At 31.8% G+C, this 72,089-nt stretch overlaps 1 protein-coding gene and 1 long non-coding RNA gene across 2 annotated transcripts; both read left to right on the forward strand.

The window, feature by feature from the left end:
• The first annotated feature begins 11,044 nt into the window (after positions 1–11,044).
• Positions 11,045–47,996, forward strand: LOC134269947 (uncharacterized). Its single transcript, XM_062752117.1, has 19 exons — positions 11,045–11,124; positions 11,242–11,326; positions 17,978–18,178; positions 18,564–18,761; positions 20,324–20,380; positions 28,004–28,146; positions 31,989–32,073; positions 32,940–33,077; positions 38,013–38,150; positions 39,010–39,147; positions 40,873–40,965; positions 41,088–41,139; positions 43,344–43,450; positions 43,614–43,663; positions 43,975–44,218; positions 44,333–44,437; positions 45,117–45,222; positions 45,987–46,127; positions 46,402–47,996. The coding sequence occupies exons 1-19, from the start codon at positions 11,056–11,058 to the stop codon at positions 46,451–46,453; spliced, it is 2,202 nt and encodes a 733-aa protein (XP_062608101.1). The 5' UTR covers positions 11,045–11,055; the 3' UTR covers positions 46,454–47,996.
• A 15,440-nt stretch (positions 47,997–63,436) lies between these two features.
• On the forward strand, positions 63,437–64,869 carry LOC134269945 (uncharacterized). The gene is made up of 3 exons (XR_009992685.1): positions 63,437–63,502; positions 63,987–64,124; positions 64,679–64,869. It is a non-coding gene; the product is annotated as an uncharacterized LOC134269945 (long non-coding RNA).
• The last annotated feature ends 7,220 nt before the right edge of the window (positions 64,870–72,089 follow it).

A 72,089-nucleotide genomic window follows, 5' to 3' on the forward strand; every position in this document is an offset into this window, starting at 1 on the left:
CCTGCCGGAATTGGATAATTAAAAACAGCATCGCTATTTTAAGCCATTAAAAATAATTTTTGGGGTAATTTTTATTTGTAATTTGTATTAAATGACTTTCCTTTATCTGTTTTTACTTTGGTCAATGCCAGTTCTATCCTTTGCTTGCTGATGCTGATCCAAGTAATGCTGATTTTTTAAATGCTGATGCTGATCCTAGTTCTATCCTGATCCTACTTATGCTGATCCTGATGCTGGTTTATGTAACAAAATTAGTTCCCTGCACTGTACCTGATATATCGCATGTATCGGCTGTTTGTCACGTGACTTGTATAAAATTAGAATTGTTTAGCTGAATGAAGGAAACGAGGATAGTGGAGTGGTATACACTTGTTTTTGAAGAAAATAATTGATACACCTTTAAAGATGTTCATTTCCTCTACCCAAAAAGTGCTGGGAACTAGTCTGTGGTGTTTGGGAAGTACTGACAATTTTGACAAAAATTTGTATAGTAGCTAAAAATTCCCACTTCGCTTAAATTCTGTTATGAAAAGAATAGTGTTATGCAGACCAGGATAAGCTCCCAGCACTTTTCAAAATATACACTATTTAAGCAATAAATATTCCATATTTCAGAACAAACAAAATAGTCTATGCCCTTGCACTTTTGATGTATATCACGAATACGCTTATTGCTCTAGCAATATTCTCTACATTCCTTGTCCCTGTGTAGCTTCAATGCTACTAGATAAATTCATATTCTATACAAATTTTATTTAATAAATTATTTTATTTTAGTTTTAATGATTATTTTTTAATAATAGTGATGAAATCATATTTATTTAAGCACTTTTATAATTATTAAACCAGTGAATATAGTCCTCTGGATCACCTGTGCTGCGTCATGTCAAGGCTGATGAGGTCATATTTGACGAGAAGCTTTCTTCTATTACTCATTTGTATTGCTATCAAATATTGCAATTTTTCGCGATTTTATAAATAATTCATTTGATAAAATAAATAAATCTAAGGTGTTATTTACGCATCGCAGTATTTTGTGGCTTGTTAAATAATCCATGACGTCAAAATTAAACTTCTATATAGTGTACAACGAATTTGAACTCTGAACTTCTTTAACATATATAGCTGAGTGGCTAACATTGGTTCTCAAAATATTTGCATTTATGATATGTAAAATTCGATTCACGAATTTGAAATTTTTTTTCTCAGCATGGTGTAGAGTGTAATTTTGCCTTCTTTTCATGTTTTTTGTAATATCTTATTTCATTTTCAAAAATTAGATTCCCCCACTTGTTAATCCCCATTTTTTTTTTCATATATCCTATTACATTTTCTTGTATTTGAAACTGAATTCCTGGAGAAAAAAACAATTAAAAAATACTTTCTCGGAAAAAAGTCGAAAGCAAGAACTTACCCCAATTTAGATTTATACATGTAAGAAAGCTCATTAATAAAAATCATGACAATGATTCTATCAGAAAATATTTTTAACTCTGAATTTTGCTTTAAAAACTAGTTTAGTATTCGGCTTTTACAAGTTTCAGGGACAAAACATGTTTTAATTCATTTTATGCAAGGAATCGAACAGTTTGATGATGATTTCAAATAGAGCTAGACAGCACCATGTTATTACTAAGTGTGCAAAAAATTAACTTAGACATATTAATATAATTAGTATTTGTAGTAAACATGACAGGATAGAAATGAAGTCACTTCAAAGTATTGAATGAAAAAAAATAGGAATTCACGTGGATTTGCCCCTCCCGTGCTTCTTGTCGACTGAATATTGAAGGATGTTCAGTGCAGCTGATTAATGTTTATTATTTACAAATCTTTCACTAATATCTCTTCCAAATTTTAAACACTACGCGGATACTTTCAAACGTCATTTTTGTTTCTGTAGAAAGCTAATTTGCAATAGTACTTGGAAAATATTAAAAGAATCGTGCGGGTAACATAAACTGATTATTTCTTTTTTATCTTATGTCAATATACCGGTAAATTAATTGTAATGTTTTAAAGTAAATGTTGAATTGAATTTTTTTTATAGGAAAGAAGGAGTCAAGCAGCAATTTTCATGACCAAGAGATGTTTTATGTATGTATTTTTGGTTTATCCATCACTTTTCCAATTTATTAATGTTACATATTATAAAATTCACTAAATTCCATATGCAGTCATTTGTTTTGTTTATTATGACTTTTCCTCAGAGAGGATTGCCCCCCCCCCCTCCAAAAAAATAATTACAACAGAATAAAAGAAACTCCAGATGCACGGCGCTTTAGATTACATTAACACTTTCATTAAAGAAGTGGTGTAAATCAAATGTGAATCCAGAGGGCTTTTGAATTAAAAATCATTTTTTAAACAAATCAACAACATCGAAACCTTTTTTGCCCGGTAAAGTCGTGGCCCAACCGTTTTTCTAAAAAAATAAGCAAATTATGCCGAAATATTTCGCAAATGTTTATTTATCATTTTTAGTACATCCTTACTCTCTTTATGAAATATATAAAAAATAAAGATTTAATTATGCTTGACTGTACATAGCTATAGCGTACTAGACAACTGTGCACAAACAAAACTCGGAGTTTCATTGGAGAATACATATTAATAATTTCAGTTAAGAGAGCAGTTTTGCATTGTGTCACGATCTTTTTCGACAGATACATCCAGCGTAAACAATCCACGCTCCCTCTGTGAGATTTGTCAACTCATTTTATCAACATTTGCCAAGGAAATAGTCTGTTGTACGAGCAACCAATCAGGGATTAGAAGAAACTTCTAGTCGTAAAGCTTGCGGTTAGGACGCGTGTACTATTTACCTTGAGTGCAGCTGTCTTCATAGGCTGCGATGTAATGGAAAACTGCACACTTAACTAGAATTGATCATATATCGGGGGCAGATAAAGATTACGTAACTAGAGCAATTGTAAAAATGGTGATTTACGACTATTTCCCGCAGAGAATTTTCGAAGGAGAGGTATTTAGAAACTTGATGTCTATTACCATGGCAAATTATGATGTATCTTCCGAAACACTATAAATCAAGGATTGGGATAACGTATGAGGAACAAGAGTCCAAACATTTATAGTGCTTTGCAGAAACCGAATCGAAAGTGTTGCATTCACGGCCGACACGTGGACGTTAAATGCCACTTCAAGTTATATTACTGTAACAGAGCATCATATTGACAAAAACTAGATGATGCGCTCAAATGTCCTTTATACACGTGAAATGACAGAGCGTCATGTAGCCGAAAAATGTGGCAGGACGATTAAAACTTTGTGCTGCCGAATTTCAGTTATGTGGAAAGATAACCGCTGTTATCCACGACAATGTCCAAAATATGAATTTTGCTGGAGAAAATGCCAAAACTTATCCGTTGGAAACTGTTTTGGTCATACTTTGCAACTCTGTATAAATCTAAGCTTTAGAATCTATACATATCTCAAAGCTCATAGCTAAAGCGCCTACTAAACGACACTTCAAACACTCTGAAACCCTAACGGCCGAACTGAGAAATCGACAAAAAGTGTTAAATCTTCTCCAGCATGAGTTTCTTCAGGATGTTCCAACTCGCTGGAACTTCACACAGATTATTTAGTAGAACAAATGAGCGTGATTGCAGATGTGATGCTTGATACATCCGTTACCAAGAATGCAGAAGCAAATAGTATGTTACTTAAAGATAATGAAAGGGAATCTGTTGCCGAGTTGTCTACTCTGCTATGTCACTTCAGAAAAGTTACGATCTATATGTCTACCGAAAGCTACGTGTCGACTTCTGTTACGTATACGATTGTATGTGGAATATTGAAAAAAAAACTTAAAGATAAAGATGACAATCAGCTGATTCAAAAAAGAAAATATAACATGTTAATTAAAATATGTAAAAGGCTATTTCTCCCCAAATGTCCTGGAGACAGCTTCAAAAACTTAATTCTTGCATCTTTATGGGATCCAATTACAAGACACAAGCATTTGACATTCATGCCTGCCAATCAACGAAATCTCGTCCATCAAAGTGTTGAAGGCTTTCTTGACGACTTGCCACTAAAACCGAAAGTAAATAAAGAGTCTTGTGCACCTAAGTAGCCGAAAGCGAAACGCATTTTGAATTTCTTTATTGACAATAAAAGGGAGTTTGCAAATGAATCAGTTATTTATCTTTATCATTGAGAACGAGGGGACACCGATTGCAATGGTGGAGGTCCAATTAATTAAAATATCCCCCTACTATCCATTCTCGCTCGACGATTATTAGCCAGTCTTACTATTTCAGTACCATCAGAACGCTCTGTGGCAGGAAATATCATCATCAAGTTTCGAAATCGTTTGTTTTCTTCGTGAGTTGATGGAATTATTTTCTTCAAACAAAAAACAAACTGTCCATGTCAAGTGACAATGTAACATTAAAAATCTTCGAAGATTTTTCGAGTTTGTATTTGTAAATGAAGTTTATATACGTTACATTTGTAGTTGATTTCTACCAATAAGTAAAAGGATGAGATTATTATAATAATTACGAAAATTATATCAAAAAATCATCTGAGTAGCCAGGTACTCGATCGGAAGATTTTTTAATATAACCTGTTATTTAAAATTGTCCTATCTGCAAACCCATAAAAATACTAAATGAATTAAATTGGAGTAAAGTTATGATAATATTTTTAATCCTTTATTTATTGTGCATGCTTATAAAACATTTCACAACGTTTGCTTTAATTTTGGCATTTTCTCGAGTATTCGAAATGGGAAAATGGTAAACACAACACGGGGTCTGCTTCGGATTCGCTTTCAGAAGTTTCGGGACCGCCTTGGGTGCGTCCGGGTTCACTCCACTTTCACTCGAGGTCAGCTCTGGGTCGGCTGTAGCGAAATCAGGGTTCGCTTTCTGGGATCGCTTTACGTATTGATGCGTAAAGCGGACCCCGCTTTAATCTTGCCGCCAGTAAGCCCCGACCCTTGTTCATTCAAATACAGTTATGGATTGTGGAATCGATCATTGTTGTTTTGGCGACAATTGATACATGTACATGTACGTGAACATTGTACATGTATACAGAGACATTATGGAGAACATTGATAAATTTTCCAAAATTCAACCGTACTTTCGACGTAGATTTATGATTGATTTCCTTGATTTTTCCACTCTCGGAATTTTGATCCCGAGAAATTTCAAGTTATTTAACATAAGCGGTCTATACGGCATAATTTTTTCTCGTTAAACGGAAAATCAAAAACAGGAGAGGAAGGAAAGGGTGTTGAATTGATTTTCAATGTATTAAATGGTGTACAAGTGAAACTGACGAGGTATCTCGATAAAATACCTTTCAAATTCATGCGTTGTTTAGTTTTAAAATTATATTTGTTATTTTTTGCCAAATAGTATTTGAAAAGTTTGATAAACACGTGAATCATGATATCTTTAAATTAACCTATTGTACACGTAATATATTTAGATTCATTTATAGTAGTTACACATTGAATGAATAAATAAATAAATGCAGGTTAAACCTAAACAAAAAAGATAACAGACGCGTAATTGTAAACTTTCATTACATGAAGACTAGATTTTAATGATAAAGCCTGATGATTTTTTTGTGAAATTTCTAGGAGCTTTTCTCTCATATATGTACTCCAATTGTTTTCTACAAGCCTGAAGCAGCTTTTTTTCAGATAATATACAGGACGATGTTCATATACATTGAATTTTTTTCATGCCATATAATTTTGATGTGAATTTTGACTAATTTTAAGGAACATGTAAAATGAGAGAATGGAAATAAAATAATTAAATAATGGGACGTACCTGTACGCTCGTAGATATTCTTGTACTTAAGTTGAGTTAATGAAATTATACAATTTGTCAAAGACCAAAAATTTTTTATCTTCTTTTTTCGTTTAGGAATTCATTTATAATATTTGCTAATAAATTTATATTTATCAATGGACCTTAAATACTGTTTTAAAAAAACTAAAGAAAATAAACAGGCAAATTTTCATGTAGCATCCAGGTCTTCATGGAAAATTAAAATATATAATTTACTTACTGCTCTTATAGTAAAAAATATTAATAAATATAATATACAGCCCGGATAAAATATTAAATGAATATACAATAGTACGTTAATTATTAGAATAGATTTACACTGTACATACACACGCTTTGCTTGCATGCACAATATTTCTATTTATATCGAATAACATCATCACATTCAATGTTTTTATCCGGATCGACATATCAATATGCCATTTTAATTGGTCGACGATCTGATTTGTTAATCAGTAATCCTGCATGACAGCTCTGTAAAGAAATACTGAACGCGTGTTCCCTTTCTAGGACCGCTCTTCATTTTGGGGTTCGCTCTCTAGGTCCGATTTGGGTTCGCTCGGGGTCAGCCCTAGCGGACCCCAAGCGAACACGGGGTGTGCTCCGGGTTCGCTTTCTGTTAGGTTTTGTCCTGTCGGTACTTTAAGATTGCCTTTTTAATTGAATGACAGCAAGATTATACTGTCCGTAAATTACAAATAAATATTCTGTAGGTCCTATTTGTGGGCGAGAAAGGTTCCCCCTGTATAAGGGTGAATAAGCGGAAATCAAAGTATCTGGCACAATTAAATCCCTTAATGTAAGTGGGACTTATCTAATTTTTTAGTAAAGAGGAATTATGGCGATGATTTGGGCACTTTGACATTATTTTTCGTGCGGCTTAAGGCCTAGTAGCACATAATCATTAATAAATATATGTATTTGAAAATGATATGTTTATTGATGAATAATGTACTCAAAGGTAGTGAAAATTTTATAAAGCAGTGATGATTATTGTTCATGATTTTACCTGATAACAGTCGTTCAAATATCACTCTTGTAAAATATACAAGATACATACAAGATATATACTTGTAAATATCACTCTCTTAAAAACTATGCTTTTTTATATCAAAGACAACTGAGAATGATGGAGTTTCAAATTCATTAACAACAACATCTCTATTTCGACGGCAAGGTCTTCCAACAAACAGTTGAATTTCTGACGGGAAATAGTTGTTTACTTTATTTGATTACTTGTTTTTTATTCCTTAAAACATATTTTTTCCAAACTTAATAAATAATGTACTGGGGGTCGTAACATAGAGCATGCTAAGTTTTTGACTTAAGTACGGTCTTAAGTACGCGTTAAGCACATTTTTAGGACCTACATAAGTACTACTTAAGTATGTTTTTTACTGTAACATTAAGCGAACTAAATAAGATCTTAGCTAAGTGATACACACGTATTGAATTAAAATATTACACAGTGTAAAAGTTCATAATGTAGCGTTGGTTATTACATGTAAATGTGATATTTACTCACAAACTGAATATTTTTTACTTCCCTTATCACGCCTGGCTATTGTCACAATTGTCCTTAGGGACTTTTAGTCTTTAAAAATTCCGTCACGTTCTTTTTCACTAAGGTTTGCTTTTCGTTTACGGAAGATAATGGCAACTGTATCCTGTGATTGATGTACATATTGTGCAAAACCCCTTTCGCAACTATCATCTTAAATTGCAGGGAACATTTAATATAGAATATCAAAACATATTGGTTTTAAAAATATACATTTGATATTTTCATAAAGTTATTTGTTTATACCTAGTTTTCGAGCATAATACTACAGTATTTCATAATTATAATTTTAAGAATTCTTGGTTAAATTAGAATGGGGTTGTACTAGGGAAATCGAACAAAAAAAAGCGGTGGGCGAAACCCCTTCCTCAAAGAGGTTGGTAGTGTTATGCTCCATTTTTTTTAATTCATTTTCTCTTACAACATTACCAGAATTGATACCAAGATTAAGATATGATTAAATAAAAAATGGTAAAATGTAAAGTTTGAAAATACTTGTATATAAGTGAGTGTGTGTGTGGGGGGGGGGGGGTCCTTAACTGCTTACTCAACATCATACAATTTTAAAATATCAATAGATGCACGACTATTCCATATAGTTGAAATTAGCTAGGGATGGCTCTCGGGTGGTTCAGCATATCCACGTAGGCCATAGATGATGATTCCATATTTACAGCCGTCTACTCCCTCAGAACATCTTTCTTTTTCCTCCCACTTTGTAGAAATATATAAGCAGACGCCATTCGTGTAATAACTGTGTATTCGAACTTAACTTCTAATATCTATTGTAAATAGTGTTTGATTATGTCTTTATTCACAGACCTCTGAATACTACTCTCAGTTTCTCTGTGATTACCGGCCATGTTAACCTGCCACTGATTTTCAATCATAATTAATAATGTACACACATTTATATCCTTTAGGGTTATTTTGCTTCATGTATATGTTTAAATTGCTCTATACATGTACATAAGACATAATTGCTATTTATTGACTAGAAGAGATATAAGATTATCTTATCAATTAATAACAAATGAAATAATTACAATATTTATCGTTATATTTTAACAGTTTTACATATAATGTGTTCATGTTATGTAACACACGCACTTAAGTCACCTACGTTGATCGCCTAAGTTTTGCTAAGATTTGTTTTTCTTAGCATCCTTTATGATACGGACTTAAGACAAATAATGTACTTATGTCTTACTTAAGTAGGGTCTTAGACTTAAGTACTTTTTATGTTACGATCCCCTGAACTCTATGACATTCAACATAGATATCATATTACATTAAGCTTCACTCCCTTTCATTATTGAATCTTTAATTAATTGATAACAGTTTATCTGACGACTTTAAATCACATAGTTCAAATGTGAGAAGCTGGAAAACAAGGGCTATTCAAGACACTGCCTAAAAGATAAATAGTAAAGAATCATTAAACTAGATTGAATTAAAGCGCTTCATTAAAGCTGTAAAAGTTGTTAAGTATCCCAAATTAATATTCACTTAAAGATGATGTTTGATTGACCTAACGACATATAACGGAAAAATTGATGGACACAATTTTAAGAGTAGTTCAAACTCTTTAAAAGAAACATTTTATTGTGAAAAGCTTACTACTCAATGGTTGGATGAAAAAAATGAGTGTAAACGGCAGCATACAAGAATATCTAAACGATTTTTTTAAAGAAAGATCAGAAATATCAGTTTCCCACGTTTGTCTGAAATATCAAACATATAATAAATCTTGAATCTATTGCTGAAAACCCCAAAAACACATTGATGATAAGATACAAAAGAGTACAAAATTGCAAGAGCACAAAAATAGTTTTACATTCCACTTTGTTTTAAATACTATCGGTCTTGTTGTTCAAATTCGTCTTCGGGGAGGCAGTTCAATTTTTGAAGGAGTCTAGAAAGCAAATTGTTTTGCCAAAAGAAACCCGAATGTTTATGAGAGGAATGAACCAAAATCAGGAATCCACTACATTAAATCTCTTCATGACGACGCCCTAACCTAAACAGCCTGAAAAGTAAAGGAGTTTCGGGATTAACAGAAAGAAATACGCACGCTAACTCTCGATTCCCGCCTACATTTTGGAACCATTTAATTCAAAGTGAACATTAATTTTGTCATAAAATCTTTGTTCAATACAAAGAACGGTTCAATAGTAATTGATGAATTGTCTTAATACCAGCGCTTAACAGTAAATTATCCATAATTCCAGCTCTTCAAAAAAGGGGGGTAGGCGATATTTTTCATTGAAATCGGAGTTTCAGGCATCAACATATTTTGAAATAGTCTTGGATATGATTAAATGTTTCTTATATCTTTTCTTTTGTCTTAGGCAAATAAATAAATCATGAATATATCAATAAAACATATATAATGTTTTAGTTGTAAATCGCTTTGAAATTGATGGAAAATAAACATTTTTATCGTTTATTGTCAATAAACATCTGTTCCCGCCCGTGTAACACAAAAAGCTTTGGTATGAATTTGTTAAATAACACTCCATATAACCTGTAAAAAGGAATTATTGTGACCCGGGGGAGGAGATGTTTTAAAAATATTTTCCGTTTTCCGTTGATTTCTATAGTGAAAAACACAAGTTTTAGCAAAATTTTAGAGTTATATCTCTTTGTTTTCCAAAATAAGTAATGTTTTATTATGAAATTCCATATAATTATCTCTAAAAAAATATTAAAAATTCATCAAATTTGTAAATTTTTAAAAATTGACTTGGAGGTAGGAGGGAGAACAATACTATCGTTTGCAGTTCTTTTTATGTTTTGTAAAACCAACAAAATTCGCCACTTCTTTCAGCCTTTGACATCTTGGTTTTCCAAACTTGAAGAAAAACAAATCAAGTATAGGAAATCAAAGGGTCTGTCATATTCTAGTATACTAAGGGCCATACTCAAAAATGTGATACAAAAGCAATCAGACTTTGAATAAAATTATTACGGACGCATGTTGTAATTAAAAGAAAATATTGAGGTGAAATCATAAAAACGTAATTATTTAAAAGCATTTTTTTTTGGCTTCTTTTCGAGCACCGATCGAGGATATTATTTTATTGCGCAGCCATCGTATAAATATAAAATTTTCCCAGGGAACTTAGGACACCATATAATATTTCTCATGTTTGGATGTTCTGTTGACTTAAGAAGATAAGGACCAATGGAAAACTAAACTGTAGGACAAACGAGATTACTTCAATATTTTCATCGTTAAATTTACTTATTTCTTCATATACCATTTACGTTTCCCAGATCCTGCTATGGGTAGGATCCGTGGTTTACGTACAATAAGATGAGACATATGCGTTTTAGATTTACTTATTCTGTGAAAGCAGAATTAAGTAATAAAAGAAATTGAAACCCCAACAGAGGAAAAAATACATCGAAAAAAATGTTAAAAAATAAATGTCAAGTTCTAGAAAAGATTTTAAATGAGTGGGCATTGGATAATACTGTGAGAAATGTATAGGGATAATAATTTTATTAGAAATTCTTTGACGCTGTTTTGACGTTACGTTGTCGTTAAGTGTGCTCCGTGGGTATAAAATATTTTGATTTTAAAATAAAGAAGATTGTTTTCTGTGAAATCGAATGAAAAGAAACTATCTTCAATTTTAGACATCAACACTTATGCCTTCTCCGTTTGGTGGAAATAAAATATTTTCAGAGAAGAATTCATCATTGGATATGCAATTAAAGGTAAATATATAGTAAAGGCATCTATTGACTTATTTCAATTTAGCATAAGATATATGTGTTATGTTGTTTTTGTTTATGAAAATTATAAAGGTTGAAAAAATGTTTATTTCATAAAAGAACAAATCCAAGCAAAGAGCAGATCCACTGATATGTAGCACGTATGAAACGCATTGCAAAAGGCAACAAGACACCGACATTGCGTGTAAGTGCAGATGTATTTTTACAGTAAAGAAAAAAATTAAAATATGCCTCTCTCTCTCTCTCTCTCTCTCTCTCTCTCTCTCTCTCTCTCTCTCTCTCTCTCTCTCTCTCTCTCTCTCTCTCTCTCTCTCTTGATCAAAGTTTTACAGAGGAAAATAAGGAAAATATCTCAATAGCTGAAAAACTATGATTAGTCATATTGACATGCAAGCAATGAAGATTAAATTTGTTCAAATCATGAATACCCTCTGAAGTAGGGGGATGGTGAGTCAAATACAAATTATTACAAAGTGATTTATATAAACAAAATGTTAAAAAACATCTTATGTATGTAAACCTCAAAAACAGCAAAATTATTTGCAGTATTAGTATGGAGGCATTCTCAAGTTGTATTATAATTCAAGCCCTACCCCTATCCCTCAGTAAACTTTTCAATTCTAATCTGATTTGTGCTATTTCCTAGACGATGTGCTAATGTGAGCGTGCCCCGGGACAGGTCAATGTGAATTTTAAGTCGTCTGTTTTACATAAACTTTCAACAGTTGTTCTTTTTCTAAAATCAATTGCCAATGATGAGAAAGGTCAATATCTTTTGATTGCCCAGAAACTAAACATCTAACCCTGTAACGATCATTTGAAAATATGCTATAACAGTGATGTCGACGTAGGTACATGTATATACTTTTAATGTTTCATTTAGTCAGAAACAATGACTACAATGAAGGATATGGAAATAATGAACAGTATTCAATCTCAACGTCCATTAAACAATATACAAAATAAGAGCAGAGCAAACACGGACCTCCGAAACATCAGAGGTGGGATCAGATGCCATGGAGGAGTGAGCATCCCCTGCCGACCGGTCACACCCGCCGTGTGCTCGTTGTCATGATCAGGAAATAACGGAAAAAATCCGTCGTCAGTCCAGTGTATAAATAATGGACTAACAAGTGGTATGAAAAACGTCAGTCAGCATTTGATTCAATGATAAATTGTATTTGCTGACGAGGTCATTGTATCGACAATAGAATTTACGAAATGATGACTTTAAACGAGGCTGTTGATATTGTTTTATCAACTTGTTTGTCAATAATTTACCTCGTTTAAGAAATTGTTCATACGTAGAGCATACTCTTGCGTTTCGAATCAACTGAGATATATGTACTCCGTATGCAGGTGACAAAGGTATATTGCTACATAAGTAATGGAAGTTGATGATAGAAAAGTTAAAGTCATCACGTTTTTCATATAGCTTGTTTGTTCGATTACCATTAGAGTGTTTTTCAAGTAAAATATCCAAGTATGAAGCGGAAGTGTCGGACTCTGTGGTATCTTTTATCTCAAGCTCACCAGGATATATTGTGTCGACGATCCTACCTTAATGTATTTTCACTATTTAGACATTAGGGTTTCACCCTTATACCAGACTCCTTTGACCTAGGGGCCATAAAATTCACAATATTACTAGAGTCACTCTTGGTCATCATACCTATGTACGAGGGATGTTCAAAAAGTTCCTTGACTAGTGTCATATCTTTTTTTATTTAACGTCATATGCTATCCAAATTTGGTAGAAATATTTTAATAATAAATTTAACGGATTTGTATTAAACACTTTAAATTTAACTTAATTTTTTTTAACCTATCAAGAATTAAAAACTTCCAAAATCGGACTGCGGAGCCTGTCAACATTTAGTTATTCACAAACAAGACACTAAATAAATGTGATAATGCCTCTATACTCTGTAAGATGGAACAAAACGAAAATAAATCCTAGCATTTTAAATTCAGAGCTGTTAAGTGATTCATATTCCAAATTTTGGCTTAATACTTTGCTTCGAGAAGATAGGTTGTACTCACAGAAAGCGACAAAAAATTATTACTTTGTTTAACGTAACGTAGCAGCAGATATTGAGCAATTTTGTGTTAAACATGTACTAGAGGAAACCCCTGAATAATAAACTCTTAAAAGGTTGGAGGAATATAATGAAAAGATTTATCTAACGTGTATCACTCTATTTTACTGTTGATTTTACGCTATCGCGTGACGTCTTGATCCAATTTTTAGGATCACCCCATTGTGGTTTTCTGAATCTATATCACCACTCTCTAAAACTGCTGACGTAGTACACAGAAACATGACGTTATTTTTCTTGCACGTTTAAAAGTTCCTTTTTACTTTGCCTTGTTTTATGAATAAATGTTATACAATCGATCTCTAAAGTTTTATTTTGCTAGATTTTGCTAGTTATGAGGGGGTTTATAATAAATTTATCATTATAACAGTATCTTGCTCCGAGGGGTCGTATCACTCTCGTTGACCCTTCGGATCAAGTTACTGTTATAATAATACTTAGAGGATAAATATATAGTGTGATTTGATATTGGCTTTATCCAACAAGTTGAATTGGTGTATATATTCGCTAAGCTTGCCGAGCGAATATACACAATTTCAACGAGTTTTATAAAGCCAATATCAAATCAAACAATGATAGATGTTCTATTTAATTAATACGACTTTCGTTTTAACAAAACTTTGAAACTTACCCTGCGAAACTACATGAATGAATGCCAATATTCAAATTGATGACGTATAACTTGATGATGTAAATTGACAGTTGATGTTGTCATCCCTCGAAAGAAAGTAGATCGTGTTCAAAAGTTAAAATTTTTGCTACCTGCATCTTTGAAAACGGTATGTGACAATTGCAAGAGCTTTACATTGAACGAACTTCTGACTGAAAGTTGTAAGGACCATTTGATTTCTTTGTTCGGTGGCAGAAAAAAAACCCTGCTAGGCCATGATCCATGGTTAGTTACACCTACATTACATGTACTAAGTAGGCATACGTAGCATAATTTAAGAGAGAATTATCGAAGATGTTAACGGAATCCAAAAAACAACTTAAATGCAAGTCTTTACTTGTTTCCAGAAAACGATTTAAGGGGGGGGGGGAGGGCGGTAACATCTGTCTGGAAGTAGCCAATACAGTTTCCTTGATAGAATAAGACACTTCTATAAATGGTAAGGTTGGTATTTGAGTGAAATCGACTGTATCGGACGAGGACAATCAGTGATGAAACGGTTTATCTGGTAGAACCTGAACAAAAATGCTAAAAAGTTCAACGTTGAGGAAATACAAACTTGAGACGCTTCAAAGTTGCTTATCCTGTGAAAGCAGTGCTAAGTATTTAAAGAAATTAAAACTAAATAAAGGAAATTATACAACAAGAATAAATGTTTAAAAAATATATCAAGTGATAGAAAAGGGTTTGTTATTAGTGGGTATTGGATTATACTGTGTGAAACGTAGAGGGATTGTACTTTTTAAAAATACGGGGTTTTTCAGAAAACATTTTGATTTATATTTTACTAATGTTTTAAACAATATCATGAACCAACAACTCTAATCAAAAGTCAAAACTTGAAGATTTATTCTTATAAAAATAAATTTAATACGGCAAATAGATAATGAATTATCAAAGAAACAAACTACGTATAAATTTTCACTTAGTTAAAAAGGTATGCTCTAAATGACGTCATTTTAGCTGAAAGAATAAATCTATCCGATGCAAGAAAGTTCTCATTACTTTTGCAAAGAGTTTTTTGAGATGAATCAGGTCTCACTTTTCAAACTAATTTTAGTTCACTTTTTTTTTGGGGGGGGAGTGGGGTGAAACACTGACCATTAAATATCCCTGCAGATAAAAATCAAGGGGTGTTAAGCCAGGTGAGGTTGGTGGTCCAATTTAATGGATTTGAAAGAGTTGAATGGTCCGCCAATCATTTGTTCTAACAAGTCCAAAATTTAAGATTCAACACATATTCAGCGATTTGTCCACAAAATTAATTATTTTACAAAAGGATTTTATGTGAGTCTCTGGAACAATGCCTCTTGAGTAACATTCTTATTGTTTTCATGTGTTCTACTTGTCTTTTTCTTTAATCATTTTCCCTTTTTTCTTTTGACCATGCACTCTTCCATAAGCTATAAAGTTTAACAGATTTATACAACTTCCACTTAATATTGCTTTAAGTAATTTCTTTGCATTTTATTAACCCTATTCTCATGCATTGCTGGTAATCACAGGAAGTGATAACATGCTCCGACAAAGCATTATCGAAATTCCTAATGACTGCTTTTTATTGAATTTCTCGTTAGGAATGAAATTATCTGGGGGGGGGGGGGTGTTCAATTATGTCAAATATGACGTCATAATTATTTGAAACGAAAATTATTTTCTTAATTTTTGATATTGATAAAAACTTAAGCCCGTTTATCCTTACTTTAAATAAAACTTTCATATGTTTCTGTTTGCATATCTATATTGTGAGGAAAGTAAATGGTTGCATGTTTCCGAAACACCCTGTACTTGAGGCTGTGTTTTCGCAGCACAGTTAAGGTTACAAAAAGGAGGCGTAGCCTAATTTGTACGGGAAAACTTGACTATGACATTACATAATATACGTCAAACAACATTTCTTTAAAATACCACAAAATGAGTTTATCTGCTAATTTAACTACTTAAATAAAATATTATTTACAGATATTCCGTGGGCCAATAACTTGAATTGAATGTCTTCTTCACTATTTTATAAATAATATATTTTCTGTACTTTACGTATTTAATTGACACAGCCGTATATTTGTATGCAAGTACATCGGAGGGTAATATGGGGGATCTTAATAAATCGATCTAGTGCAAGGGCATACACTATATGGATCAACTTAGGCTTTTACATTTCAACTAAAGAACTATTAAGGTATCTGAAAAGTGCTGCGATCCAGATGAAATCTTAAAAACAATTTAATTATATCAATATTTGATGCCGCTGACCAGCAAAATTTATAGCATTCTGTCATACAAGTATAATTTTAACAATGGAATTGTAGAATTTACACAGGATCGCAGCACGTTTTAGAAAGTACAATGCGTGTTGAAAATATTTATATACTAAACTTTGAAATTTAATATACTTGGTTATGCCCTTGCACTAGTGATATTTATATGTAACATCAATACTTCAAGTCAATATGCTAAAATCGCGTGACTGCCGCAACACGTGACTAGTCTAGATATAAAATATAATCGTCCTCGATATGTAGTTATTAATCATAATTACAATTATCCGATATAAATAATGTGCTAAAAATAATCGCCATCCCGATTACGAACTCATTTTTAAATACAATTTGTAGTCGATATTTCCATTGCGCACCTTAACTGTATTGCGTTGACGTTACATTGCCTTTAAGTGTGCTCCACCGGTACGAAACACGTTGATTTTAAAATGAAGTAAACTGATTTCTGTTAAATCGAATGGAATGAAACTTAACACATCAGCAAAACAAATATTTTTTTCATATTGTATTATTCACATATTGAATTTCTTGAAAGTAGTATAAGGTGGATTGACATCGTTCACGAACTTTGCGAACAACCCTCATACTGAGTTAGATTGTTTAATATCCAGATGCAGAGAAGAGGGTTTTCAAAGAAAGAATGCACTTTCAATATATGATCTATATAGCCCTGTCCTAACACCAGAATCCCTGACCCTGGGACTATGGATTTCATGATTTTAGAAGAGGCACTTTTGTTCATCATAACTATGTACTTTGTTTTTTCATATCCAGGAGCAGAGGAGAAGATTTTTAAAGCATTGATGTATTTTCACTATATGATCAAAAGTGTCCCGCCTTAGCACCAGAACTCCTGACCCAGGGGCTATGAAATTCACAATTTTTGAAGAGGAACTCTAGATTATATTTAACGGTTGTACTTAGTTTGTTTAATACCCAGATGCCCAGGAGCAGGGAACATTTTCAAAGAAATAAATAAATGTACTTTCAATAACCCCCGCCCTAGTACCAGAAAACTTGACCCTGGGGCCATGAATTTTACAATTTTGGTAGAAGAATCAATGCTCATTACAATCATGACAACAGTACTAGTATTTGATAGCTTGATGTCCAGGAGTGAAGAATAACATTTTCAAAGGTTGCATCAATATGAGTGTTTTTGCCTCACCCCTTGGACCCTAGGGGGCAGGTGTCCTGAAGTTCACAATTTTGTTACCCTTCAACCATAGACGCTTTAAGCCAAATTTAGTTTAGTGACCTAGGTGACCTAATAAAAAACTTGCATGATAAGAATATAAAGCTCAAAGATGCCTTAGCTTCTATGTAAAGTTACAGAATACTATGGAACATGCTTCATAACTCCTAGATCGCATGGTTTGCGCATGTGCAGATGGATAACAGATGCCCATTAAAATTGGAAAGGGCTATTCTAAAATATTAATGAACACAAAATTTAACTAAATATTACTTCTTGTTGAAAAAGAAAAGTTTTGATCACCCCTCGTGTAGTAGTATCAGATTACATGATCATTAATGTCAATAGTTACCAGAGATTACAACTGTATTTATCTTTATCTTACCACAACGTAGAATATGTTATCTAACTGCAAGGAATAAAACCAGATTAATGAATCTTTTCTTTAAAAAGATATTTATGTATTTTATCATTTTCTGTTGAACTAAAAAAATCGTCACAAAAATATTCCTGTTTATTCTGTTAAATAAAAAAATGATTCTCAATTATCCTGAGTCTGTTATATACATCTATGTTTTCTTTATTATTTTAGATATCATTACGCTCTGTGTCTGGGGAGTTCATTTCATGTACATGTACATGTATCTCCTTTATGAAAATTTCCAAATTCCAAAAAAGAAAGTCCTTTGCCACACATATATTCTTTCAAAAGGGCATTTTAGCCCCCCAAAACGTTCTGCCGCCTATGAGAATGACATTGTTGCTGCTGGATTAAGCAATGGAAGTAGTACAGGTGGGTATTCATTTCTACCAAAAATGCCTGAATTGTAAACATGTAAGTTTATGTGTAGATTATAGTAATTTGTTTTATGCCTACACTTGTTGACATTTTGTGGCCTTTTTTATTTCAGTTCTTTTTAATGTTCGGTTTTATAACATTTCGGAATTGAATTCAGTTTGAATTGGAGTTTAAAAACTATTATCAAAAGAAATAAAAATCAAGATATATGGTAAACTTTTAATCTTTATTTGGAAGTATTTGGAGTTTGTTAATCAACGCATGTTCCACCATGTCTTTAAAGGAATACACCAAAAAAACAATAGAAAATATTCCCGTCTATATTTTCTCTGCAATCAAAGTATTATCAATTCACAAACACCCAAGTTTCATTTCACAGGTTGTGTGCTGAGATTGCTCAGTGGTATCAACAGCATAAAAACCTGTAAAGACTTTCCCGGAAGATATTCTTTAAAAGAACACGTTCATCTGCCACTGCTAACGATAACACAAGAGCTTGAACATTACCATTTCCAATACTTTAAAATCAACGTCTACAATGAAAATATGGACTGCCAAACATGCGACTGTATTGGAGGTAACTATAGAGCATTAACTGAATTCAAAGTTGTCTTTTTTTTTATTTTACCGTTCTCGGTCGCTCAGTCCTTAGAGCACTCGCTCCGTGTTTTGGAAATTAGGAATAACCATCTGCCAAAAATTTAATGACAAATTGGTAGCAACTGTTCATTCGCCATGCGCCATGGGTGAAAGATGCAGGTCCTTGTGATGAGACCAAGTTCCCGTGTCAAAGACATGCGTTGGCAGGATAAAGATCCTTCACTGCTGAAATTTAAGCCTCACCGGTATAAAGTGACGTGTCTACATGATTGAACAATTCTTTAATGGGACGTAAACAACATACAATCAATTTATCAATTGATTGCTTTTATTTTCAAGTACACAAAGGTTTTATATTCAAAGATCACCAGGTCATTGTAACATATGGAAAAATAAACAAAGTTACAATGATCTCTCCTTGATGTGAGATCCAAAAAAAAAATAATAATAATAATTATTTGGCAAATACAAATTTAATCTGCAATTATGTTTGCTTCAGTGTACGATTAAACAGGTCGAGGAAACTACCTTATATGGATATCGTTGTCATTGCGCACAAAGGTGCTCACAGCAAACAATGGTCCAGTCTGTTGAATGAGCCGAAAAGCATGACGGTCTACTACATGTTTATTTTTACTACAAACACGTGGGTTAAGGGAAATTTAGGATGCGACTTCAAATGACTGCTGGAAAGTCAATTTACAATTTTTTGAAACGTTTTTGAGAAAAATACGAAGAATAGGTACTAATTAAGAATTGCCATGCTCACATTAAAAAACAAAATCAGTTTTCCTTGTTAAATAGTACTTTGAAATACCGCTCACAAATTCTCCACAAGTAAAAAATAAAGGACTCCAGTACTTGATAATTGTAAATTTGGAATGTAAACTGGCTGAATTAGTTGTTGCTCAGTTATTTTTTTACTAGAAATTTAAAGTCCATGCATTTACAAAAAGGACTTGAGTTGTACGTATATTAATATTTAAATGTATATTAATTCTCATGTGCATTGATCATAGAACATGTATTGAGTAGCATAATGTATGTTTCGAAGTTGTATACGTTGTAAACATTGTCAATACGTGAGCACACCTCAGAGTTGTTTTTCACCGATGAATAGCCACGTGAAATTGACTTTTCACTGACAGTACAGAACTGGGAAAGCTGTAAACAAACGGACTTGTGCAATGGAGTGGAAAATACCCTATTTTTATCATTGTTAATCATTTGTATGTAAATGTGAGCATGGGATTAGTAGATAATAATGTACATATTATATTAAGCGTGTAAAATGTTTGGAAAAATGCATCACGTCTTTCCGAGAGCGATTAAAAAAATGGGTTTTCGAAACACACATGTAGTATTTTTGTAGTAACCCATAATGCAACTCATTGAGCTGATTGGTCGATAAGTCAGTCACGTTGGTTCCTCACTTAACATGTAAATTTATTCCGACGTCACAGAAAATAGTTTCCTCGACCTGTTAAAGCTCTTGTCAACAAATGTCTTTCGATACGTAATAGTATATTTATCTTTCAGGAGTGAATGCAATGCCTGCTTTGAAGAACGATTGGGATAAACCAAAAATCCAGAAAGGTACATACAGTACCTGCATCGTTATTCTTTACAATTCTATCGTGTTCTATCGTGCGTGTATATCCTATCGTATCGTGCGTGTATCCTATCGAATCGTGTTTTACATGTACGTTTAACAGGTTTTGCGTTTTCTATCGTGTTTTCCGTTTATCGTGTTTTTCGTTTATCGTGTAGATCGTTTATCAGGTTCTATCGTGTATCGTGTTTTGCGTTTATCGTGTATATTCGGAAACCCTCGCTTTTTATCTTTACTATACAGAGAAACTACTGAGCTATACCGAGTTTCTTTTTCGTTTTGTTAATAAAAATAAGATTAATTCAACCGAAAAAGAGAAAATAAAGTTTTATCCCTTTCTTTTTCATCAATATACTTTAGAAATATTAAAGCGTAGAGGAAAAAGATAATTAATAGCGTATTTCATGAATGAATAAATTGATTTATTAATAAATAATTAAATAAATAGATAGAATAATTATATCATGGTAAAGCAGAGAGTGATTGTCAAAATTTAAACAGTGACTCTATTTTTCGGAAATGAAATTATAAGTAGATCAATCACCTGGTCTTTTTTTTCAAATAATTTATCGAATTATATCATATATTTTGTCAAAATTAAATACTATTAATATGATTTTCTTAAATGAATCGGAGTAACCGGAAAAAGATTTGTGGTAAGCTACGATGTTCGCGTACACAAAAAGCAAATATAAATAAATAATAAGCAGGATATTGAATTGTATCTTTTTTTCATGCAATATTCTGTTTTTCCTTGTTTATCGTCTGAAAATAACGATAGTAATATGTTAACGTTTCTGATCTGCATGTATGCACAATTATTTAAAGTCTGATGTTCCAAAAAAATAAAACATAAGACATTGATCCAGATTATTTTAACAACGATTTTGACCGTATATGTTCAAATTTTAAAATTATTTAGGCATATGTCCTAATTAATTTTAAAAAATCAAAATTATAAAATATAATGCATGAAAATATTCTACCCAATTCCAATACAATAGCCGTTACTATAAAATAGAAGATTTTCATTACTTTTATCTGGCATAAGATAACATAAAAATAATATATACAGGGAAAAACGTGAAGTTTTTAAACAGCTTACCTTTTCGACATGGAAATAAACTGAAAATATAATCCATCGGGATGCCAAAAAAAAAAATAAATCGAAAACATTTCCTTACCAGAAAACTGACACGTATGTGTAGCTCTCTAATCAGCACACTGCCTTCCTCTGCGGTCAACCACCCCCTCCCCCTTCTCCCCGAACTGACACCGCGGTCCGTGTGTGTGATCACCGTCAACATCTCTGTACTGATTTCTCACCTGGGGCCAATTAGTAACCTCGAATACTACATGGCTCTAATGAAACGCATCTACTTATTTTCGGGATTTTGTTCCTAACTTGTTTGAACAAACTTATCAAAGATTAAATTCAAAATGTATTAAATAATTGTACAATTTATGGATTAAAAAATCATCTCATTGCTTGAATGGTAAATAAAAATTCAAATAAATCAGTTAAATGAAATGAAGTCCCTAACCTCACTCCGCTGAATTTTTTTTTTTTCATTTCGTACAATGTTTCCATTATGTTTATGTAAGGAAGTCTTTTAATAAACTTAAAATAAATTGCAATTATGGTACAGGCACTTTCGGATCATCGGGTTTTCTTCGTAATACGGACAAAATTAATTCTAGGAAACAATTTCATTGAACGTAGAAACGGATGAAATAGTTCTTACATTCTAAACTATGAAAATTAGTGAGTGATTTTTTTTCTTGCCAACACCTACTTGAATTGACACGGGACCACGGTTTATACGGTCTCATCCGAAGGACCGGTTTCAATATCCCACAGTGGGATTCGAACCTGCGATATAAGGAACTACTTAGAACAGATGCTCTCCCTCTGCGCATCGCGGGCGACAATAAGATTGTATATTATACATTTTTACTAGGGTTCTCCATCGTTTGAAAGAAGATGGGCGGATAAGGCGGGCAGAATGCCTATAGCGTCAGATATTAAGAAATCACATATGATATGTTAAATGAGCATTTAAATCTACATCTCATAATTGAAATTTATAAAATTATGAGGGAAAAAAACTTTTTCTGGGAGAAAAATAAATTTCTTTAAAAGATTTCATTTATAAAAATATTCCATGTTATTCGTGGGATTCGAACCCCAGCAATAAAATACCGAAATATCAGGCTGCTTTGAGACTAACGCGCTAACCACTATGCTACATGGCTCCTGTGTTGTAGTGGCATTTAAATCATGTTTGTGATATGACCCTTGAATTAATGGACTTGAAGTATTTCTCGGAAATATGCGAATGTTTTGTCATAAAAGTGTATTTTTAAGGTATAGTGGGTCTTCCCTCCATTTTTTTGTAAACCAAAAAATATGTATTTTATCGCAAACTTTTAGGATTATCTTTCAAAAAAATGGAGAGAAGACCCACTCACATTGAAAAATTTTGTTGAAGTATGAAAAAATGATCGTTTTTGTTCTTTTAAGTCTGTGTATGCTTTTTCATAGGCAAATATTTTCAGTTTTTGTGAGATTTTTGTATATTATAGAGATTTTACATTAAGTTTACTTTAATATAAGATGAGATATGACATAAAATTTGGATATAATTGAGAATAATTTTTTTCACTTGTTATCTGTCGCGCTATAGGCATTCTGCCCGCCTTATACGCCCATCTTCTTTACTATATTTCAGAGTTTACGCGAAAAACAAAAATTCGCGGTATTTTCCCAGTCAAATTGGCAACTTCATGCATATACTTTAATTAAAAATTGCTAATTCGTTACACAAACGGTATGGTCGTACATATCGAAAAAAGAAAAAAAAGTTCTGTAAAGCGAGGAAATTCTGATCGATATAGTTGAATAACTTAACTCTTTTGAAAGTATATTTGCCGTGATTATTGGCAGTTTCTTGAACATTGAAAATAATAAGCAATTTATAGACAACAATTCAATGTCTTCGGTAAAATGTGTTAAGTTTGACCTCCAGTGCTAACGTAATTCTAAAGCCATATTTGAGTATTATTTTAAAAATTATACAACTTATTTATTGCAAATACAAATTAACTGTCACATGGAAGTGTGAACACAAACTATTTGTCTATGTTCCTTCATGCATAAAGTCCTTGGAGATAATAGATTATGCAAGGTGAAGCCCTAGTAATTAAGCGCTCCACCTTTCAGAATTGAAAGACGGTAGAATTTTTTTTTTATTATAGTTTGAGATAGAGTGAATTGAAACGTTAAGATTTTCTAAATATCACAGATCTTACTGTGTTGGCAAAATTTTTACTGTGTTGCACGCATAAAATCTGAATCGTTACTTTGTAGGAGAACAATTGACAGTGTCTAGAGCAACAGAATAAAACACTTCATACGGAGAACCCTGCTTTACCTAATGTGAACTTATGATTAATCTATTTTCTATAATTGATATATGCAAACATACAACGCAATGTGTTTGAACTTGAATGATATAGGAATTTATGCCAAGACTTCTGTTTGAACCTTGTTTATGAGTGAGGAGGGGTGGGATTTCCCTCAAAAGGGTCAATAGTAAAACTGGTTTTTATCAATACATATATAAGTACAACTGTTGAGATCCCGCTTACAAAACTGCTTGTTGCAGGTAATAGCATATACACAGAAGTTACAGACAACTTTGAAAATGTGTTACTATATTCAGTTTTTCTTAAGAAAATTTCATCATTGTCAAAGGACCTTCTTCATGGAATACCTGGCGTGCAATTTAGCTTATCATCCTCAACATTCTTTATACATTTCATGAACCAGATACATCTTGGGCTTGAGAATATCAGATAGACAATCTAATAACAAATGTTTTCCATGATGGTAATGTTCAATGTTGGTCAAGTATCTCAAATTTGACAAAATATCATCAGAATTTTGAAAATTGGTAAATGTTTTTGTAACTACCATGTGGTCTCTGCATACGCTTTTATTCAAAACCATTGCGGCGTGTAAACGAAGCCCATTTTATTTCGTTATATTGCAATTTTCTTTCAAAATTTTAAGTGTTGTTTTGGTTTTATTTTAAATTAGGTAGATAACTAAAATTGTCTCTGTACCTAATACTTTTCAATTAAAAGTTGTAATATATCTAAATTGGTTATACATATGATATATCAATATTTGTTTATCTCTACATTTGAAAAAAAAATCATCCAGGTAATAATATTCTAAAAGTTTATAAGAATACTGTAATGATGTAAAATCGGTGTAATGCGTGATCTTGTTCAATTTGCGAACATACGCACACTAAAAACCACATGCGTTAGAGAGAAAGAGAGAGAGAGAGAGAGAGAGAGTTGTCAGAGATGGTAGATATAAAAATTTGGAATTTCAAAAAGCAGGGATTTTCTATAGATTTTCAACATTGTTAATTAAACATAAATATTGGACAAGTCAACAACCAAGGCGTTTTAGCAGTCATTTATCAATGACTGAAATCAGAGAATTGCCAAAATTTAAAAAATTTATACATCAGCCCAAAAACGCGACAGGAACAGGTTTAGTATTTCATCTTTTTATCAAGGTATTAATGTCACCTTTGCTATAAATGTAATATTTCTAAAAATTGAGGGATTGATATTTTTTTCAATAACGGAACACGTCTTACGACACATTAAAAACTTATTTAATTGTCTGTATAATGCATCAGGATCGTGGACTATCCATAGTCTATTATGCTGCTACTTACATATCTGTAACAAGTCCATAGTGTTTCATAAGGCATGTTCCAATTTTTAGCATTATGATATTTACGTTAAATAAAAAATACATACATGGATTTAATCTATCTTCAATGAAATAAAACTAAATGCAATCTTTATTGAGAGATTTGATGCAATCCGTTTAAAATGTTTTTGAATTAGAAATTATAAGAACAGCTAATTCTTTCAAATTTAATAAATCAAAATCAAATGAGGAGGTTTATAAAAAATTAGATTGTTATGCCCCCGTTAACATAGTTTCGGGGGTAAATAGTTTTTTCGTGTCCGTCCGTCTGTCTCTCTGTATGTCTATATTTTTGTCCGCAAAAACTTTAACCTTGTCCATAATTTTTGATTTAGTGGAGCTATGACTTTCATATTTCAGATGTGTATTTTGTGTGACAAGACATTTCTTTGAGTACCACCAAATTTGACTTTTGACCCTGACCATGGAGTATGAACCCACTTTTACACAAAAAATTCAAACTTTAACTATTTAGCCATATCTTTTGAACAGTTGATACAAGGACATTTTTATATCACATATGTGTTCTATGTTAAAGTCTTTTTCACTGGATACCAACGACCTTGACCTCTTGACCTTGGAAATTTCGTACGTGTGAAAAAAAACTTTAACCTTGGTCATAAATTTTGAACGGTAAGGGATAGAGCTTTTATACTTCACATATGTAATCCTTTTGAGAAAAACTCTTTCTTGGATATCAAGATCTTTGACCCTTTGACCTTGACCAACTTTTAAAAAGCATACATTAAAAATAACTCTTAGAGGGTTAGGATTAGTACTTTCATACTTTCTATATTTAATTCCTGTGACAAGACCTTCATTTGATAGCAAAACCTTTGACCTTGGAGTTTGACCTTCTCTGAAATATTTCTAACTATGGCAAAAACTTCTGAACGGTTAGGGTTAGGGCTCCATTCTGTACATTTGTATTTTAATATTCTGGCAAGACCTTTCATTGGATACCAATTACCTTGACATTTTGACCTTGACCTAGGATATTTTTGTACTTAAAAAAACCATTAACCTTGGCCATAACTTTTGAACGCTAAGGGCGAGTAACCTCATACTCCATTCATGTAATCCTTGTGAGAAGACACTTCATTAGATACAAAGAACTTTGACCTTTTTACTCTGACCTTGGAGTTTGACCTACTTTAATCATAAAACCTTAACCATAACTTTTAAAGGGTTTGGGCTACTGCTTTCATACTTTACATTAAGGATGTCAACGAATATTCGAGTACTCGACTATCGTTCGATTATACCGACTATCGACTAAAATTTCTTAAGTCGATTATTCGTTAAAAATGTTGTTTCTTCAAGGTAATTTTGAATTCAAGGCAATAAACTTATATTTGCCCACTTCATTTATTTACAGATCAATATTTTCATATGTGAAATTAAGGGTGTGGTATAATTGTTCAAAGGAAATTATTTGTACGTTGATGCATGTTCGGCAAACATGTCTTCAAAATTTAGTTTTAGTATAGCTTGAAAAAAGGTAAACAGTGAATGTGTTATCAAATATTTGTGAAACAGAAGTGTAGTCTGAAGTGTAACATCAAACATGATGTAACATATGCCGATCAGCCGAACATATACACAGTCTTCAAGTTAAACTTTCTTATAGTAAGTTCTTTGCATAAATGACAAAAAAAACAGAATGGGAAAGAAAATCAAACATGTTTATAAATAATTGTCTATCTCTAACTGTTTTAAATGGAGAGGGCAATAGTTTAGTTTTTGTAGATTCAACTAAGATCTGACGTGATACAATTATTCAGAAAGAATATCAATTACTAGCAAACAGCTATAATATTACAAAATTGTAAATGCATGCATGTTAATCGCAGTCAGTTAATATGAGAGTACTAGTAATTTAACCCTGTTTTTTTTTCTGATATTAATTTCATACGATCATTGGTGTTTTGTTTGCACAAAATTTCATAATTTAAATTTATCCCAAGCTCTCGCTCTCTCTGTTTTTATAAGATACACGTTTTAATTTTTTTCTGGTGAAAGATCTTTAACAGACACGTAATAGGCCTAATTGGCTTCAATTATGGGGCACATGTAATACCATTATGTAAAGAATGCCAGGACAAATACGGGTGTTTGATATTCTGCATCTAGATAAAACACGCGGCTTACATATTAATTTTGAAATTAAATACATTGGATACATTATTGATGAACAATTTTTATTGCACTACGAACATGTTTACAATTCAGAAATTCGTTATGTAATAGTGATAGCGTAGGTTCAATATTGTAAACCAGTCTGTAAAAAACAAACAGTGAAACTGGTATGAAAAAAAAATAATTAAAATCAAACGAATATTCGACTATCGTTCGGCTAAAGCATCCGACTATTCGACTAAGCTGTCCGAGTAAAGTTGACATCCCTACTTTACATACATAATCTTTGTGACAAGATAATTCTTTTATAGCAAGACCTTTTACCTTGAAGTTGGACCTACTTTTAAGAATTTTTAACCTTGGCTATAACTTCTGAAAGGTAAGGTCTAGGGCTTCCATACTTTACATATGTATTTACTTGTGGCAAGACCTTTCATTTGGATACTAATGACCTTGACCTTGACATTTTCCGTACTGATAAAAAACTTCAACATTGGCCTACTTTTATATTTCAAATTGTTTTTTTCCAGTGAAAATACCCAGCTTTATGTACCAATATATATAATTTTCCTTTAATACAAGTTAAATCTTTGCTATGTTGCCATACGGGGGCATCAGTGTTTCACAAACACATCTTGTTTTTGAGTTGTTTTTCGTGTATATTTTTCAGCAAAAGAGGACACAACCAAAAACAAAAGGGACAACAAAATCAGAAGATACAGTCTTTCTTTCATTGTTGCTTTTATGGCGCTAATAATTTTACGGTGTTTCTTCCCTGGAGAGAAAGCCATGAAAGCTGATGGATTAACAAACGTAAATATTTACTAACAGACTGATAAATCTATACATTTGTCATGATCATACATTGAATTTTTTTTTTCGCGACAGTTTACATTTAGTACAATGCTGCAACACAAAACAGAATTATTTTATGTGCAACGTATCGTAATAATTTTTTTAGGAAACTGAAGTACCGACTTAACCATTAAGCTGAATCTTTGTTTGGTATTTTAGACAGCTTAAAGCTTAAATGTGTGACCTAATCATCTATCTTTTGCTTTCAATCGAATTTGGCAATACAGTACCGACCGGACACAACCTAACACCAGAGCGAACCCGAAGCGGACCAAGGGTTTACTATCTGGGACCGCTTTACGCATTGATGTATGAAGCGGATCCCGCTTTAATCTCGCCGCCAGTAAGCCCCGCCCCTTGTATATTCCAAATACAGTAATGGCATTGTGGAATCGATCATTGTTGTTTATGCGGCGATCGATACATGTACACTGTACATGTAAACAATGACACTATGGAGAACATTGATAATTTTTTTTCAAACTTCAACTGTGAATTCGACAGAGATGATTTCATTGATTTCTCCGATCTCGGAATTTTAATTCCGAGAAATTCCAAGTTATTTAACAGCGGGTCATCAGGCATTTATTTTTATAACGTGAAAACAAAAACAGAAGAGGAAAAAAAGTTGTTGAATCGATTATCTATGTATCGAATGGTTTATAAGTGAAACTGACGAAAACATCTAAATAAAATATCTTTTAAATTCATGCATTATATAGTTTAAAATTAAGATAATTAACTTATTCCTTTTGTTTTGCTAAATCATAGTTTAAATGCCTGCCAAACAAGTGAATTATGTGAATTATCTATCTATAAATTACTCTTTTGCACATACATATACGTGATATATTTAGATTTCATTCATAGTAGTTACACATTAAAAGATCGTTATAAATATTTACATGACATTTTCTAAAAATAAAGCAAAACAATAAATAAAACTAAATTAGATCTTGATCATGCTCAGAATTTTGGAGCGATTTTGATTTTAATCAGAATGAAAAAAAATAATATGAAAAAATAATAATATTTCTCCCGGCCCGATAAGAATATATTAATATACCCACCCACCCCCACTTCACATACACACATTAATGAAATTTAAAATTGTTTTTTTATAACAATTTTGATGTGATCTTTGAATACAGTAATTTAAAGGAACATGTAAATTAAGATAACGGAAATAGAATAATTGAATGATAAACAGTAATATATTGTGGTACTTTTAGTATCTCAAGAAGATGAAATTTTATAATAATTGTCAAAGATCAGTTATTTTTCTTCTCTCTTCTTTCTTCAGTAAAATTGTAATCCAATTATTGATTTCCTTTTTTACGCATTGACAGATGTATCTACCCATGCACTTTAATAACAAATGGCATTTAATTACTAGTATAAAAAAGAAAGAAAGAAAATAAATTGTTAAATATTAATGTTACATTTTACGTTGAAAATTTAAGTGTATAATTTATTGCTTTATTTAAATATATATATATATATATATATAATTGATTAATAAATATAACATACTACCCGAAGAATAAAACTAAATAAATATAAATAATATCTTAATTATCATAATAGATTTACACTGTATATTCACACGTTTTGCTTCTATTTACAATGTTAATCGAATTTAATCAACACGTTCTTTTTTTGATCCCAATCGAATAATCAATATGACATTTTGATTGCTCGACTCACTGATTAGTTAATCGCTAAACCTGATTGCCAGCTCTGCAAAGAAATACCGAACGCGCTTTCCCTCTTTGGGACCGCTACTGAATTTGGGGTTCGCTTTCTGTGTCCTCTTCGGGTTCGCTCCTGGTCCGCTACGAGTTCGCTTTGGGTGCGCTCCGGGTTCGCTCGGGGTCAACCCTAGCGGACCTCGAGTGAACCCGAGGCGGACCCAGAGAGCATACCCGGGGTGCGCTCCGGGTTTGCTTACTGTTGTGTTCGGTTGGTACTGTATATTAATCTTCCCAAAATTTGGCACTTTTTCAAAAGCGGAAAATTAAATAGCGCATTTTTAACTATATAAGATGAAATCCCGCGTAAGTGATGGAAATTAAATATGGCTACCATTTCCAACAGTACCTTACCTTAACCTTAATTCTTTCCGTGCCATGAGGCACAAAAGGCTTGGGCATCTCTTTTCCACTGTGGACGGTCTGAGGCTGCACGGCGTGCCGTGTTCCAGGATTTCCAGCCACCATTGTTTCTCTCTACATCCACCATCAGTCGCCATGTTGTTTTGGGACAACCTCGCTTCCTTCTCCCTTCAGGTGTCCACCCGGGGACACAACACAGTTATTCATGGGATCTTTTCTAAGCACATAACCAATCCAATTCCATCTCTTCCTCCTCTCCTCGACACTAATGCTCTCTAATTCTGCCATCTACAGAACTTTCTTTTTTGGTATGTGCTGCTGTCATCTGACCTTAAGGATCCTTTTGAGACACTTGGTCTGAGAGACGTCAATCTTCTTTTCCTCTGTCTTGGTTAGCTTCTAGCTCTCTCATCCGTATGAAAAGACAGAGAGGACCAAGCTCTTAAAGAGGGAGATTTTTATCTTTCTGCTGATGTCTGTGGCATTCCAGATGTTGACTAGCCTCCTGAAGGATGCACCGGCCAGTGCTATCCTTTTCCTGATGTCAGCAGTTCCTCCTCCATCCTTGGTGACATTGGCGCCGAGGTATGTGAAGCTGTTCACCTCGTCGGCATTGCCGTTTCCAACTCTCAGGCTGCTTTCACTCTTGCTATTAATCTTCATCACATTGCACGTCTTGGCATTCAGCTTCAACCCAACTTTTGCAGAGTTTTCTTCCAGTTTTGATGTTTTAGACTGAAGATGGTCCATTGCTGCTGATAATAGGGTAATGTCGTCCGCAAAGTCGAGGTCTTCAAGAATAGTGGTGAAGTCCCAGCTAATTCCTGTTCTCTTTCCTCTGACAGTCCGTTGCATAACCATATCTTTCACTAGGAGGAACAAAAAGCCTAACATGCAGCATTCTTGTTTTACACCAATCAACACATGATAAGGGTCTGTGGTCTCGTTGTCATCAATCACAGAGGAAAAATTATTTCGATTAAATGCAAAAATAGTATTGTTTTTAAATGCAATAATTTTGCGTTTAATTGCAATCTTTTGCAATTAAACGAAAAGTGTTTTGCGTTTAAAAGCAATAATTATTGCAATTAAAGGCAAATTTTTGCGATTAAACGCAATAAAAAATATTTCTTTCTCAGAACTGGGCTCAACGGGCTTATTTCTTTAGAATATTATCAATGTTACTTGCATCAATTCCTTTCTTAGCAAATAAAATTTTAATGCACAAACGAGGTAATTGAGCAGTTTAATCTTTCATTTAATGTGATTTATTACTCGCAATATCCACTGTGGAGGGAAATAAAGCATGTATTTTTTTGTCGAACAATCCAAAAATGTATTATCCTTGACCTTTTCAAATAGACCATTTATAGTAGAAGTACTTTTAAAAATATTTTAATCATGTTGACAACAATCAAGCTTGATATTTTCCCACTCCAAAATAAATTGAGGTTTCCTCCTTTTCTTGTTCGTTATATAAGGCATCGAACACAAATTTATCATTTGAAATACAATTATAAAGCACTATTTCAAAAGCAAAATGTATAGCATTTTTCCGTACGACAAAACCCCAAAGATTATTCATATGATCACATGAGAATTCGTTCTTTAATTTGCCTTAATTACAAGTCTCGACAAGAAACTGTATAATAGCAAATATACAACTGTAACATTTATATTTTAAAGATAGAGACAAGTGGTTCTTCTACATACTTCAATCAGACAGTATGCTCTATTCCCGAAAATGGACATCTCCAGAGATGCAGAATTGGTAAATCAAATCTATAGATTGATATTTATGAATTTGTTAGATTAGTTTATAATGGACTTTTGCGAGAGGCTCTGATTGTTTTACAATTGACGACTTACCTTTACACAGGGCTATTTTCTGCATGCCTTTTGCTGTATAGATATTTAGCATAACAGTCAATTAAACAATAATAACTTACATATCAAAGCAAAGCAAAGTGTCCCTAACACCTAAACATGTCCACTAGTATGGTTTTCCGATCTGTTATCAACTCCTTACCTCCGTACATAACGCATGTGCCAATGTCCAGATAAGCAGTCAAGTGCAAAAGTCGGTGCTTTTCGCAAATTTAAAGTCCATTTGCAGAAACATCTTTCCTAACTGTATATTTGCACTATCATGATTAAAATGAAATTAATTTAAAGGAAGCTTGTATAAACAGGTATGATTTTGAAATAGTTGAAAAGTAATGATATACCTTTCTTTGAATTCTAAAGAAGCCAGGTGTCATTAAATCATAAACAACTGATATAAATGGTCATACTTAAATCCAAGCAAGAAATTAAATTGTCTAAAATATCATTTCCAAACGAGGTTAAAGTTCATGCGGATTCAAAGCTGTAGCCTTTCAGATTTTTGGGGAGACAAATACTGCCCATAATATAAAATAACATGGAATAATTTCGATAAGCCAAAAAATATTTTATATATGCGAACTTTATATGAACCTATTTGAAAAGTACATGTAATTCAAGATTATTAAGAGGGCCCCTAGGTCAATAATGATGATTTTTACAAAAGTAATAATGATAACAAAATTTTAAATCCAAACCTCCCATACAATGTAGTTCTCGTTCGAAACAAAAATTCTTCTTAACATTATATAGAATCATACACCTCGGGCAAAGGAGTATGCAATATTGTCGGCATGGATGTTGAGGAAACTCTGAGTCAATACAAAAATGTTCTAGAACTCAGCAATTATGACTTTGACGGGAACTTTACTGAACAGAATATAAACAAAGGTATGTACATCTACATGAAGTTGGGTGTTATACATATCACCTTAACTGTAAACCACACAGCTAGATAAATAGTGTGTATATATGTATAATAACATTAAACTAAATAAATTATTCAAATTATATTTCTCAGGAAAAATCTGCAGAGAGTAAGATTTATATAGACATTTTTCTTTGGAAGTTCCTGAGGTTGATTTGTTGCATGTATTGGTTGATTGATTTTGTCCTTTTTTTCTTGGACGCTACAGAAAAGACTGGATTGTTTGATTTGTTTTTGTTTGATTTGTGTTGTTCTTGTTATCATTATTTTTAGAGTCCCTTTTTGTTTATACGTGAATGAAAAATAATACACATATTTATCATGCCATACTTAACTACAGGCAATAAAAATATATGTCTATGTCTTATCATGCGTTTCTGGATAGTGTCTAAATGCCTGACAAATATGTTGATAATATCTCAATTAGCAAAAAAATAAACTTATGCCCAAAACTGATGATTAAATTTTTCAAATGTATTGAAATTTGAAGATTTTTTTAGATCTTTGAAATAAATAATAATGGTTTGTGTTGTAAATGAAGACTTTCCTAATAAGTTTTAAGGTAGGCAACTTTAAATGTGGGCTGTAGTATTTTTTGTTTTATCAATTTTTGGTCATAGCTGCTGTTAATAAAATTCCATGTCAGGGGTGCAACAGAAAATAATGTAGAATTGCCAAAAACCATCAATTCTAAATTTCTGAAAAAAAAGTTCAGACAGGAAAAAGCATGTTAATGTAGAATAATTAATGAAATAAATGTACAGTTTCAAACTTTTAAAAGTTATATTAATAAAAAGTATTAATAATTAGAGTCAAGTTTATGTGCGTACAATAAATTTAGAAGTGCAACTTTTAATTTTCTTTTCTGCTATCAAGTAGGAAAATACTACTATCGTTATGTGATTTTTTTAATTAAATTTTTGGGGGAAACAAAAACAAAAAAATTCTCCATATAGATTTCTCAATTACAGAATCTGTCTGTGTTTCAGATTATTAGTTAAACAGTCAGTTAGCGACCTAATACGGAGTCATACAGGGTGTAAAATGAAAATCCGTATTGGGCGATTTATCCCGCTGAAGACCTTTTTTTAAAAAAAATATTTATAAAATCTATGTGTATATATCATGAATATATCAGTTTTAATCAAAGAACAATCAACATAAAATATCGTAACAATAAATTTGACTAAACTACTTTTACGTATGCAAACTGTTTTTAGGGGCCGTTTTCATTTACAATAACAACTCCTCGAACGGAATCGCGTGCCCGATTTTCAAATTACCCCCTCGACGGTGACGGGATACGGAAAATTTCAGGGTGTCGTGTGATTAGCTGTTATCCAATTAGTAATCTACAATTTTTCTTTTTAAAGCAGAATAAGTATATTTCTACGGTTATGAGCGCACACGTTCTTTTAAACATTTCAAGTTGGGTGACGAAATCACTTTTATTAATGTTCAGAAAAATTCATTCATTATAATGATATTTTCAGTATAATTAAATAAGATTTTTTTTTCACTTTTTTATACAATCATCTTTCTTTCAATTTTATCGATTCAGATTAGTTTTTTTTTTAAACTTTTTGCTTTTGTTATGATGAACGTTAAATAAACACACTAAAATTGTAGTGCAATTCAAGTGATTATTCCTCAACTAACTGAAACAACAGACACTTTGTTTTTATTTTTACTTCTCAATTCTTCTTGAAAGCAGATACATAAATAACAGCGTTAGTCACCTACCGATGAAACCAGGGAATTATAGGTTTCCTCTGCGTTTGTCCGTCCGTCTGTCTGTCTTTCCCGCTGTCAGTCTGTTCAACTTGTTTTTCCTCATTTGTTTCTTAAACATTGCAGATATTGAGCTGATTTTTTGGTATGTGAGTGTACTTTGATAGGTTACAGATCACGTGTGAATGTTGTTGCGTCTCATTGATTTTTGACGGAATTATTTCATTTTTAATTTTTCATAATATAGTTTAAGATTTAAGATCGGGTTCGTGCTACACTAAATTAATGATCCAAAAATTATTGTTCTAAAACTTGCTAGTTTGATTATTGTCCAATTAATTGCACCTTGAATTGTACATTGCAGTCTATAGGCAGTGCATGTTTTAATAGAATTGTATAAAAAAAAAAGCAATCTGAATTTCAAACAAATCTCTTCTTGAATATGTACAAAAACTCCTTTTTTAAAACACTTAAAAAAAAAAAAAGAATAAATTATTTACCACGTAAATTTTGAAAATTTGAAAATTTCTTCTTTTCATTAAGGGCAGATCTAGAATGCTCTTCAAATATTTTTTAACGGTTATAATGACCGTCTCCCTAAATGTCAAAAGTCGCTTGAATTTTGTTTACAATCATTATACATTGAATACCGTAAAATAAATATTGTATTTCTCCATTTTGGATAAAAAGCAAAGAAAATGTTTGTTTACATTAATTTCCAGTTATTTTCAATGCAAATCAATTTGAATTCATAAGTTGAAAAACTGATGTAAAATAACATTCAAAAAGGCATTTTTCGTTACATATTCAAGTCGGAGAAAAACTCAATCAAGGTTTATGCATTTATACCCATGTAACCATTTTTAAGCAGAAAACATATACAATTTCTTGTGATTTTGTATTCAAGAGTTTTTACAAGTTGTAGTAATACTCTCTTTGTTCAAAAGAAATTTTGCTTGTATAAATTCTTATAAGCTTTTGAATTAAATTGTCTTTTCTATTGTCACCTAAGCATATATGTTGTAAGAAGTTCTATTTTTTTTTCAACTACAGTTTATTGGTCTTTTTTTAATTAAACCTTATTCAAAAAGGTCATGAATATAATTTACATCCAATATTTCTGTTTACAACATGTGCTTGATTGTTTGACTGATTAACGTACCTTCAGGATTTTTTCACTTATATTGATACGCCCCAAACTGCCGGTGGAGGGCTGCATTTTCCTCTGGTATTGGACACTTACTGTCTTTTTCTTGCTAGCACCTACTATGACCTCGTTCTATACGATCTCATCCAAGGTTATGGTCTCCAGACCCAACAGTGGGATTTGAATAGTGACGAAGGGAGGCAATCTGGTTGGAATGTTATTCTATAGTACGAAGGAATCAACTAATTACTCAGAAACGCATAAAAAATAAAAGCATTTTACGTTTTCATCTTTGGAGAATTTTCTTTTGTCACATATTTAGCTCACCTGAGCTGAAGGCTCAAGTGAGCTTTTCTGATCACATTTTGTCGGTCGTCCGTCCGTCCGTCTATCCGTCTGTCTGTCCGTCTGTAAACTTTTCACATTTTCGACTTCTTCTCAAGACCCAATGGGTCAATTTTGACCAAATTTGGTACAAAGCATCCTTGGGTGAAGGGAAATGACAATTGTTAAACTAAAGGGCCAAGTCCCCTCACAAAGGGAGATAGTCAAGAAAAAAACAAAAATAGGGTGGGGTCGTTAAAAAAATCTTCTCCTCAGGAACCACCGGGCCAGAAAAGCTGAAACTTATGTGAAAACATCCTGGTATAGTGTAGATTCTAAATAATTCAAATCATGACCCCCGGGGGAAGGGCAGGGCTACAATGGGGAATCAAAGTTTTACTTAGAAATATATAGGAAAAACTTTTGAAAATTTTCTTCTCAATAACCACTGGGCCAGAAAAGTTGAAACTTACGTGGAAGCATTCTGGGGTAATGTAAATTCTAGATTGTTCAAATAATGACCCCCTGGGGAAGGGCGGGACCACAATGGGGAATGAAAATTTTACATAGAACTATATAGGAAAAATCTTTAAAAATCTTCTTCGCAAGAACCATTGGGCCAGAAACTGAAACTTATGTAGAAGCATCCTGGTATCATGACATAAAGGCCGGGACCACAATGGGAATCAAAGTTTTACATAGAAATATACAGGGAAAATTTTTGAAAATCTTCTCAAAAACCACTGGCCCAGAAAAGCTGAAATTTATGTGGAAGCATCCTGGGATAGAGTAAATTCTAAATTGTAAAAATCATGACCTCCGGGGAAGGACGGGGCCATAATTGGTAATCAAAGTTTTACATAGAAATATATAGGAAAAATCTTTGAAAATCTTCTTCTCAAGAACCACTGGGCCAGAAAAGCTTATGTGCACATTGAAGGATCCTGGGGTAGTGTAGATTTCAAAATGTTTAAGTATGATCAGTGGGCTAGGGTAGGGATTCATTATGTATTACATGTACAAGGGGGAAATCTAGTAAAGAACAGAATGGCCAAAGCTTCTTAGGTTAGCAATATGGCACATGGGCCACTTGTTTCATTAAGTTTTTTGATATAAATGATTGATTGATTGATTGTATATTGTTTAACGTCCCTCTTGAGAATTTTTCACTCATATGGAGACGTCACCGATGCCGGTGAAGGGCCTCAAATTTAGACCTATACTCGGCACTCAGGGCCATTGAGCAGTGAGGGTTCTTTATCGTGCTAACGCCTACCGTGACACGGGACCTACGTTTTTAAGGTCATATCCGAAAGACCCGTGACTTTCACTTCTAGTGCCGAGCGCTTTGCGAAGGAACAGTCACTACCTATGTTTACGTCTTAGGTATGACGCGGCGCCGCGATCAAGAATCGGCCTCCCGATCACGAAAGGAACGCTCTACCACTAGGCTACCGTGACCGGTTTGATATAAATGAAGTAGACATCAAACGCCAGAGTTAGTGTTAAGATATATATATATATATATATATATATTATATATATATATATATATATATATATATATATATATATATATATATATATATATATATATATATATATATATATATATATATAATGCAAGAATTTGGAATGGGTCGATTGAATTCTACAGTGAATCATTCTGGACTATCATTTTATGATATAATTGTAGATAGATGCACTCCTGAAGAAGTGGTTTGCAGCAAAGATGAAGTGGAAAGTAAACATTTGATGCCTCCTCAAACAAACGTTATAGTACCTGACAGCAAAGAACTTAGAAGAAATTCTTCTCTACACGATATAGGAAAAGGTTTGTGCATCTATATTGATACTTACATTTATTTCTTTTCATTTCAAATGTTGAGCGCTTTGCGTTCCTACATTTTCTACCTACACGTATTGTTTATCGCCTTAGGTCAGTTAGGTTAAGAATTTGATCGCATGACCTTAGGATCAGGGCTCTACAGATTGAGCTACCTTGAGTGTTACTCGTGTATGATACAGGCACGAAATATGTATATTCAGCATATTCTTTGCAAGTCAATTCAAAATGTATTCTTGTGTACATTTACCAAAAATATGTTTTAGGAAAGTCAAGATATCTTTTAGGCAACATATCAAAGTTTAATATATACTAAGAGTATAAGGATATTTTCACACAATATCTTAATTTCAATGAAAACAAAACCATCAATTTTTTCCCCAAAACAAACAGTTAAAGAACAAACTCCTTTTAAGAATTTGCAGATCAGCTTTAATTAATAATCTCAAATTAAGTAAATACTTGCAAAAGCTATCGAATGTTAAGATTTAACGTAATTTTGTGAACCAATGCATTGGTAGTTCAAAGAACTAAAGGCTCAAAGTTAACTAAGATATTTTTTGGGAAGCCTCTACCGTCCTGTGTTTTGAAAATCAGGTTTTCATTTCATTTGCATTAAGGTTTTCCTACCCTTTTTTCCTCCCAAAGTGTTTATGGTTAAAAAAAAACAATGAAGTCGTTTTTTCTGTTTTGCTTCCTTGTAAGAATATTTAGAGAATTAAAGATGATCTTTAATACCCACTGTATATTTTATTTTTAAATATGTGAAATATTTCTGTAGGATAAGACTCTCAAATGTATCCACGCAAGACCATACTGGGATATCATTTTATGATTTTTATTTTAGACAGATACATTTTTGAGGAAGGGGCTTGCGGCAAAGATGGAATGGAAAGTAGACATTTGATACCTCTCTTCACAAACCTTATGGAACTTGGTAACATAAAGCTTAATGAGAATTCACCATTTCAAAATACTGGGAAGGGTAACTATGATATTTTGCACATTTACTTACAAATATTATATTTTTGAAAATGAAAACGGATTAGTTTTTCGTATGGGTCTTCATTTCCCGTTGGAGAATATTTTGCTCATAGAGAGAAATCCGGTCAATTTTCACTGGTGAAGGGGCTTAAACGGACGTTAGATTCATTTAGGGTTGAAAATTTTAACAGTGCAAACACAAACCGTGTCAAGATTTATAAAGATTCATCCATAACCTCCTCAACTTTCACTTCAGTCTGCTGATCCTTAGTCCTTAGGGACAGTTATTGCATGTACTTATTGTTTATAAACCTAGTTTAATTTTTTTTTCTTTTTTGAATTTGAATCCATGACCTCTAGATCACGGTCACGCGCTCTATTAAGTGAGCAACTATGATTGTCAATCACATAAAATTATATAAAAACAAAAAAAAATATATGTAATTTTAGATAATTTATGGAAAAGAATATAGAGAGGATTAAGTTCACGTCATTCGATGAAATTGTACGGGTGACGTTATTAATTTTTGTGTTCTTCGACATCTTGACATCATGACGTGTAGCTACAAGTTTAGGACGTGTAACATACTGTGTATTGGTACGAGTATCAGTATTGCTTAAGAATTTATTTCATACATGAATTGTGTGATCTATCTAACTACAAATTTCTAGTTGTTATACCTTGTGTTTTGCAGTGGTATTAAGGAAACATATTCTACTTTGACTAAATCAATGATACATCATGACGTTATGGTAGGCGAAATGACGTCAATTTTAGAACAAAAGATTCCGTAATATTGGTATTTAGAGATGTGATTTAACTCTAGAAAATGATAAGAAACGTGTAAACATTAACAAAAATGCTTATAATTTGTTATGCTGTATCTATCATTTTGATGACAATCGACAACAGATGACGTCATATGTGTACATCAAGTTACTAGAGAATTGATCATGTCATGCAAAGAGAATAAGGCTAAGACGGCAAGTACAAGGATACGCAAAATAGATTTTAAAAGCAAATATTGCAAATATTATGCGATATTTATATATAGTTCAGTTAATTAAACAGGTATGCTAATATATTTTCATCGATTCTCTTTCGAAGATAGTCAGCTTTATACATATCCCGGTCGGCCTTTCCTCTGTCACTTGTGACAACAATAATGCAACAGAAGAGTAATTAGCTGCATACATCAAAATATAAGATTTAGTGTGGATTCAATAATTTTCTTTGGCATCAATTTTCTTGGATTTTGTAAAACAGACGTTTCCGAGAATACATAAATTCGTGGACACAAGCATTGCTTATACAAATTAATAAGAAATTCTTTATTCCATGAGCATTTTAATTCGTGGAGCTGCTCAACAACGAAATCATCGAAAATTGGTGCTCAACGAATATTACTGAAACCAGAGTGTAGCATTCTTAAGCTTGCCTTCTAAAATACTTGTAAATGGCTGCTAGAATCCAGAGTTAAGCAGAGTTTTACGAGAAATCTCGGTTTATATGTATCAAATTCAGATCATCGGGTAGGGTTTCGTGTGAAATTGTGGAATATTTATTTAACTGACGGAACAGTGGGATTCTAGTACACAGTTTTGGAAAATTTTCGAACTTAATTTTCTTTTAAAAGTCTGAATGTCCTGAGAAATGAGTTTTATGCTTCCTTAACATACCTGCCTTGACACAACTTGACAAATTTTATGTATACATAGCTTTTAGACTTTTGTAAGATGTACATTCTTTTTTTAGGAAACCTGAATGGTTGCTATAACAATAGAATACGAAGAGTGTCGTTCGTTCCATTATGCAAAGGTTAATCTTTATCGTATCAATAACGTTTTATAGAATATTGTTAGTCTATAGATTGATTAGATTTTTTCTTCAACTAATTTTGTATTAATTGTATATGACTACCATTTATTTCAAATATCTAGGATGTATGAATGGGGTATTTCCTACAGTTTCAAGAAAGATAAGTATCTCCAGGTAAAACATTGACTGTAACTACGTACATTGTATATGCAGACATGAACATCGGTCAGAGATTAGTTTTCTAGTGTAATGTAAATGTAAATAGCCAGTGTTAAAACGCACTTTGAAAAATTACGCACTTTGAAAATTTTTTTCAAAGAGCGTTAAATTTTGGACCAACTCAACGTTTACGAACTTTGAAAAAATAAAATTTCTTTTCAAGGTGCGTTAATTGCGTGGACCATTAGGTCCACGCAGTAAATATATAAGCGAAGTTAAACCGGATGCCATGGGCATACGTCAGGATACGCATGCGCGAGAATGCTTGAGAGTTCGCAATCGTTTATCTCGGGTCTTTCCGTCAGAGGTCGGAAAAACAACTTCCGCCAGTCGAAAAAGCCCAAGAATTTGCGATCGGGAGAGTTCGCCCCACTAAGACAGCTTATCCGTAGAATAATTTTCCTTATTCGAAGTAGAATATACCATGTTCATCGGCAAATCTTGCTTTTAAATCTGTATATCGTATTTATTAATTTATTGGCGAATCCTTATTTCTTTCTTATGCATACAGTGTATATACATTTATAAACAAACTAAACATTGATTCTATGGCAAATGCATTTTAAAAAGTAGGAAGAACTTGTAGAATATAGAATAACAACTTTAATTAAAAACGAATAGTTATCGATTTTAAAAGATAGAATAAGTCTTCATCGGCATTTTTTTGTGCATCAAGCCTCGAAAAAATAATTTAATATAGAGCATTCCAAATACAGCTTGATACAGGCCTGTAGCAACCGTTTTCCATGTGGAGGAGGGGGGGGCTCTGAAAAAAATTTGCGTACTACAGAACTGTGCTACACGTTATCATCAGATATATTTTTGCAAGTATAGATTTCTTTCGTATAAATCAGAACAGATGTAAAGTCCCAGTCATTATGGGTTACATATATAAATATAGCCCATTTTTTTTTAAATGACAAAACTATATACTAGGCCAATCGGAGATGACATTTAACAATTTTGCTATGAAAGTACTATCAGTCAAAGTAGGCAGATCATAATAGAAAATGTGAAGGAACCTACATGAATATTCACTTAACCTAGAAATTGTCTTGTATTGAATTTCGATTAGAAACACATGCATATGGTCCACGTATTGTAGTCCTTTTTTAAAGGACAGCAACTTGTATCGACCATATTAACGCACTTTGAAAAAATATGTATGTAAATCTTAGGTATGATAAATGATTGAACCTGTAAGATGACTTTTCGGTGATAAGGTCACTTCAGGATGTGAAAGTGGGCGATTTTGATTTTTCCATACTTTGAAAATTCTTTCTCACTTAAATGTTCTACTGTACTTATTTTTTCCAGTTTACATGCATTCTATGTCAACTTAAATTTATTGAAAGTTTTCAACGTCATACCAGTTAAATAAATACATATATATGGGTGAAGCATAGGCATTGTCAACGAAGGGGGGGGGGGGGGTAGGCACACAAATGCCTTGCAAATATATACATAATACACGTACTGAAAATTTGGGCTAACCTTGGATGGAGTTTTCAATTTGCTACCGACGGCTATGCACAATGTATATAAAAAAAGTGGGTTGAGAGACCTTCTACTCTCAGTCGTCTTCTCTTCCCAATGAAGTTAAGAAAATACATTGGATTAAAAATTGTTTCGAAAGATATAATTATTACAAATTAATTCTCTTCATTACTAAAATTAAAGTCTAGAATTCATTATTTGATACATATTTTTTTCAAAGTGCGTTAAATGTCCTATTGGTAAAAATGTTTATGCACATTCTTAACGCACTTTGAAATTTTTTTCAAAGTGCGTTGAGTGTGTCCCAAATTTAAGGCATATCGAATTTTCTTTTTCAAAGTGCGTTGATTTTCTCCCAATTTTAAAGCAATTTGAAATTTTTTCAATGTACGTAATTTTTTTCATGTGCGTTGCCAAAACCAGTAAAAAGCCACAAAACAGCAGTCAATTATGAAAAATAATGGTTTCATGTCTAACATTATAAAATACAAAAATTATATTTTTCCGTTTACATCAAGACCTCCAGTATTACTCACTTCAGTGAATATTCCATTCATGTTGCACACTTGCACACTTAAATACATGTATAAAGTGGTTTTGATTTTCCACAGCTTCCTTCGCAACACATTTTTTCACTCATAACATCACAGTTGAATTTTCAGAATTGACTTTGGATGCTATACGTGTCAATGGTTTGCAAAACAACTGCTTGATATGGTTCAAATTTTAATCCCCTTCTTCTTTATGTCAAGAGGATTTTTCTTGAAAGGTAATATATACTTGTTGAAAAAAATATCTAAAGTTTTCTAACGTGTTTAAGCTTTCAATTAACCTGTTGTTTAATACAATGTGTTTCGGTTATAAATGAAATGTTTTACAAATACATAATATAACCATATAGTACCATATAATGTTTTATGCTTTTTTTGAAGGCTCCAAGCAAAGAAAGAAAATTGGATTTTGTCGTACCATTCTTATATTTGTACGTATGGGTGTGATTTTACTTATACGACCCTTCCTCCTTTTTTTAAATAAAATACTGTGTATTTATATAGTACATTCTATTTCCAAATTTCAAATTTTAATGCATTTTTCCTTTCTTTGATCGTATATAAAGCGTTCTGATTATTATGGGGATCAATTCCCAATTCCCATAATTATGTAGAAGATTTGATTATAAAATGTTGGTAGATTAATGAATTATCGAAACATACCATAAATAAACATTTTATTTTGAAGAAAAAAATGTTTGCTTTGGCATATAAGTTAAGTGGAGCATTTTTGGTTTTATAGGAGTTGTGTCTATTAGGAACAGTACGCTCTGAAAGAACAAATTGTTCGGCTTCAATTTCTACAATGACAGTTGTGAACAAATGTCCCCGAACTGAAATTGAATGGAAGGAAAGAGAAGAAGCAAAACGGTGTCAAACAGTCACCCAGGAATGTACTAGCGAAACGAAATTTAAATATCACTGCCTTCTAAACGAATGGGGAAATGCAACAGTCGAAGTTTGTGCAGAAGTTTGGTTTATTAATTGTAATTAATATTAATTTTACCTTAATATGAATTTTATTACTTCTGATTTTCGAGTATATTAAATGTATTAAGTATTTATTATGTAAACATTAAAAATCATAAACACTTTTTCAGGTCATTGTGCGGAATATAATACTGGAGCAGGGATAGTGCAAGAGAGTGTTGATAGACCCTTTCAAATACAAAAAGGATGCAGATACAAATCTAATATCCATGAGTGTAAGATAAGTTCATAAAGCTTTATAAATATAAAAATGCCTTAAAAACTTGTACTGCGATACCGGGACATCGGTTTATACGGTCACATCGGAAGGACTGTGCTCCACGTCCCACAGTAGGATTCGTACCCTTGAAGTAAGGATCAGCTCCTTCCTTCACGACTACTTCACGAATACTAGTGTAAGTGCTAGTACTAAAAGACCCCTCATTACTCAATGAGCCTGTGTAGCGAGCATAGGACAATACTTGCAGCTCTCAACCGACAAGTAAATACCGTATAAGTTAAAATTTTTAGCGAGGATTTAATCTTGGCATTATGAGCGAGAGTGCTGACATCGCTAAAATTGAATATCGCTAAAATTTAATTGCGTATAATTTGTAATAGTTCTTTAGTTAGCATTTTGAAATCGCTAAAATGACTTCTCGCCGAAAATAAAATACCCGTTCTTAAGCAGAAATTGCGAAATTTGCATTTCGCTAGAATTTCCACTTATACGGAGGGTATAGCAAAGGCGATACCTTATGACTGAAAAATTCTCGAGAGGGACAATAACAACATACAATCAATCAATTGATCAATCAATCAAAAGACATTTTTTCCATGATAAAAAGTTGTTGAAATATCATGAAAATGATATTTCTTTAATTTATTTATAAATGATATCCTTCTGTTTTTTAGATGAACAGTGCAGAGTGGTAAACAAAACAGCTTTACCGCCTTATATTCAAGGACATAATCAGACAAAAGGGAACTTTTTCGTTGAAACAAATATGCAGGAAAACAGGTAAATGAGAACTTCGGAAAATACTTTAGATATAAATCATTCCATCTTTCTAATTCTTTTCCAAAATTATTCAATTTTAAGAGGCTGGGTGGTCGTGGCCATTTATAGACTATTTTGATCTCCATTAGAAGAAGAGCTCCATATAGAGATATAATAAAATGATCAAATTTTCAAGCTAAAATTTATGAAATATTTCTTTTCCAAATGATGGTTGACACCTTAAGATATCATACCCCAAAATTTATGTTAAATCTGGTGGTTAATAAGAAAATAATTAATTGACCCCTAGCCTCCTTAATCATTCAAATGAAAATGCAATTTAATCTAAATTGTTGATTTGCTCACAAGAAGGTAGAGAAGAATAAGATTTTATGTTGTTGCTAACTTTAAATAAGTATTATTTACACATAATTTTACCTGGAAGACATTTTACAAAAGAACATCTTTTAAAAAACTTTTTTTCAATATAATAAGCATCAATTATTCAATTTTGAAACATCAAACAAATAGTATGCAGTTGCAACTAACATAAAAGTACATTTTTCATGTTTCATTTTAAAAATGTGTATTATCTATTGGACATTTGACCATGAATATTGTTCTTTTTCTCTAGACATTCCATTTACAAATTTTCCCACTTGAACTAAAGAATGATTTCTTTTTTGTTTGGGTTTTTGTTTTTAGAAAAGACATGTTCATGATTAAAAAAGGAAGAATTGTAGCAATTAAATTGTTATATTAATGTTATCACTTATTCATTTTAGAAAGGCAAAGACTATTAAGATAGAGGAAGAAGGTTCTGTTTACAATGAAGATGTTGCGATAATTTTAATAACACTTACATTTGTTCTGGTTGTCTGCATTTCACTCTCTATATTTTTTTACAAACGACGACAGGATCACAGGTACTGGCTTTTGATGTATAATTTATTATATTTATGACCCTCTCTCCCAATCTTTGTCTCTCTCTCTCTCTCTATCTCAAATGTATTTAATATTGTAGTTGTAATGTTGTGAGTAAAATAATGCGACAAAAAGCCTGCTTTTCTGCTTTTATCGAATAAATTGATATAAGATAACTAAGTGCTTTTATATATTATATAAAATCAAGTAAACACGTTCTTTTTTCATCAAATTATTTTATATATTCAGTAGTTTTTATCATTTCTTTTTTTTAAGACGAGACAATCAAGGGCAAGTGAATACAGAGGTGGAACACAATATGCTTTAAACAACCGAGATGAGTGCAAAAAATAGCAGTTATATTTAGTCTTAATTGTATTACTTCATAAATATGGATAATATCAAATTATATATATCGGCATGCATTGTATTTTAACATGTGCCTTTAACAAATTCCTCATTTTTGCCTCTTTGCTTGTTAAACCTCCAAATTGAGAAGCCACTAATTTTCGGCGGAAACTTGCAAATTTAGGCCTGTTTTATAAACTTACAGTTTTTGAACAGTGATTGATATTTTCTGTGCTGTCACCTAATGCGACATGGGATCCTAGTTTATAGGCCTGACCAAAAAGAAGGGTTTTCGAATAAAACTGCGATTTTGTAAGGATTATCCACATACTTCGCGACTGTAAAGCAGAGACTTTTTACTCAACACCACACAGACGATCCAATGTTTCATGTTCACTGATCTGAGAATGACAAGCAATATTCATCTTTTTATAATATTTGCTCTTAGATAAATGTACATCGCACAGGGCTTTAAAAGACAACAGCTATGAAAGATATTTAATCCAATTTATGAAGTCTCTCAGGATTTTACCTATATTTATTTATACAAAATCAGTTAAAAGATGTCGACTTTTTCTAAACACAATAGGACCCCCCTTCCATATTTTAAATTGAAGTTCTAAGAAGTACAAAAAATTGTCAGCTTAGGCAGGTCAGAATTATATTATCTTCCCCATCCCCAATTCATTTGTCATATGTATAAACATCAAAGATTAAAAAGCAAATGTGAGGATAATAATAATGCCCTTGAGTGTATGTTTTCTTAAGCATATAAAATCATGAGACGTAAAATAAAAAAAATAGAGTGCATTCAAATATTACCCATTGTATTGTTAGATTTCTCATTAAGAGGCATTTTGCTATTAATAGATGAGGTGGCGGTGGTGCACTCTAATATCATCTTGCAATTGTTAATAATAGTTTACGTTTTATTACTTGCTTTGGTAATTTATTTCCGGAAAATGATTTGAATGCTTCCTTAATATACCCGCATTTGTATATTTTTTTACTTTTTCTGACTAACCGATTACATGTTTTCTATTATGCTGCCATCCTTAATGGCTATCCCTAAAACAGTTGAGCATCATATATCGGGACGCTTTGGTTCCTAGTTAATTTGTTCGGATATTTGAAGCGTCCGAATAGCTGAATTATCAGTTAAACACAATAAAATAGCTATTTATAAATCTGTTCCGATGAAAAATCGTCCGGATACTGAAGCATCCGGATATCTGGCGTCCGGATATCTGAAGGTCCACTGTATTTTCGAAAAATTCAGCAGTTCAATAAACCATGCTTTCTCGTTTGGTAAACGGATCAATAATGATCACGTGAAAAAGGGTAAAATTAGTTCAAAAAAGGAACCGAATACCTACTTAGTATAAAACTAAGTCCAATACAGACACTGTTTTATAATAACATAATAAAACAAGAACATGTCACATAAATGAAATTATTTGCAATAATTACTATTTATATTATATATCTTATATATTTAATCGCATATGAATATTGAATAAAATGTACACAATCATACATCTGTTTTAACCTTTAAATTGTTCTGAATTTTTTAGCTTGTTTGTTTATTTGTTGTTGTTAAACATCCCAGGGCTCAACAACAACAAATAGTATTTGGAGGCCTTTTGGATTCAAAGTCTTTATAATTTTATTATTATTTTAAAATCATTGTAAAAGAAAAGATATCTTTTAAAAGGAAATTAGAGGAATAATTATCTTTTCAAATAATTTAATCAAATATAAGCATTGAATTTTTCAATCATATTTAAGATATATTTAACATGTATTGTATGGAGGGAGAAACTTATATGTTGATTAAAATTGCATCACGAATATTTTTGTTATTCGGCAAACAAAATTATTGATTTATCAATCAAGTCTATAACTGTTTATATGGCGTCCAAATTGAATCTTAGAAGGCTCATCGGAATAAACAATTAGAATTTCCTATGTTTCCTATGTTTGACTCTTATCAAGAAGTAAAGATGCAAGTACTATATTCGGGAGAAAATTAATTTTAAAACATCTGCATATTTTTTTATCTTGATTTCATACCATAAAAATCAACTCTTATCCCCTTCAGAACAGAAGTACACAAGGTCAATACCTAAGCCAATTACATGTGTGTTATGTTATGTATATTATCTAGACCCATATCTTTGATATTTCTATTGCTTAAGGACAGATTAAACAAATAATGTTTTGTCAAATAAATTGAAAATAACAATTTGAGTAATGTTTTATTTAGTAAAATGAATTAGTTTAACCGCGCAGTTTTTGAATGTTTATTTAAATTCTCCCAAAAATGCGATTTGAATAGAAAAATATTTGTACACATTAATAAGGATCGTTTCAGAGAGGTAGAAGTTTGAACATCATAGAAGGTTTACAATTTCTTTATATTCTAGAATTTTTTTTGTATGATTTTCAATGAAATAAGACCGGAAAATATGTACCAATCCAGGCACCAATTTTTTGTTTGTATCATCTGTCCTTAAAAGTAAAAGCTAAAGTAAAATAGCAATCTTTATTATAAAATAAATAATTCTCAATATTTAAGAGATATCCTTTTTGTTGAGAAAAATTGATTTTTGTTTTTTTTTAATAGTTAGAGTAAAAGAGATTGTTCATATTTGGAGGTGTTGACGAATATAGACTACGAGGAGTGATCAAGTTAGCAAACTATCTCTATATTTACAAAACCATAATACAGATCAGAATGAAATTAGACACATATAAAGTGATACAAGTGTTTTATGAATGGCATTGTAATGGAACGTTTTTCCCCGTGTTTGTGACGACACAATGTGAAAAGGACGTCATTAGGTAGACCACTTGTGAGAAAAAATTGTTGACTCAATCGTATACGAGAAACGAACTGCTGTGAAGTTAATCGTATATATTGGAAATTCCTTTGTATAAGTTTATAATAAATTGAATACGGTTTATGAAGATAAATGATTTGATAGAAGTTTTGTCATTAATTGGATTGATTGTTAGAGTGAAGGAAGGGAGATGTTTAAAAATGATGTTTGTTCTGCTGCCCAGTGAAAGCAAACTTGGAGAGAGACTTATCCTTTATTAAGCAATTTGATATAAAAGATCGCCAACTTACTGTTAGAAAAAAAGATGAATATCTTTACAATACAATTATCAAATCCCTAAAATATCGTTTACTTTAGATTAAACATATTATATATGATAAGGTGAAGGCACTAATACTTTATCCACATGAAATAAACGACGCTCAAAAGACAGGGGACTTGGGTTTTGATGGTCACCATGCTCATTCTGCAAAAGGATATCATTATCCATCCAAACTTTTTCAGAGATTAGGTCATTTCTGACAATTAAACTTAAGCTTAAGAGCATGTCACGTGATCTGCTCATGGGCAGAATGGTTGGATATGAGCATTAAGATCAGAGAGGACTACTTTGAAACATTTTCAACAACGAAACCATATATCATTTCTTTTTTGGAAGTTATTCAATGAGTTTGCGAACTTTTTCGTGTAAAGGACAATTAACAACTACAGGTAACTCTTAATGACTCGAACTTCGATCTCTCGAAGTTCTTGATCGCTCGAAGTCAGACTCCGGTCCCGAATTTTTTCCCTATATAACTTAGCAAATTTACACTTGATTTCTCGAACTCTTGATCTCTCGAAACCCTTGATCTCTCGAAGTAAAATTGCAGTCCCGCTGTGCATATTCTATTGAAATTCACCCTTGATACCTCGAAGTGGCTTTGTGTATACAAAATTACATAATTAGCAACTTTACCTGGTCATTTAATGACCCCAGGCAGAAGACACGGGTCTCGTGAAACAGTATGTTTATTGGTCACCTGTTTATTCAGGGGACACTTATTCTGCAAGGTGATAATTGATTTATAATTAATCTTATTGCTTATGGTGCCTATATGCTATCAAAATAATTATCATCGTCTGTATTACGATAATTCAGACACGTAGTGTCACTGAGAAATTGTTATACGTTGCAGATTACGAGACCAAACAATTAACTAATGAATAAAATGTTTATTTCGAATCAGTTTCAAAGTGTAACGAAAGATGACAATTCAGAAACAGCCCCTCTGTCAATATGACGACTTTTTTTTTTTTGACAAATACATACAGAATTTCGTTCAATGCACATGTTTGGAAAAGTCATGTACCACGCGAGGCTGGTCTATGCCGTTTTCATATAACGAATGAGTAGAATGATCATGATAATAGCCGTATGATAATTTTTTTTTAAAAACACGAACTGATGATGAAATTTTTTTGCTTTACGCAGTTAAATAAATATTCACTTAAAATACGAAAACATATCGTTGTTTTGTAAAAACCACGTGTAAAGTAAGAACTGCATTAAACTAATTACATCCGGTATGACTAATTTTAAAACCTGTCAAACAAATCCGGACTCTTGAAAACTCGAACTCTTGATCTCTCGACGTTTTTCCTCGGTCTCGCGGACTTCGAGGTTTCGAGAGTTACCTGTATATTTTATGACAAAGAAGATGACCTCATTGATTTCCATTGTCAAATTTTCATATTTTGTATATTGCTATTATCATTTTGTTAAAATAAAGTCCCTGTATAATCTATACAAGCACAAACATTTCATCACATTAAATATTCACCGGATTTGTGGACAAATTTACTTGAGGGTCAGTGAATGCATCTGCATTGTGACGTCATAATCAACATCTGAAACAAACGTTGTAAACAACGGTTGCAACGACTGTAGACAGCTATGTTTCTGAGAAGGAAAAATGTTAGACAAGCCTAACGCGGGACTATTTTTCGAAATTCTGATGTTTTACACATACCGAAAATCGGGAACGAAAACACTAAAGTTACAAATTGAATATGGATATTTATTTTTTTTCATTCTCAACTATCCAAGTTCAGAATGGCGTCATTGTGCACCCTTCGCTCACTTAATATTGATCGCTTTCTGGTGAATACCATACATATAAACCATATTCAATACGAAACGATTCAGTATTTGTATTATAAAATTCCACTACCATCTGTTTAATGCTTTATGTGTCCAATCTTTTTCTCTGCTGAAGAGTTTGCTTTCACTCCGATTAATAATTAAAGCAATGTATACTCCTTACTGATTAGCTGTTGTTACTACAATCTCGACAATCATAGTTAAAGTGTACTTATTATTAGCGAGTACATTAATCTATATGAATCAATGGGTCATATTTTGGCTGATTTGTGTCATACGAATTGCTACGCTTTTGTTTTTTTGTATAGAGTTTACTCTGGAAAGTTCCATCGTGATGATCAATGCATTAGGCACATTTGAAAAAAAAATGGCCAATCTCACTGAAAATATTCCATTGCTGTGTTTAAATTCAAGCATCTGCCTTGAGTGATTGCTAAAATACTGTTATAGTAATTTGGTACGACACGACGCCAGGTTAAACAGAAAGTTGACATTGGATTCATACAAAAAAAAATCGGAACATATGGTTTTGCAAAACAAGGGTTTTGTTAAAATTTAAAGTATCTGCGATAAGAGGTTGTTGTGACAGCTGCAACAAAAAATTGATAAGGATTGTCTCACAGAATAACAGGAAGTTGACGTCAGATTCGTATAAAAGCTACTATTAATAGTGCTTAAATCTCAGCTACAATGTGTCTGCGATGAGTAGTTGCTGTGGTAACTGACTATAATTATGCACAAACAGAAAGACACATGGACAGATCTAGACGGGCATTCAAGTGTTAAAGAGTGTACCTACATGTCCTTTTCATTGTTTTCAAAAGGAATTTATAATAGCATTATTAGTATACTACATTTAAATTTGATCAAATTTAATCATAAACGTTAACTGAAATATCATGTGCCATGAATAACACATCACAACTACAACTATCAACGCAGACAACTACATGTATAAGAAAATTTATTGCATTCACATTTCTGTTGACAACCTCTGTCGTACATGTACGCTGGATATGAGCTACACACTGTACACTGCACTATCGATAATGGACAAATAGTATGGAAACCATAAAGAGCAATTATGAAATAAAAATGATACAAATGAACTTCTTAGCTTTCAATGACGTTTATTTTGAGCATTTAGTTCACAACATCTAACATTTTAAAGTAGCTCTGAAGTGGATTAATAACTAGGCTTTTCCTTTATCAGTGTTTTACGATATTTTAATTCAGATCATTGTGTCTTGAGTAATTTTATAAAGTCTGAGTGATAAAAAAACGTATATACTATGCTTTTCAATTTATTAACTGAATGTATCACGCAGTACAATTATTTTCAATTACTATCCTCGATTGGTTGAACATTTACCAAATAACAACTACAGGACCTTAAGTATGAGACTCATCACCCACATAAAAATTCAATGATACATTGCAATTGAAATATACATAAAAGGTACATCCAAAATCAATGTACATATTCCTTTCTCGATAGTGCAGTAGAAGTTCACCAAACCGAAATTGCTCACTAGGAGGCTTAGAGAAAGACTTTGAACAGTGTTTGGCGCCATCCCAGATCAATTCTTCCAAATGTTGTAGCAATAATTGCAGGATTAGTTTGTAGAAAAGGAGTACATGAGTAACGTTGCATTGTTTATTTGATAGCATTTTAATGATAATGATATTTTACTTATGCACTTCTTTTCTACAAACTAATCCCGCAATTATTGCTACAAAATTTTCGAAATAACAAAATAAATTGCAGAAAACCTATTGTCTCTCTTAAAAATTTAACTTCCGTAACGGTATTTCAATAAAGATTTTGCATTAAAGGTATAAACTTTTTTTTTTATTTTAGGAGCGAAATGCTTCAAACTTTTGTTTAATATCCCAAAACAAGCTCTGATTTTAACTATCGGCGAGAATTTTAACTTCTTTTGCAGGTGAATTAACTTCCTTAACGTTAACTTCTGCAACGATATTTTTATCGAAATTATTATTTAATTTCAGATTCATGTGAAACTTCATAAATCGTACTGTACCTTTCTATACTGAACATCAGACACAAAAAATGATCAAAGTCAGCCTTATTTAAAAAATAATATGGCTTGATCTAGCATTAATTATAACCTCCGTAAGCTTACCTAAAAATCAATGTAATATTAAAATCGTTGTAAAAATTAAACGATGCCAGATTTGTGCACACTTCTTTTTTCAAGTTCACTGATATGTCCTTAAGAGAATTATGATGTTCTTTTTGGAATGACAATTATTTTTTCATGTTTTATATCTTGAATTGGTCAGTTTCTCGTAGAATGACCGATTAAAGGCCTCTTCTTGACCTTGTAAGTGAAGATCATTCAGCATATAACACCTTTATAACAAAAAGGCTCCAAAGCTGATAAAGGCGCTAGGTGTAAGTTCCGGGGAGGACTGATTAAGAAATGATTATACATGTATTATGTGACATATTCAGTTAATAAATTGAAAAGCATAGCATATATACGCTTTCTTATAAACTCAGACTTTACATAAAATAACTCAAGGCATTATGATCAAAAGAGAAATATTGTAGATCACTGATGAAGGAAAAGTCTCGATATTAATCCACCTCAGAACTACTTCAAACGTTAGATGCTGTAAACTAAATGTTCAAAATAAACGTCATTGAAAAATAAGGAATTTGTTTGTATTATTTTTTATTTCATAATTGCTCTTTATGGTTTCCATACTCTATGTCCATTATCGGTAGTGCAGTAGAAGTTAACCAAACCGAAAATGTCCGATAGCAGATATAGCTTAGAAAAAAAAAAATTCTCAAAGAGCTTTCGAAAAGATCATATAAGAAGAAAGCGTATTGTAGACCGATGCTTCAGGAATTTTTCATTTGAAATCTAAGAAAGGGCATAATTGATTTACAGACTATTGTTAGCCTTACATTTGTCATTAAGAAAATAAAAAAGAGAAACATTTTGTGTTTTATTAAATATGATACTTAAAATCAATATTTTTGACAAATCAAAATGTAACTGAATTAATGCACTTGGCTTGTTTATGATGTGTGAAGTGTTAATATGTAATTGGGTAATTGAACACAGTAAAACGTATACAAATCCATTTATCATGAAATCAAGATGTTTAATGCAGTTCAATATAGCTTACCATGAAACAAATGGAGATAACGTACTGTTTTCAAGATCAAAAGTCTATGAAGCAAAACAAAATTTGAGCAGAGGAAACATGGACCTCCCAAACATCAGATATCGGATCAAGTGCCATTGAGGAGTGAGATTCCTCAACCGACCAGTCACACCCCCCTTGTGATCCTTGTCATGATCGGGAAATAATTGAGCACTATATGTCGTCAAATCAGTGTATAAATAAAGGACAAACAATAAGTATGAAAAACGGCTGTCAGCATTTGACTCAATGATAAGTTGTATTTACTGACAAGGTCATTGTATCGACCATAGAAGTAACGAAATAATGACTTTAAACGTTTCTGCTGATATTCTTGTTTCATAAACTTGTTCGTCAATAACTCTTCGTTTTAGAAATTGTTCATACGTAGAACATGTTCTTGCGTATCGAATCAACAGATTGATAAACTCCGTATGCAGGTGATGAACGTAAAACACATTTAACAACATTCTGTTTAGTTTCTTTCTTATACTTTGAATAGAAAATAAACAATTTGTGTTTTTCAAAAAAAATTTTCTCTTCTGCCCTCTTACCTAACCTAAGCGAGCACGAGCATTTCTCCTATCCAAAATACTTTTCCCCAATAAGTTCTATATTCGCAATTTGGGAGAGTCAAAGTTCTCACTGCGTTCTCCTCTAATAAAACATTGGAAAATGTACAAATCTCGCAAGGTTTCTGTGACAAAGGTACAAAACATATAAACAAGATAAATATGTTAAATGTCTATGAACAAATCCTCACACAGATGCAAATGAAACATATTGTTGTAATGGACAATATATGCATCAAAAGTAGAAACAACAACGACATCAATTAAATGCATTGCAGGTCGTTAATATCTATTTCTCGTATTGCACATCTAAACATTTCAATTGTTTCAGACATGTCGTATGCTTTATCAGTGAATCATAAATTTAGGGTTCTTCCTCTCATATATACGTCTTCTGATCTTTTATTTCCTAATTTGAATGAAAAATTTATCAAACATTTAACGCAGGTCGCAGGTTTGCAGGACTTTTTAAAATGTACGAAAACATACCATAAAATTTACCTATATGATTTCCCTACCTTTGATTTCCATTCTCTGAAAATTTTATGAAATTCGTCTGTACCGTTTTTGTGTAATCGAATTCCAAAGATGTCATTGTTGTTCTAACAATTTAGATTTTATTCTATTGAATTGTATATGAAAAACCTTGGCTTGTTTTCAGGCAAGGTTTTGATTTTAAAAAATTTAGTAACCTTTAAATTGTGCAGACGAATTTGTTTATCCTTTGGTATTTAAAACTAGAATTGATTTGAAATGAATCTATTTGAAAAAAATATTATGTTTTCGGGCTCATTTTCTCGTGTTTAAATGTAAATAATTGCTTTTATATTGAAAACTGTAGCATTTTTACGAACGACGTCATAAAATATCGCAACGTCATGCTTGACGTCGTTTATATTGACCCGGTAAACAGAGCAAAAACAAACAACCAAATTATACTAATTTTAAAAAAAAGAAAGAAGGAAATCCACGTCTATCTGTTTTTAAATGACTAAAATCATAATAATTCAATAAACCAACTAATCAATTATTAGACATTTTTCTCTTTAATTTACGTCTAATATTAGTGAAAATTCTCGCAAGAAGCATAAAACAACAATCATTCCTTTAGTTACTTTTTATATATTTTCTTAATTTGTTGATTTCTTACCCTTTTCTTTCTTTTTGTTTTGTTTTCTTCATGCACAAAATCTTGCCGGATTTGCAAAATGAAAGTGACCTTGTATTATCTTATGGAAAAGGCAGACCCCATTCCCTTTGAAATCGCAGATCTGTGATAAGTATGTCTGAAAAGTCGTAGGTATGATAATAATTTAGAGTCAGGGACTACCTCTTCCCGAAATATCTTTTTACGTTTTGTTTATATTTTTTCTTTAGAAAATTCAGCAGGGCACTCAAATTCACTATAACTTCATATGAATGAATTTTCGCCAGATATCGTCCAAGGTATAATTACATACTAATGCATTCAGTGTATATATTGAAAACATTTTATTTAAGTTTAAATAGAGACAGCGATTAAATAAAATAAATCTTAAGGTAGTCCGATCCTAAGGTTTATAAAATTAGCAGTTAAGTAAGCAAAAATACTCATAAAAGTATCTCTGAATCCACAAAATCATGTATATTTATCCACCGCATTTCTTTAAGTTAAAAATTAAAGTTAATCATATTATATAGGAAAGATTATCAAATCTCCAATATTTTTGCAGAAAAAATGAATTGAAATATCATCAGTGCATTTTCTAATTGCAAATTGATCAACAAATATATTCTAGGTTAAAAAACGATAGGTATCCAGGCAATTAGATAAATTGTCATGATTTTTATACTGTTTTTTCTTCTTATATTTCCGTCATGTATTCTATAATACATAGTGTAAAAGGTCTTATTTCCTATCATGCTAATAACTATTGGTATCTAAGGCTGGATTCAAGAAAAACTTATTTCTCTAAATCTGTATTTTTTTTTCTTTTATAAGGTACAAATGTCTACTTTTATAAGACCTTTTCTAAGACTTCCAAAAACATTGAATCTTATAATTAAGAATAAAATGAAAATTGTTGCATGAAAAAAATTCATTTTCAAGCTTCATTTTGATGCATTGATGGAAAGCATCGTATGGAATAAATTATGTACATGTAACTAACAACGTAATATGCCGTTACTTACACAGGTACATTGGGGTACTGATCCCCCTTTCCCTGGACTTTTTCTGGAGATTTTCCTTTTTTGGATTTTTAATACATATTGAATTTTATTAATAATGTTACTCTTCTATCTCTTTACGTTGTTTTAAATACATATATTTTGTTTTCGATAGATACATAATTTGTTTTTATTCTTGTGTCAGCCTCGCTAAATCTTCACTTGATCATGATTAAATTAACCGCATATAGGGTGGAGTTAAAAAAAGATAGGAAAAAGTTTACTCATCTCCGACTTAAGCAAGCAACAACAATGGAAAGGAGGGAGGGGGTCATATCATATTTACAAGAGAATCATAAATGAGTTCGACTTTCCATCAGCGAGCAGCATTTATATGCTGTTTTCGGAGATCATATCATATACGCAGGGTGTTAGGAAAGTTTTATTGTGAGCACGTTACTTAAATGAAACCGGCCAAACTTTCAAAATTTTTAATCTTAACCTATATTCCAATAAATATACCAAAATTTGGTGCTATCCGGTGATCATTGAAAATATACAGCTAAAATTTCATTTTGATAAAACTTGCCTCACGGAGCATGCTACATTTTGGCAGGTTTAAATCTCAAAGACTCTTTTTTAAAATTAAAAATGGCACAATTGTAGTGCAAAGAGATTGATGACATTTTACCTGTCGCCTAAATATTTATGAAACGTCATTGGGTGACTGTTTTATAGCCATTTATAAATGATCAACGCGTAAAAACACGGTCAAAAATCGGAACGTCATTGAGCGTCATGGAGCACTGCACTAGATAAAATTATGTGTTCAAGATGCTGCCTAGAATTTCCTACATATACAAAGTATAAAACTTTTCAAATGGTTGTAGCTTTACAAGAATGGAAGGATTAACATTTTGAATGATTAACTCCATCGATGCATCAATACCCCATTATCGCATGGACGTCGTGCCTAATATATGGTGTTGCATAGTTTTCATACATGATCGATTAACTGCATAGACTGTTTTAAAGATCTCAATAATATCCGAATCAAAACAAAAGACATTATAGTAGAATAGTAACATGTCTTGATGTAGATAATCATTTTTCAAGAAGAAAAACTATTATAGGAAAATCTAAAGAAATGAAAGATTTATGGAACTGTGAAAAAAAATTTAACGGGTTGAAATCTGATTTGTCATGTCGCCTTACGTCAAGGCGTGAATCACATGACCTAATAGTAAAAATCTTTGTTGACTTTAGTAAATGGACCTGATTTTTTTACATACTAATAAACAAAATGTAGGAAATTATTCCGACATATGTCACACTTCACAGTACACAATAGATTTTCCGTAAATCAACGTGTCCGCGAACTTTTCTAACAACCCTTGTATGCTTATGCAGATAAATTATCATAGAAGACAATAGTAGTTAACAGTTTGTTAGTGCATTTCCTCTGAAAGTAATTCGGAGTAAGATACCCTGTGTTATAATTAAACTTAAACTAATGGTTAAAATTTATTTCCAAAACAAGTGCATGTGCTCTCAGAATATACCTGAGAAGATGCGATTGACAACACATAATGAAACACTTTCTAATACTTTTCAGTGTTAGTCATTCGAATCGAAATAAGGATTCATTTTTATAACTTCAGCATGTTCTTTGAATACTATTACACAAAACTACAAATTTCAACAAAAGTACTAGCTAGATAATAGTACTGAATTTTCCCATTTCTCGTTGTGACGTCATAATCAGATGTGCACAAGAAAGTCGCCCAAATCATATAAATTGCGTACCAAGTTTCAATGACGTCAGCAAACCCGCGACCTATGTTAAAATCGGATTGAGATTGATATGTTTTGTTTTATACAAAATGTCATGTTGTCCCAGTAAGACTACTACAAGTTCTAGTACTGTAAATGAATCATAGGAAAGAAGGTGACATGCACATTATACGAAAGGTATTACCATATGTGATACATCCATGAATATGGCTACATGAAGATCTGTAACAGTATCACTTTTGGTGACAGTTTTTACCATATGCAGGGTACGGACATTGAGATGAACAATTACGCTCAAAGCACCCAGGATTACATTCTGGAATAAATAAATGAATGTGAATAATAATGACAATTTCAAACAAACTGACAAGGTAAAAATAAGAATAATTTTTTTCTAAAAAGAAACACCATGGCAACTGATCCCATCTCTGGTGTTTTGGATGTTTGCTATTTTATCATATGTAATGGGCTCCTGAGCTTGAATACTGTTCGTTATCTCTGCATATATCATAATTTTTACATGCATGTAAAAATCAATTGTTTCATATACCTTGACATGTTTTTGCTGTCGCATTCCATTTGTAACCATCACAATAAATTGTTTTCTGTCTGCAAAGACAAGATGATGACATGATTATTTGATATAGTCTTTCATTTCTATACACTTTCTGGTTGTTTCTTATAGGTGTTACCATAAACAAAAGTCTAAAACATGCATATAGTAATTTATCATGTATATCTATTCAGGTACTTCTAGTTAAAGATTACTGGCTTCTTTTATCTTTTAATTATTCACGCATAAGATTGAATTCACATACCCAGAAAAGCCGCAAACCCCTCTTCGAGGTTCTATTTGAGAAACTACTTCCAATATCCCAAAAGCAGAACATAAAATCAGGAGACAAAACATACTTGTATGCTCTAACATATTCAAAATTAAACATATATTACCTCTCGTTTTAAATTACTTCCCTTCAAGTATTGCCCTGGTATATACGTTCTCCCAGTTTGTCAGTTTTGTATTATTTCCTTTATGATGTTTTTTTCTGTTGTACGCTTTGATTTTTGTTTATTATCAGTACCTAAAACTAGAGTACGAGCAAATGATTACTGTGTTTTTACATAGTATTTTTTATGTTGCATAAATTAAACAAATTATAAGAAAATTTATTAACAACACATTTTCGTAATGATATGGTTAAAACCTTGAAATACTTTTGTTTTATTTACATGTATGCATGGATATTTGTGTTCTTATCAAAGAATGAAAATGATGTTTTAAAGATATAAATGAGCAGAAAGTCATTTGAAATAAACTAATCTTTCTAAATACAGATAAAATTATTAATCCTCCTGGATACGCATGGTTAAATAAGAATAAAGCACATTTCCCTTAGATTGTATGAGTGTAGAATGAAAAATGTTGAAAAAAAGATTTACATGGTTCATGTAAGATACACGTATATCAAATATCATTTCATTAAAAAAATCCATCCTTTTTTATTAAGATTTTCCGGAAAAAATGTTGTCTACTTTTTAGAAGAAAAAGCAAAAAGGAAACATTGTAAATGTAGACATGTATGATGCCTATTGCATGCATGTATAGATTGGTTTAATGCTGTTTCAATTTAAACGTACAAATGTCTATTTTTTTATTAGTACATGTAGCTTGAAAAATATTATGGACAATAATTATAATGAAATTGCCCTCATTCCACTTTTTTTTTCTAAATATTTATAATTTTCTCTAGGGGTGAGTTCCGTAAACTGTGCAAGATGGAAGGATAATTAGAAACAATATAATAATAATTCATTGATTTAAACTGCGATACCTTAGATTCTTGCAAGGTCTAGTTTGTACTAAGGCTAAGCATCTGGGTAAAATGTATACAAATACTTTTAGATAAAATGTAACGACCTATAATCGGGGTCAAATGTTGAATGAAAATGTTCACATAACAAAAATCAATGAAGAGTGTAAAAAAAATTATCTACAATATTAGTACATACATATTTTTTTTACTCAAACGTTAAACGTTTGTGACTTTCAAGCAATACATGTTTTAAACATGGAAGCCCTATGTCTTCTCATTGAAAGGTTTTGACCAAGGTAAAATTTTGAAGAGTAGGTCAAACTTCAAGATAACGAGATCAAAAATCCATAGTATATTTGGAATGGTCTTGTCACAGATAGTACATGCCTTTAATATGAAAGCCTTTTCTCTTCATATTCAAAAATCATGACAAAGGTTTTTTTTTATAGAAAGATCTTGTCTTACATAATATACCTTTTCTTAGGTATAAGCCCTTTTCTTATACAAAAGATATGACCAAGATTAAAAATTAAGTGATTTTTTTTTGTTGAAATCATACCAAAATTGTAGGTATAACATTTTGAAGAAATTTCATAGAAATTTCTACTTTTAGCAGCCTTGACAACACCGTTCATTACAATAAAACTGATGCACTAAATTATGTATCTTGGTGTAGTCTACCTCTGTGTCAAGTTATATTGAAATAAGAACAAAATTTTAGGAGGAGTAGCGGAATTTTACAAAAAAATTCTATTTTTAGTAATCATGGCAACATCGTTCATCAAAACCAAAAACCAATAAACTAAATTGTGCCAAGTTATATTGAAATCAGACCAAATCAGTAGGGAGAGTAGCATTTTAAAGGAATCCCACAGAAGTTTCTATTGTTTTAGTAACCATGGCAACATCGATCATCAAAACCAAAAACCGATGCACTAATTTGTGTATCTTAGTGTAGTCTACTTGTGTGCCAAGTTATATTGAAATCAAAAAAAAAACTATAGGCGGAGTAACGTTTTGAGAAATTGTTCACAGTGAGACGGCAACTAGATTGACATACGGATGGAAGACGGACGCCTTACTATTGCATAAGCTTTATTATAATTGGATTTTTCAGAGTCTTTGACTTAACTATACGTTGAACAGCTGGTTTTGCCTTTGTTAACTTTGTTTACTAAAGCTTTATATTGCAAATGGATTTATACATTGAGAAAATCCTTGATCTGATTTTTGGAGTTCAATGTCTACCACATATGATCCACGTCATCTTTTCACATAATTTTCACACTTCGACTACAATTAATTAACAATGAATCGAGATACTTGATATCCATGTTGCAAAAAATTATTTGTCAAAACTTTGATTCGTTTTATAATTCTTTTTTTTTAATTAGATCATTTTCTTGAATATCGAATCAAGTAGAACTTGTGAGCTTATTTCCATTTTTCACAGTATCAAAATTTTAAGCAGCTTTTGATGTTTTTTCAATATGAATATTCAAGAGCTTTAAAATATAAACAACTTCGATTGCGAAGAGGAAACAATACATACTTACATGTAAATAATGTAACGCAATATAGTAATCTATATACATATATATTCTAAATTATTCTCTAGTACTTAAATGAGGATAAATACAGGACGTTCTAATAGTGAAAGAAATACTGCAATATTTAGTACTTTTAAGCATTGAGAATTGCTCTTTTGTTAATTCTGATCATGAATGTTCTTGGTAGGTACATTTAATACTTTAGAAACTATACTGGATCATTATCAAAGTTTTTATTTGGATATTTTTTACAACTTATTCTTAATCTGTACTTGAAAATTGGATTTATTAACGAGTGTGAAAATATATTTTGATGTTTTTCTTTTGTATAAAGAAAAAAAATTTTCTTTTCATTTTTTTTTTGGAAAGTTTATTATTTTTTTCATTTTCTGATTTTCCTGCACGCTTTGTATATGGACATTTTTTCCGATTATTTTCTAGTGGAAATATTTAAAATAAAATATGTTAAATTACAATATTTTACATCGAAAAAGGGATTAAATATTGATGACATAATCTTTATGATTTTTACCTGTCGCTTTAAACAAATGGTTTCAAAAATATACATAACCAGTATTTAAATAATAAGGCTACAATATTTCTTAACTCATATTTCAAAGTTTGTTCTAGCCTGGTGTGTAATTTTGACTCGCATTTTGACTTTGTCCGATATCAGTAAAGTCCTTAAAAGAATTGCTCATCCTTGTCGAGAATATATATTTTTTATCTGAAAAATCCGTCGATATTTTCATTTGGCACTATTTAACTGTTTAATACGTATATGTAATACTACATGTATATAATCATAAAGTTTTCCCCATTCCAAAATAACTGGCTTAAGATGTGCTATTTGATCATTTATTTAAATATTTTTAAACATGTCTTTAACTTATGTCCAGTATTGATCATCTTTGCAGAATTTACAACCACAGGCCATGTTGAATTGGAGAAAAATGGGACGAGAGTCTTCAAAAATGCAGGAGTAGATATCAATTTGTCGGTGTCTTATATAGATTGCTTAATCAATTCCAAACAAATTTAGACTTACCAGGTTCTTGTACTTAACATGTGCATGAACTACATAGTTGTACTCTTGTTTTACAAATCATATCATATATTTCAATATCTGTTTTCCAATACCCAAAGTGAAAATTACAATGCCTTTTTAATGCCTAATTATGAATACGGATGGGCCTATATGTTGTCTCAGCATCTGCACGTCTGTCCCTGTGTCTATCGGTTTTCCGCTTTTTTTTCAAATCTTTTGCAGATAAGTGTGTAATTTTAACTGGTTAAGCTATAAGTTTATATATCGTTCCTCTTTCGTAAACTTGAATATTTTCTTTCTTTAAGCGTTTAATTTATTTCCTTTTCAGCTTTTTCATTTTCTTTTTTTCATTTTTCTTGTTTCAATTCTTTTCAGTGATTCCTTACAAAAATGACTTAATTATTTTTTTTTAACTTAGAGTGCCCTGTTGGACATTATTGCGTTAACTGTAGCCTAACATGTGACATCCCTTACTACGGATATCGCTGATTAACGGGAACGTGTGCATGTAATCGAATATCTTGTCAAATATCACCAGCATGTCACAGAATAAGAGGTAAGGATATAAATGGCAAGAGTTAAATTTAAACAAGGAACTCATGGTTAGATTTTCCAAAGTGCACTTCAAATTATAAGCATAATTCATGATATGAACAATCAAAATTATATAAATAAAAATTGATTTTCCTCCTTTTAATGATTCAGAATTAAATAACGATTATGCATGAACATTTTGTAATTAGTCGTAAAAGAGGCCAATATTTTATCCTACAAGTCGATGAACACTGCAGTAATGGGTTGGTTTTTTTTTTCATTCCACCTCTTCAAATGCATAAAGCTAGATCATCGTATTAATCTTTATCTCTAATATAGCTATAATTGTAAAACAAAAATAAAAGCCCTGGAAGTTGGAGGAAAAAAACAAAAGTCGGGTAAAACAATCCCTTAGTTTTAGACTCTTTTTGAGCTGACTGATACCGGAATTGTAACTGTTGAATTCAATATTAAACAGACTGACGTACCACTAATAATTGTGATTTATTAATGCATCTGAATTTTTTTTTATTTATTTAAATAGCTAATTAAAGGCATATATTATTATGATTTCAGAAACAAAGCAAATATCAATGGAAACAAAGACAACGGCAATGATATCCAACGAGAATATTGGAACTAACAAAGATATTCATGCAAAAAAAGATAAAAGGACTCTCATCTTCACCTCCGTTAACCGAAACTCTAACATCGCTACTGAGTAATAAAACTGACCTTGTAAATAAAAATACTTTTTCATTTCCATATATTTTGTGTTCGATTATTATACTTCCACTTCTGTTGGCATTGCAATATTTACATATAAGTATGCTACACCATGTTGTTTAGGTATGTTTCCTGTAGAAAGCAAGGGATTGCAAAGCGGACAAATTTAATTTGAACATGCCTATGAGCAGACGGACAGAATATATGTAAATACTGGCTACTGTCAACATTACGACATAATACAAGAAAATGGGCACCAATATTTGTTTCCAAACGACAGTGAAAATCCTATAAATCTTTGAAATCATCGTTTACATTAGAAAGTCAAGACAAAAACTATGACGATGTTGCTAACGTAATTTTATCGCGAAAATATTGATGGAAATTTTAATTAAAGAATTTACCAGTGCATATATATTGTTAGGTTTTTAAGAAAGTGAAAGGTTTTCAAAAGAGTCAAAAGCAAATTCAATCATTCAAAAGACTTTCAATTAATCCAATATGCAGATGTGTAAGACCCCTTCAAAGATGATCATATTTTTTTTCTGCCATTTTTGTATGCATTTCGATTATTTATTTCTTTTTTGTTTTTTTGTTGTTTTTTTTTTTTATTTAAGATTTTTTTACATTTATATTTCCTCCTTTCAAGCTTTGTATAAAGTTAATTTTAAAAACTTTCCTGGTTTATTTATGTCTTTTTGAGTATTTTTATCCGTACTTGCTTTCATAAACAAAACATTCAGGACGTTAATATGTAAATCTCACTTTGTTTATCAGAAAAATGGTGCAGAATATTTTTTCTCTGAAAATTAGATTAGGACTCTCTTGCAACGATTAAAAATAGAATATGAGTTTTTCTATATTAATTTTGTGTTTATTTAATCATATAATTACTTTAAACAACATTTCCTAAATTTTTGTTGCAATTGCTTAAGCATATAATTAAAAACTTGTGAGGTGGTATAAACTATTTTATCCTTTATTTATCACAGCAATTTAAAAACCAGGAAGGAAAGTATTTTTTTTTTGCTTAATTAATATATACAAAGCGTCCTATTTTAAGGAGATTGCATAGGGAAGTTAAGGATTTTGTTTTATTTAGGAAAGAGGTTTTTTCATTAACAAGAACAACACTAAATTTTTAGCGCAATCTATTGATCAACAAACAATCAAAGAATGAAAAAAAATTTCTATTTAGTGTCTGTAATTATTTCACTTTTACAAAAATGGAATGTCAACGCTTTTTGTGATAGGTAAGTAAATTCCAATTATGTGAGAAAAAAGATATGTTTAACTTACTTAAGTTTCTTTAAGATAAAACAAAATATACGTATTTATCTGTTTTATTTAAAGGTTTGATGGGTAAGAAATGAGGGGAAGGTATATAAATTCTAAATGAAAAAAAAATCCCGCCTCCTTATTTTTTGTTTATGAATAAAAATATAAGCCTTTGAAATACAAATCACACCTATTATATTAATTATCGACGTTACCAACGTTAACAACACTCTTTACAAGTACACTTTATATTATATATTTTACTATAGCACATCTTCAAACAAAGACAATTTTGATAATGTTAAATATTGTTAATTATTCTAATAATTTGTAGTTTTTGATGTGTTTTTTTTTTATCCCCAATCCTTGACAAAAACTATCAAAGATTCGGACAAAAATAATATCTAAAAACATATCGTTGCAAGTTTTATTTTATCCAATGTTTAATACATTACTGTCAATGTTCAACATGGTTTAATTTGTAAAATGTTCTCTAGTTTTATTCACCTTCTACCTCAAGATTGTTCAAAATTTTACAACTTTGGGATATATCGGAAAAAATCTAAAGAGTAATATCCATGTAATAAGTTATCAACAATCAGGTCTTTCAAACTCTTGTAAGGTTTTTTGATTTACTATCAATTCAAAAGGCTTTTGGGACCATGCTGTGCAGATGAGATGTTGGTTGCTAAAAACATATGTGTCCGTGAGTAACATACTTTATTTCCGTGATTAATTACGTTATTGAACATAAAATGGAATGTGTATATCCATTAAACAACAATCATAATTTTAGAATTTTAAACATATAAAAGACTCATTTCAATTCGCTATTTTATGAGCATGTCCACCCGGATTTAATGGTGCAAATTGCACAAGGGTGTGTGATTACCCATACTACGGTAGAAGATGTCTAGATGGCGAATGTGACTGTCCGAGGAAGTTTTGTGACAAAGCAACTGGATGTGTACAAACAACCATCGATCGTAATATATTTTTACAAATTTTATTTTTCGCTGCTCACCAGTTATATATTTCTGTAATCCAGAGGAAGAAATAGAATTTAATGAACAAATTTCTAATTATAAATAAAGTATAATTACTGTTTTTAAATAAAATATTAAAACAAATAAATACTATAAAAATTAGAAATCAAATTTTAAAACTAATATTATCAAATTGCCTTAGCATCCAGAATATGTATAAGTGGTTATAAAAATTCACTTGAATTTTCATATCATAATTAATTTTGAAATTCAACTCTTTTATTTTACAGAAATCACCTTCATTAAGGTGATTCGAACGTTACGATTTCAACCTTCCGTGCAACTGGAACTTCCAACTTAGCGGGTTGTCGTAAGACGCTGATGTCGTTTTTTAAAAAAAATGATTTCAATAAAAATATATAACATAATTTTGTTCACAAACATGTTTACTCATTATAAAACTTTTTTTAACGGGTTTTTTTAATTGATTTTTTCTTTAACGGGTTTTTTTAATTGATTACATTTTACGACTTTTACTTGAGAAACAAACAAATGGCGTCATCAAATAGGTAGAGTTAACAAAAGAAGAGGCATCGGTTTAAAAAGCCAAAGACAACAGAGAAAACTTAATAATATTTTACACAGTGTACAAGATCGCTGGTCGACATTTTCTATTTTTTTCTGAGCATAATTATTTCCAACGTTCACGATATGCGGTTTCTACCCCCTGCACACTCTCTGATGTCGCAGACGATATCATAATTGACAACTCACAGCCTCGCACCGACATAGACTGGAGAGAGGGCTAAGTGTTTTAGAGGATGGCTTACGGTCTTGTGAAGTGTGTGATACCATTACACCTGTCCCGTTGTGTTGGCATCATCACTTACGGATTGGGGGCTTTCTTGAAAGGTATTTCTCTGATTATCAACTGATATAAATTATGTATAGGTCAGCGGTTTGCGCAACATGTGTACATGCAAGAAGTGCAAATCCTAACATAGATCAAATAAATGTATTAAATAGTATTATAATTAGTTTTTTTTTTTTTTTTTTTTTTTTTTTTTTTTAAAGATAGAGAATATTTACTGTAATGCATATTGATTTGTAAAAATCATTTAATCAATTTGCATTATATGAGGATACATGAGACAAAGTTGATGTCTTTAATCCCTTCTCTAGCTTTGATCATCACATAAATTTTAGAAATGACATATTTAACTAGCTGCATCCTGATCTATCTCGTAGAAATATTTATTATTCAGTATTAATTGTTACTTTTAAGAGTGCACATGTATGGTGTAATATTATAGGGGATATGTCCTTTTTTATATTGAAATCGGGAAAAGGATGGACATGAATGTATATATATCATGCACAGATCGAAAAACACAAGGTAAACTGTTTTTGTAGACATGTTTACATATATATATACAGTGTATGTGTCTTCAATCCATAATAATTATCTCGAAGACAGTTTTATTGCATATTGTCATTTATTGTACTAATATATTATTTGAGCAGAAATAAAGAAGGAATAAATTTATTTTTAATAAAAAGTCATGTCATCTGTATTATCTTAATACTGTAGAAGTACTTTTTTCCGCGTGGTATTATTTTGCGCAATGTACGCGGTCACAGATAATTCGTGGAAAGAAGAAAGTATGATTTTAGCTTTATTGCGCCCTTAAAATGTAATGACATCAAAAAGTTTTGAAACTGCATTAAATATTAGTTAAATAAATGACTCTGATAAATCAGCAAAGAATATGGCATTAAGGTTCTCCATTCTGCAAATATGACGTCATTAATGTGAAGCATTTCTATATTTTCAACAGAAAAAGCCTCAAAACAGCACATTTGAAGGGTGATTTTCCTTTAGAAAACAGTGTCCACAGCCGTCGCCCACGTTAATTTTTTGATATCTTGTGCGAAATTCAATAATAAATCACATATCTCAAGATCTTTGTGGGCGATGCCTGTGGACAATGTTATCTGAAAGAAAACTCCACTGAAAATTGGTGTCTTCTGCAACTTTTTAAGAAAATACGGGAAAATTAATGCACATGTTTATGATGTCATTATTAGCATTTAAAAACACATGTGAGAAAAATGACTTGTATGATTTTTCTGCATTGAATTTCAATCATTTAAAAAGCTTGAGTTTTCAACTTTTACACCAGTTTCATTTTTTAGAAAATCACAGGGCAAAATTTTTGTATGGAAATCATACCTTCTTCTTTGTCTAAGCGTACTTAATATAAATGTAAGGCATATAGTGACAGTCAAGAAAATCTGCGTAATTTTCTACCGCGGATTAAACAGAAATTGAGTACTTTAGTGCCCTGTCGCAATACCAGTTGCCATCATACATGTGTATTAATGAAATAGCGACTGGAAAGAAACATGGCAGGATCTGGGATGTCAACACTAAGCTAGCTACAGGTAAAAAGTGTTATTTGTTTGCATTGATTATATTCTTATGAGACGAAGAATTTTAGATACATATAGATATAAGTTAATTAAGGTTCCCTCACACGGCACCCTTATTAATGTTATCATATTTTTTAAACTTTTAAATTACGGATGATGTCAAATGTCATGTACATTACATTTTTTTATATAATGGTACATGCCAAAATATTCTCTCAAGCCCTTCTGTGTGTCTGTCCCCCTGTCTCTCTCTCTTTACCCTCTTCGCTTTCTCTCTCTCTCTCTCTCTCTCTCTCTCTCTCTCTCTCTGAATTGTTGATTGATGTATAAAAATCATTATGGCCTAGAATTGCTTGTACAAAATGATGAATTTATGTGTTTGAGTATATACATATAACTGCATCTAACAGAATAACCATGCATGGACCACTTTCAAATTTTAAGCATTTTCATTGTAAGCTGAAGGCTTTGGACTTTCGACATCATTTGTGTAATTATATTTAATAGTATACATGTATATGTATACACTGGTAGTAATGCTATCTTTATTGAATTCTGGCAGCAATGATCCACACAGGCTTCACAAGTTAACAATTTTCATAGCTGCTATCAACATACCACCTGTAAGAAAAAAAAAGAAAACCAATAGAATGAAAGGAGCCGGAATTTCAGTGGAGGAAATCGCCAGAGAATCTATGCAGGAGGCAATTTCAGAAGAGAGACTGCTTACACACGAGTAATTTATTAAAGAACTATATGCGGTATATTGCATATGTTTGCCCCCACAAAAGTCAAATTTTGAAAACTTTCTGAAATGTGCTGAATTCAATAAATTGTACGAGAAATATCAATTAACAGAAAATATTATAGTTCCAAAGCAGTGTATTCACAATTTTTGTTTTTATGACGTCACAAACTAGTCTGATTTTATGTCCTTTTTCAGAAAGAGGACAAAATGGACAAAATTTCAACAATTTTAGCTTTAGAATTTATGGAGCGCATGTGTTTCAGGAACAATATTGACATATTTCATTGATATTATGATTCTACATATTATATCAAAATACTGATCCTGAACACACATGCGCTCGGTGACTTTTACTCAAAATATCGACGAAATATGTACATTTTTCTGTAAAATTCATAAAAAACTGAAATTTACGTCATGTTTGTGACATCATTACGTACATATGACGTCATTACTTATGAAATAATTCAGTGCTTTGAAGTCAGCATATACTCCCCTGTTTAAGGACTGAATTAAATATTACTCCATCAAAGTTTGATTTGGGGGGCAAATATTGGTTAATACCGCATAAAGTTCTTTGATTTTATATATATATATATATATATATATATATATATATATATATATATATATATATATATATATATATATATATATATATATATATATATATATATATATATATATATATATATATAAAGCACAATTTACAACAACTCTTAAACTAACATAATTGCCCTAAGTGAAGAAATATTAATATAGAAAGCACAAATAAATTCACTTTCACATGGATACCCACTTCCGCCCCAGCCCGGGGTTGAGCTCTCGACCTTCGGAATCTGTCTCCTAGCAGTGCAGGAACAGCGCGCTAGACCACTCGGCTATCTAGGCAAGTCTAAAAACTTGCTTTCGATGCCGATGGAATTCTCGCGGCGCTGCCCTACACTACAAGGTCATTGAGAATAGAAGTGAGATACAGTTATTTGGATTCCGAAGGTCGAGAGTTCAACCCCGGGCTGGGGCGGAAGTGGGTATCCATGTAAAAGTGAATTTATTTGTGCTTTCTATATATATATATGAGTTTATATAGACTTGAACTTTTTAGCCTTTAGGTTCATAAACAGAAAATATATTTTGCAAATGTAAATATTGGATTTTAATTTTCTTTCAGAGCGGGATTCCTACATTACTCAAATTGCGGCTTAAGATGAAGACAGTGATGATTATGTCTGAACATATGTGATTCCAACAAGCCCATCAGTACATAAGCATCCAAAGTAACGGGACTTGCATTGAACGGTACAACTATGCATCACAGTGGGAAAGCAGTTAAAACTAGTTCAAGAAGCTCTACAAGATCTCATTTCCTTCCTTGGCAATCTTCCATCTAAGAAACCAAAGATTCTATAGATTGCCCAATTCTTATGAATGATTTGAGTAGCTGCAATATTGAACACAGATTTGAAGAAGAAGTTATTGGATTTCTGGATACTATGAAACTTTTTAAACTTCCTTTTTCGTCTCAGAAATCCTACTCTCAACAACATTTAAGCCAAGCTTTAGTTGCTGCGGACTTTACATATGAAGCGTACAATGCCTTGGAAGACGTCAAAACTTTGACAAAAATTGCGAACTTGCCCTCTGTATCTTCTATCAACAAGCCTGGTTGTGAATTTTCTGTAGATTATGTCACTAAATCTATTGATTATAATTCAGTTTTCAAAAGAAATATGCCTAGCCTTCAGCTTGTGAACCAAAATCTTAACTGCTGGAATGGCCAGAAAAATTGCGGGTAGTGACCTGTCTTTGCGCCATA

This window comes from Saccostrea cucullata, unplaced genomic scaffold (assembly GCF_032062105.1).
Source record: "Saccostrea cucullata isolate Sc308-1 unplaced genomic scaffold, CSIRO_AGI_Scuc_v1 ctg2576, whole genome shotgun sequence".
NCBI classification, from domain to species: Eukaryota; Metazoa; Mollusca; class Bivalvia; order Ostreida; family Ostreidae; genus Saccostrea; species Saccostrea cuccullata.

Bases quoted from the DNA above. Each gene is read 5' to 3' on its own strand.
- LOC134269947 (XM_062752117.1), top strand. From the start codon at position 11,056: ATGCCTTCTCCGTTTGGTGGAAATAAAATATTTTCAGAGAAGAATTCA. The intron at 20,381-28,003 runs GTACATACAGTA...TATATTTTTCAG, and splicing joins TAAACCAAAAATCCAGAAAG to CAAAAGAGGACACAACCAAA. The intron at 44,219-44,332 runs GTAATTAATATT...ACACTTTTTCAG, and splicing joins AGAAGTTTGGTTTATTAATT to GTCATTGTGCGGAATATAAT.